This window comes from Natator depressus, chromosome 6, assembly GCF_965152275.1.
Source record: "Natator depressus isolate rNatDep1 chromosome 6, rNatDep2.hap1, whole genome shotgun sequence".
NCBI classification, from domain to species: Eukaryota; Metazoa; Chordata; order Testudines; family Cheloniidae; genus Natator; species Natator depressus.
The window spans coordinates 130,412,592-130,484,680 of NC_134239.1; positions in this window are offsets into that span (position 1 = coordinate 130,412,592).

Here is a 72,089-nt window from a genome sequence, read left to right on the forward strand (position 1 = left end):
TGCGTTAAAAAAAGAATTGGGAAATTTCATGGAAGATAGATCCATCAGTGGCTGATAGCCAGGATGGTCCGGGACACAATCCCATGTTTGGGGTGACCCTGAGCCTCTGACCGAGTGAAGCCGTGAGTGGAACATGGGGTGGATGACTCCATAATTGCCCTGTTCAGTACAATCCCCCCGAAGCCCTGATGCAGGCCAGTGTCGGAGTCAGGGTACTAGTGTGGCAGCTCTTATGTTCTTATGATTTACGCTGCTCCTATGGTGTTTGGAACCCAATCCTAATCGTGCCCTGTGACCCAGACACTCACTGAAGGAATCATATTCACAATCTCTGAAAGCCGTCACTGCAATGTGAGCTTTGAAATGGCAACTGTCCCCTTGAATTTGCAGTCTGTGTCGTCACCTGCCTCGCTTGGCCCAACTGTGCCATCTCACTCCGGACTCCTTGTTATTTAAATTGACAGATTAATCTCCTGGAACATCGCTGTATTCACATTATCTGTAACTACAGGTGATTTCCCCCCTCCCACGCTCATCCATGTCAATTCAGGGTAACTCCAAAAGCTGTTTTATTCCAGGGAGATTTGACAGCAATAGAAGGCAATTTACTGAGGTTAGCTGAGGATTAGAATAAATCTCACTCGTGTGGCGATAATGTGAGTCCACCAAGTGGCATTGCTGAGATCCTGGAACTCCTTCATAATTTCAGAAAAACGAATCATTATAAATAGATTAGATACCTAGAAGTGTTGAGTTCAGCATCCTTATGTCGATGGAAAGAAGGTGTTTCCTGAGTGCTTGTAGACTGTATTTACACATACTGCGTAACAGGTAAAGCAAGGTCAGGGACTTCCTGGAGCGTCTGATTTCCTTTAAAATGTTGTGTTTCATATATGTGTCTAATAGGAGTAGCAATTCCTTTGCAGACCTATGTATGAATTTGCCTTTCTGGAGTTTTGTCTTCTGAACTTTCTCATATCCTTCCTCCTTCTCATCCATAGAAAATATGTTAACGGCAACAACAATTACTGGGGCTAGAAGCAATTGGACATTTAATTTATCTAAATTAGCCTAGCTGCCCACAAAACTTTCCACTGAAAATTACAAATGCACAGCTATAATTCTACCTCCACTGACTTGGCTCTTTTATTTATGTGAAACAGAAATAGTTATATGTATTTTATCTTCCATAAGGATAAAATATGTCATTCATGTGTCCCATCTCGTATCAGGCAAGGAAGTTTCTTTTGGCACGTGTTCATCCCCAAACACTTATTGTCTAGATTTTTTACATACATGTCTTTCGCAGAGTTTGAAAATTTAGCCTTAAAACTCTCCTGAGATTGAAATAAAGAAAATAAATTAGTTCATTTCCCAGTCAGATGTTACAAATATTTGTTACCCTATTTGTGTTACATGTTTATGAATGGTTTTAGAGTAGCAGCCGTGTTAGAGACTAACAAATTTATCTGAGCATGAGCTTTCATGAGCTGCAGCTCACTTCATCAGATGCATTCAGTGGAAAATACAAGTGGGGAGATTTATATCCATAGAGAACATGAAACAATGGGTGTTACCATACACACTGTAACCAGAGTGATCACTTAAGGTGAGCTATTACCAGCAGGAGAGCGGGGGCGGGGGAACCTTTTGAAGTGATAATCAAGGTGGGCCATTTCCAGCAGTTGACAAGAACGTCTGAGGAACAATGCAGGGTGCGGGGGGGAATAAACGTGGGGAAATAGTTTTACTTTGTGTAATGACCCATCCACTCCCAGGCTTTATTCAAGCCTAAATTAATTTGTATCCAGTTTGCAGATTAAGTCCAATTCAGCAGTCTCTCCTTGGAGTCTGTTTTTGAAGTTTTTTTTGTTGAAGAATTGCAACATTTAGGTCTGTAATCAAGTGACCAAAAAGATTGAAGTGTTCTCCAACTGGTTTTTGAATGATATCATAACTGGATCATCTCTTTTGTTTTTGAGCTCTTAAACACAATTTGACAGTCACTTACAAAATTTTGCAAATGTTTAAAAAGTTATTTCAAAGTCTTCTCTTTTCTAATTAGAGTAAATCCAGTTGGCTTAATCTCACATCATAGTTTCTTACTTAGATTGTAAGGTCTCTGAGGCTCTTCAGTGTGTTTTTGTGTGATGTGCATGCATAAAATGGCTAGTATGAGAGGATGCAATTGTTGATTCAATGCCTTAGATGCTACCACAGTATAAGCCCTGGTCTACTCTACAAATTTATGTCAGCATAACTAAGCGATGTAGTTATACTGATCTATCTCCCTGTGTAGACAGGTCTATGTCCGGGACAACTTCTCCTTTCGACATGGCTACCACCTCTCGGGAAGGGGGAGTATCTACACCAACAGGAGAAGCTCTCCCATCAGTGTAGGTAGCGTCTTCACTAAGTGCTGCAGACCTGAATGTGTAGACAAGCCTTAAGTAATAATAGTTTAAGGCCATGTGCTATCTTTATGGTCTGCTCTTTCACCCCTGAATTGCAAATCTATCCTTCATGCTGCATAGAGATCAATCCTGTTCACAGGATTCCAGTAGGGATTCTTTTATGGGCCAGTGTTGTGACCGTTGAACTCCCTTGCCATTGAATTCAGTGGGAGCAGGAGTGAATCCCATTGTCATATTGCATTTTTGTTTCCTTTCCACTTAGACTAATACAGACTAAAATTGGTAATTTGATCGTCTCCCTCCCTTCCTTCCACCCCCACCACCGTCTATGCTCTAGGCTGCTGGAGGAAAAAAATAATTGAAACTGCAACATACTCCAGATATTTTTTCTGCTCAGTATTCTAGGAGATTATTAATTGGATAAATGTCCCAGCTTTGTATTTTTCTTGAGACTATTTTATATTTTCTGCCTCAAACTACGCTGGATATTTATTGGCCTTGTCACCTAAAAGGACCCAAATCCCTTTTCAGAGATTGTATCTTTCCTTATTTTTCATGTGTTTCCATATTTAGTATCCTCTTGGGGTCAAATTCATCACTAGTGCCTGAAGGCATCCTATCTCCTGACAATCTCTAGCCACTGAAGCCATGTAGAGACACCTGCAGCTTGCCCTGGGTACTCAACCAGAGCCCACACAGCCCTAGGATTTGGGGCAACACAATCGTGACTTCCCACGGCCTTTGTCCCCTTCCCTCGAGACATCATGGGCTGTCTTTTGCTGCAGCTCAGGATCTGGGCCTCTTTATTCATGTTCTCACACAAAAATATGAATTTTTGGGCTGAAGGATACAAAATGGAATGCCCATAATAAGACATTTGCTTTCGGTTAATTGTAAAAGTCCCGTTATTTGTTTATTGCCTAGGAAATTCTGTTGACAAGCAGCAGGCACTCTAGTGATGAGTTCTCTGGAAGCAGTGACTTTTCAGAAGGCCTGAAGAGTAGATGTAAAGAAAACCTGTCAGCCATGTGCTGGCAGAGAAAAACCAGATGCTGAGCCTGAAAAAAAGGAAAGATCAGAACTCCCAACAGGAATATATCAGCATTTTTCCAAAAATGCTGGTGGTGCTGTGGTGGATTGACACCAGTGGGGATCTGGCCCCATTGACTCCAGTGGTGCTAGGGCTGATTGACACGAGCTGGGGATTGGGTCCACAGATTTTAAATCTGAAAGATAATTCCAGTAGCAAATAATCTATGAAAATGACCATCCTTGACAGGTCAAGGGTCAGAGCACCCATTGGAAGTTTAATATTTCCAAAGGAAAGGAAGTTTTTAAAGTAAAATTTAATGAAAGCAATATAGAGTTTCCTTTGCACTGTTTCTAGTTATTTAGAGCCAACTACACATTTTACTCGTGGGGGAATTCTCTGCCAAAAAATTAAAAATTCAGCAACAAAAAAAAAAATTCTGCATACAATATTTTCAAATTTTGCAAAATTCTGCATATTTTATTTGTCAAAATAACACAATATAATCACACCAGTTTCAATTATTTTGGTCATTTATTTCAAAATACCTGTCAGCAAGTATATCTATAACAATACAGACAACAAAAAAAGTTTCAGAAAATGTTTTTTGACAAATAGATTCCTTACTAGGCATATTAATACAGAACTCTGAGTAATAATTCATTTAAAGTACAATACAGAACCATATTTCCTGCACCCCACAGAAGCAATGCAAAGGCTAGGGGGCGTCAGGGGTAACAGAAGAGTTGAGGAAGAGGGGAAAATTGCTGGGAAGGAGCCTGGGTGTGAACTTGGAGGGTTGTTGGGTATGGGTGGGAAAAGTCTGGAACAGGTTTTTTTGGGGGGTGGGGAAGGACTGTTAGGGAGCTTCCCCCATGCAGACACTGGCTGATGCCTAGCCTCTCCCGTTCAGACAGGCACATGTGTCCCTCCACCCCCACTCAGACATCCACTCTCCCATCACCATATGGCCCTGCACCCCCTCCATCTGTCCCCATGTGTCTGTGATCCCACCCAGCCACCTCCATTCCTATGTAGCTCTGCAAGCCCTCCCACATCACCATGTGGTCCTGCACCTCCCTCCCCCCGTGGCCCTGCACCTCCACTCTCATTCAGCCCCTGCCCCAGTCTGGCCTCCCTCACTAGCCCTTATGAGCCCCTGTCTGATCCCCCAGCACCCCACACTTTCTGTCCCCCATAGCTCCTGCCTCATGACCTGGCTTGGTCGGCACTGTGAAGAAGGCAGGCTCTTTCTCTTCCCTAGCTAGCTGGGAGCTGCTGCTGTGTTCTATCACCACAGCGCCCTTGGTGGGCAAAAGGCTGAACTGCAGAAGTTATTTTCTGCTGGGAGCTGCTTCTCTTCTCTATCACCACAGTGCCCCCTGGTAGGCAAAAGGCAGAACTGAAGCAACTTTTCAGAGGAAGTTTTTGCCCCCCCCCAAATAAAAAAAGTATGCATGGCTCATTAATTATGCACATGTGCAATAGCACAGAATTCCCCCAGGAATAAAATTTTGCAAGTGATTTTTGATTAAGTCAATGCAGCTGCACCAATTTATACTGGCAGAGCATTTTGCCCAATCATCTTGGTGGTGCTTCAGTGAGTGATCTTGTAACCAGTGTTATTCCACAAGCATAGTCATTTCTCAGTGGAGTTGAAACCTAGCTCAAATCCTTTTGGGTTTAGACAGAGAGGAAGATATTGTGGATAAGCCCCCTGACTTGAGCCCAAGAGCCTTCGTTTCAAGTCCTAGCTCTGCCACATACTTCCTGTGTGGCTATGTGCAAGTCCCTTGATCACTCTGTGGCTAGGTTCTTCATCTGCACAATGAGATTAGCACTTTCCTGTTACAGTTCTTCACTTGCATTACACAAAGCTTCTTTCTCATTTGATGGGTTATTTCGTTACAGGCATACACACAGTGTAAATGTTTGTCATCACATTCCAACAGGATACACATAAGTGAAAATAACGCATGCAGCATCCTGTTTGTTTTCATGAAGGTTAAACACCATTCTTACACATTTGACACAAATCATTTTGATCTTCACTAATACACAAATGAATTTGCCTGGTTTCAGCTGTGAGTTTGTCAGGTCTCAGCAGACAGAGCTGGCACCTGGCCTATGAGCATCACAATTATAACAACTCCTGTGTCAGTCTTGGCTATTGGGATGGTAAGGGCTTAGGGGCAGGAACTGTCTCTTGGTCTCACTGTGATTTTATCTGGGACTTTAAGGGATACAAATAGTTGTTAATGATAATCACCTTTGCAGGCCAACCCAACAACCCAGGTAACACACATGGTGACTTCTGAGAATAGTGAATGACAACATCTTTTTGTCTACGTCCTTCAGATTCCCTTGAGCTTCAAGGGTGGAATCCAGGCTCCCATGAAGTCTTTGGGAAAACTCCCTTTGATTCAGTGGGGTCACTGTTTGAAACAAAGAGTCTAAAAGTCTGACTCTCATAGATTCCAAGGCCCGAAGGGACCACTGTGATCATCAGCTCTGACTTCTTGCATGACACAGGCCAGACAACTCCCCCACAATAATTCCTAGAGAAGATCTTTTGGAAGAAACACCCCGACTTGATTTAAAAGTTGCCAGTGGTGGAGAATCCACATGACCCCTGGTAAATTGTTGCAATGGTTAATTAGCCTCACAGTTAAAAATTATGCCTTATTTCCATTCTGAATTTGTCTAGCTTCAAGTTTCAGCCATTGGGTAGTGTTAGACCTTGTTCTGCTAGATTAAAGAGCCCATTATTAAATATTTGTTCCCCATGTAGATACTTATAAACTGGGCTCAAGTTACCTCATACCATCTCATTGCTGAGCTAAATAAATTGAGCTCCTGAATTTTTCTGCTATAAAGCACATTTTCTAGTCCTTTAATCATTCTTGTGGTTCTTCTCTGAACCCTCTCCAATTTATCAACATCCTTTTTGAACTGTGGACTCCAGAACTGGAAACGATATTCCAGCAATGGTCATACCAGATAAAGCAAATCTGGCAAATAAAGCAGTAAAATAACCCCTCTACTCCTTTTTGAAATCCCCCTCTCTATGCATCCAAGGATCGCAATTAGCCCTTTTGGCCACAGCATCACATTGGGAGCTCATGTTCAGCTTATTATGCATCACAACCCCCAAATCTTTTTCAGAGTCACTGCTTCCCAGAATAGAGCTCCCCATTCTGAATGGATGGCCAACATTCTTTGTCGTAGATGTACACAATTACATTAAGCTGTATTAAAATACACATTGTTTGCTTGAGCCCATCTTACCAAGAGATCCAGATCTCTCTGTATCAGTGACTAGCCCTCTTCATTGTTTACCATTCCCTCAATTTTTGTATTGTCTGCAAACCATCAGTGATGATTGTATGTTTTGTTCCAGGTCACTGATAAAATGTTTAATAGCATAGGGCCAAGAACCAATCCCTGTGGGACCCCATGTGAAGCACATCCATTTCAAGATGATTCCCTGTTTACAGGTACATTTTGAGACCTATCAGTTTAGCCAGTTTTTAACCCATTTAATGTATGTGATATTAATTTTATATTGTTCTAGTTTTTTTAATCAAAATTCTCTCTCCATGTGAAACAAAATGTGAAGGGTAGGAATCATTTACACCTTCTTATATATATATTGAGGGGGGAGGGGCGGGGGGAGTTGTCCTGGAGGCAGAAGGGTCATCTGCCTTATTTGGCCTCCCAGACTGATCATGCTTTGCATTTATGTCCTTAAAGCGTTGGAAGAGCAGTGTTTCTGCAGCAGACACTAATTCCTGAATCATATCACAAACCTGCACAAATAACAGTCTACAGCTCTCTGAATTTGGAGAACTGACCACAAACAAATGTTGCTGAGGATTCATTTTTCAGACGTGGCTGAAATAGTGGAAGTTCTGAGTTTACTGCAATCCCCTCTTTCCAGTGAAGATCCATTCCAAAGCCCTTTGAAGTCAATGAAAAGACTCCTATTGGTTTCATTGTGCTTTGGATGAGGCCTGCTATGCCATCAAAAAGCCTAAATCTCTGGTACTGCTTTCTCTCTTCTCCCTTTTTGAGAACTATTGTGAAGTGCTTTCCCCCTTCACAAACACTCTGTAAGTATGCAAAGAAAATTTCATCTAGCTCAGCTGAATAATGTAATCTTGAGACTCCAGAAGGCTCTGGGTCTAATGCTCCCATTGCTATACTCTCAACATTTAGATACTGGTTCTTTCTGTTAATTGAATCAGCTCTTTCAATGCATTTTAGCATGCTTTATGTAATTCGCTTAGAATTTCACTGTGGCAACTCGTGATGTTAAATTATTAATCTCTCTCTCTCTCTGCACCTCGGGGGCAACTAATCTGAGGAACAAATACTTTGTCTTGTGAAATTGTGAAACTAATTTCTCACCATAACTGTGATTTATAGCATTGTAACTGGGGCTTCAAATCAAACTGGTGCCATTGAGAAATGGAAGGTTCCACGCTATGTGCTGAAATATTTGATAAGCTCCTTTAAACAAAAAAACCAACTTCCCAAAAATCTGTGTAGTGTATTCAAAGTACATAAAGCATAGAATTATTAAGCATTTCATTTTTTTTCAATTTGTCACGCTAGATATTGTTGCCTGATCTATTGATTGTGTATTAATTATACTGATTACTGAAGAATTCCCAGTTAACTCTCTGAGCCTGGGTAGGTTCTCATTCCAAGATCAGGCCCAAAATTATTCAAATTATTTTTTCAGCAGGGAACCCCGATATTCACGGTTGCAACACTCACACTTAGAAAACCTTCTGTGTTTGCAGTAGTTGTATTAGCCCAGTTAGCAAAGCTAAAAACACTCCAGCCCAGCAAGGTAGAACACGGAATGAGCACCTGAGCATCCATATACTTGCACCATCCATTGCAGAACAAGCTACACTGTTAGTCATTATCTTCCTCCTCCTCCTCAGCTTCCTCATCACCATCACCAGTGGTTGACATTAGGCACTTCCCAAGCCACGCAGGCCAGGATAGTACTTTTCTAATGTGTTACCTTGATACCACTACTCCTAATGTATATTCTGTAGTGGTCTGATTCCCTTTTCCTTATTTGTATTTCCTCACCTTACGAATGTTGGGGTGCCCTTCTCCTACATGTTACTAGGACAAGCTTATTAGCATATACATCTATTAGTTACCATGGTACTCTTGTGGTTGGACGTCCACTGATGGTCCTAACTTTAAACTCTGCGCGGATACGAAATGTGTATCCACATCCGATCCACAGTCCGCAAAAATGGTCTGTGGATATAAAGTGGATATCGGCAGATTTGCAGGACTCTAGATACAACATTTGTATCTGCATCCGATCCACAATCCATAAAAATGGTCTCCAAATATCCCTCATCCACATCTGCAGATGCGGATATCCGCGGAGATAAAGCAAATAGCCATGGGTTTGCAGGGCTCCACATAACTTTAAGGTATCTCAAGTTGGTATAAACTGGCGTCTTGTGGTTACTTGTCAGTAGTTTAGGCATTGCCGCATTCTGCCTTGTGATATCTTATGATCTAGGGTTACTCCTGGGTAGCTACGTATGCTAAGGCTTTTGGGGCCTTCTGGCTTGATTACTTTAGCTAATCTATTGTCTTACGGGCCTTGAGGCGTGTTGGCTCATTGCACTACTGCCTTTAACTTATACCTTTGCCTGATCTAGCAAATACCTATTGACTTATGCAGTGATTAACAATACATCATTTGGCATCCTAAAATGATAAAGACCCAACAAGGGAAGTAGAAAATTAATGAAAATGGAAATTCTGCATGTTATTTTAATTTGAATGATCCTATCCTGCTTTTATTGTTGCAGTGTCATTAGGATGAGTATTGAAAATAGAGCTGGAGTAGTAAAACATTCATCAGCGTTTAGGAGACAGTTTGCCTGCATGACTTTCATCTGGTTTGCCACCCAGTGCACTGATGAGTTTATCAGATTACTTCGGCTGGGTGTGACACAGAGACCTACTGACATCAACAGCTACAGCTCTGCTAGCATCCTCTTGTGAATGCACCGAGAGCCGCCATGAAGAAAGTGGTTATTGTCTTGGAAGGAGAGAGAGAGTTTTACTTGAACAAATAAATTGATGCAGAAACGAGGGCTAAATTGCAGTGTGGACTACGGTGGTGTGGACAGTTGTCTGCACCAAAGTGCTGTGCTGTAACTCCCCTATATTGATGCTACGGGTGTGAACTAAAAGGATCCTAACTCATGTTAACATAGTTCTCTTCAAATAGGACTTGATAGTGTCCTGACATTATGTGGTGCAGAGCGCTCACCTCTTACGTTGACTTTGTTGGGATTTATACATCTTTGGCTGTTCTCGGACTCAGACCACTGGTATTGATAGACCTGACCTTAGGCACCCCGGTCTGAGGTTTTTGGTCAATGGAGCAAAATCGCCTCACAGTGAATTTTTCAGTTGGTCAGAGAGGTGCAAAAGATGAAGAGTAGACCTGGTCAAAAACTTCCTGTCCTTTTTTCCTGAAGAACACTACTTTATATTAAAAACAAATAACATATTTTTGCATAAAACAAATAAACAAACAAACAAAAAACCCTTTGATTTTGTTGTTGTTGGAAGAACTTGACATTTTATGACCATCTCTAATAAAACATCATTTAAAATATACTTATCTGCTCATCCTCAGATCATCAAGGTGTTAAGTTCTCAATGAAAGTTTGGGAGAACATTGTCAGAGAGCTTTTGTTCCTTGGATTTTACTAATTGCAGTTGACCTTGCGGAGGCAAATGGCAGGAGAGTTACTTGACGTTGTCAAACGAAGTCAGTAGTAGGAATGCAATAAAACGCTCCTAATACCTGGACAATATGCCTGTACCCCAGGCTAGTACACTGTCACTCTATCCTTCTCTAGTGGCTGATCCACATACATAGATTTCCAAGTTTTCCATACCCTTGAGCTAAGGAAAGAGACCAGGTGCCGGTGGAATAGGGAGATGATAAGAATAATTTCTTAAAAGGACATTATAATAATTCCATCTGAAAATGTTGTAAGTATTGTTACAATGAACTCCCCTCCATCAGCTCACAAATAACAAAGTGTGTTTCTTTGATGCCTTCCATCTTTTAGTTTGTTTACTTGGTCCATTTGACAGCACTTTTTGTATAGTAAGGTTCAGTATTTTGTTGATGGTTAGTTGCACTTCCTACCTCCTGCCTGAACCTCATCCTTGCTTCTTTCCCAAGGCCATAAGAGTGTTATGTCAGTTACAGCAGCAGCAAAAATGAAACTAAAAAGGCAGAAGGAAGACAGGTTCACAGAGAGGGAGGTTGAGCCCTGCCCAAAGTTGAGTATTGGAGCAGAGGAAAGACACTTGAAAATATCCTGCATCTACTATTTAATGGGGGCTCTCTCCAAAATACTTTTTGTTTGTTTTTAACATTAGTCAATTTCAAAAAAAAAAAAAAAATCAAGCTGACACTGTCCCTTTGAGCTCTGAAGACCGCAAGACCAAAGAATGGGCAGAAATCTGCAAGATTTGTCATTACTAGTCTTATTTATTATCTTTTGTGTGACTCAAATGTGCTAAGTGCCCAGGGGAGAAGAAAAAAGAGCAAAGTTTCTTTGGAGGGTGCACATTTCTCCCCCTAGTGGGCCAGCCCTGTTCTGCAGGTCAGTAAGGAGTGCAATGGGATCCTGCGCCCACCTCCCTTCCAGAGGTGCAGAAATAGTCTCTGCACTCATGAGAGGCCCTGTGGCCATTACTGCGAACATCATGTCAGCCTCCATGCCAGAGGCAGGGGAACCTTGTATGTCCCTCTGATAGCCACAGAGGATGACAACAGAGATGAAGATGACCTAGCCAATTTGGGATGGAATTTATCAATAAGAGTGTGTGGAAGTTCTGGGACCAGAGTGAATGTAAACTCCAAAGGGGAGAGCAGGGAACTTTATGCATGGAGGAGAGGGAGCAATTTATTTATGTCTGTCTGTGAGTCCCTTACCAAAGATAATTAGTAATCAATAGCGAAAGAGGGTAAACAGGTGTTTGGTGGGAGATTATGTGACACAGACTTCCCTCGGGAAGGAGAACTAAAAGGAAACAGAATGAGTTACAGGTCTTCATTTAATGGAAGCCTGTGGTGATGTATGAAAGGAAAGGGCCGAACAACATCTTGTCAGTTCAAAAGGTACGAGAGGCACCACTTCCTGTACAATCTGCACGTTGAGGACAAAGCCATGCCTAGCACTGGGAGGCGTGCAGTCAGAGTGACATTGCCGGGAGGATTAAGGATATGTTATTTCCCCAACTGCATGCGTCTCTCCTCTTGTGTGTGTGAGCACAGTTATGCAAGCAGAAGGGTTGTTTCAATAGGAGGAAGTTGCTTGGGGGTTTAGACTGTGCAGACAGCATTGCAAATCTGGCAGTTACTGTTAAAGACTTGGCACTTACTCCCCAAATCTATGTTAAAGTCAGGAAGCAAAGATATGATAATGACATGCTAATAGTGCTGTGAAGGTGAAGAACCAGGAAAGTGCAAGAAGATCATTACAGAGTATATTTTTCCCTGAGATGAAAAGAAAATAGAATGGGAGGAGAGATCACCTTCTGGTGAAGTCTGACACTATTCACTGGGAGGGAGCTTCTAAAGCAAAAAAGGACTGCAGGAATGATGAGATGCAAAGGATACTCTCATCGATCTTAATGGGTGTGGATCAGGGCCCATCCGAGAAGGCCTTGAACCCAGGATTGTCAAAGGGGAAGAAAGTCTTGGTGGAAACGTAGACATTCAGTGGACATTGAGTAGACATTCAGTGTCCATCCTGACAGTGAAATAGGGATGCAGCATCTGAGCAAACACAAATCTTTGGGCTCCAGTCAGATGCCTGTGAAGGCCCATGAGACCACAGGGAAAGGATGGTTTCAATCTTCAGTCTCTATGAATGTCATCAGCCTTTTTTCTCAGCCTCCATACTGCAAAATAGGAGAAAAACTTGTGACCAAACGGAAAAAAGGCCATCAAGCCATGCGGCAAAGATGAATTTAACCAGCATAGCAGAGTCTAAGAATAGATTTTTCCTCAAGGCAAGATACTGCGAGCAGCGTAAATACAGAGGTAAGAAGGGGAGAGGTAAAGCTTCTGAAACCTCCAATAATTTATGTACTCACGAGAATAAATAAAGGATAGAAAAAATGATACCTCTCATGGGTGTTCTGAAGGAAACGGCGTTGTCTCTGTATGGCTGGGTGCCATTCATAGGCAGGCTGACCATCACCACATGGAAGCAGGATGTGCAGGAGAGAAGAGGGACTCTGCCCAACCTCAGAACTGATGGTGAGGCTGCTGGCGTTCTGAGATCACAGCCAAGCATGTTGCCTAATATTGTCTCATTGCTTCCTTGTTCTCCTGTCTGTCTGTCTGTCTGTCTGTGTCCATCTGTTGTCTGTTGTTGTAAGCTATTTGGGCAAGGACTACCCTTTTGTTCTGTTTGTACAGCACCTAGCACAATGGGTCCATGGCTAGGGCTCCAAGGCATTACATTAATATTACTAATAAGCTGAGAAACCTCAGGCTGACAGGAGGTCGAAATCAGATGCGGGGAGGGGGCATCTTTGGACTTTTTATATTTTTCAAATTCCTGTAACTCTTGAGTACATTTTAAGAGCAATATGACTGTGGGTAAGAAATTCCTTTGCTAAGCCAGTGCTCCTTGCTTTCCTTCCATGTTGTCCCCGAAGGAGTTAACTAGAAATCCAGAGCACCCACAGCATCAGTGGAGCTGTGGTATAACCACGTGCAAGTGCTTGGGTGGGACTCAGGAGGTCTAGGGCACTGGTTTCATGGTCGAGAGCAGTTGGACCCTGGAGTTCCACGCCCCAAGCAAGGATGTCAGACAAGATGTCTGAGCCTGTGAGTGTGCCCTGTATTGACCTAAAACTAAAGACAGTGATTAGACTCTACCATCACACAGTTAGCTTAGAAGCATGTGGACACAATGGTTAGGTCCACTGACAACAGACTGGTGACCCATGGGGTACTGGGCCAGGCTGTGCCGTATTATCTGCCAAAATATATTGTAGGAGTGGGCGTAGTAAAGCCATGTGGAGAGAGCAATTGACGGGGGAGTGATGTGGGGGTTTCAGGAAGTTACATTTAGGACCCTGAGAAGATACAGAGGCAGGAGAGCAGTTTTGTTTCACTAAGAGAATATACGCCTTTGTCACTGTTGTGAATGGTATCAGGGATCATCGAATCATAGAATATCAGGGTTGGAAGGGACCTCAGGAGATCATCTAGTCCAACCCCCTGCTCAAAGCAGGACCAATCCCCAATGATGGACAGTTTCACAAGTGATGGCTTGAGCCTGGAAAAGGAGACAGGGAGTTTAGGAAAAGTAGAAAGAATAATATTTAATAAATAAATTAAAAGCTTTCAAATGCTTTCCAGTCCCCCAGTCAGGCTTCCTTCATGTCTGTGCAGCACTTCTCCATGCAACCGGCTGAAACTAGATCTTATTGCAGGTCCCTTCTGGTGCTGAATTCTGTGGCAAACTGGGAATTCTTCATCAGCTTCCAGTTCATTCATTTTAATTTAGGGGATTTTAAAACTGAATTAAATATGAAAATAAGCAGTGGGATCAGTTCAGTATTCTGTGTGTCATTTGTTGTGACACTAAACACCTTTTATTTGATCCTGGGCTTAAATTGTCCACGTGCTGTGGAGTTGTGTATTGAGGATGCACTGCTGCTTTGTGGAATTCTGCAGAAAATTTTGCCGTGTTCAGCCAGGGCTATTTTGTTCCAATTTGGGAGCTCATGAAATGGGTATTATTTTACCTCTGTCTAGCGCCTCGTGAGGGAGGCTTTATTTAACTTGGGGGTGTTGCACAAGGGATTGGATTCTGTTTCCACTATTGGGTAATGCTGACCTATGTTATCTCACATTCAGAGGTACATTCTGTTTTGGCAAGACAGTTGTTCAAGAGAATATTCAAGCTGGATATTCACGGACTCAGATGTCAAGAAATGTCAAAGTTAATACTGCACGCCCATCTTAAACTCTGCCCCCTGTGGATATGAAGGACAACACCGTCCTTGGTACATTGTCACAGGGCTTCGATTTATTTTTTCAAATGACCCACTGGGGCTAGTGCCAACACAGCCCAGCATCTGAAGCACCTCACCACTTGCTTCCACACCACGGTACACCTGCTATTACGGTATCTACGGTACTAGTACCGTAGAGTTCGGTGTATCACAGCACAGCCGCTGTAATAATTACGCTCTCCACAGAAACCCCAGTACCTTAGGTGGCTTATGAATATGATGGAAAGCCCACAGTGTGTGTTTATGGAGCTTATGGGCCTTATACCGGTTCATACTGAAGCCCTTTGTAGTGTAGAAGGGCCTTATGCCTACTTTACGGCCCCTTTAACAAGGCCAGACAAAAGTAAAGGGACCCTGGTGTGAATGAGACTCAGGCCCGATATCGCTGCTCATGTTAGAGTTTGGAAGAAACAGGCATTTCACTGGACATTTCGTCCGCAAATGTAGAGAGCAGTAGAGCTGCAGTGTGACAGAACTGGTCAAATAAAAAGCAGGGGCATGAAAGCAGAATCCTAAAACGATTTCTGCAATTTACAGCCTAAGAAAGCAATAAAAGGCCCTCTGCTCCCACCGCTGTGTAATGTACAACCCCTGTACTCCCATCAGTCCTGTGGCCAAAGTGCATTACATAGCTCCGTTGTATAATTGAGATGAAAATGGGCTTTGCTATTCAAACACTGCTGAGCCTCTTGGAGAAGTTGCAGGAGAGGAGATGGGAGGGCACACGCCAATGGGTGAAAGAACCTCCCTAATCACATGGCTTGTGGCACAGGACTTCTGTTTAGAGAGGATGGAAAGAAGAAGCGCTCAGCTGAAGATGTCCGAGTGCTAACCCCAGGCAGCAATCTCCGTGCTGTCACGCTCCCGCCTTCCCTCAGGGTCTCACAGCCCCTCATGGGCACAGACCATGGCTCACAAGACGGGGCGGTGCCCCCTCTATGGCATGTAGTAGCAATCTTCCCCTTCCCCATTAGCCTTCAGTGGGTTTGAGCCTGGTGGGCTGGGGTGAGGGGGCTCGTGTCTCCAGAGTCCTCCCGCCTCTTCGATCCCATGGGCGCATCGACTTCAGTGAGTGGAGGCAGAGGTTGCATTAAGTCGCACTGCTTTCATCTCTAGACCCGAAGGAGGCTGGGGGGCAGTGCTGTCCAGGGGGAACTGAGGCACAGGGTAGGGGACTTAATGCGGCTAGCATTCTGGGCTCCAGGGCGTCAGGGTGAAACACATGTATCCATTGCACGGGTGGCCCTGAGCACCTCAACCCATCCTGCTTAGAAACAGAACTTAGGACCAGGCTCTCCGGTCTGCTGAGGTTTTTCTGAGCTGCTCTAGCATCACCGAGCTCTTCCCTCTTGCTAAAGCCCTACCCCGGGCGTCACTGGACGAGTCCCCCGCCAAGGGTGCCGTAGCAGCAGCCGCATCACATTGCAGGGGACAAATGCTTTTGGAGGAAAAAAGAATTGTGTCTGGGGCATTCCTGTTTCCAGGTTAGCCTATGGGCAGCTGGCACAATGTAGAGCCACCCTGAGGCTGCTCTGTTTTACAGGGGTGACTGGCCCAGTGGCTGTGGCCCAAGACAATAATTGTGTGGCTGTGTGTGTGAGGGGGGAGGGGGGCAAGAATATAGCCTACCTCACTTTAGATGTGCCCCCCGCTGCTTTTCCCCTCCCCAGCATTTCCTGAGATGTGTTAAGCATAGCTGAGTTGCAGCTCCAGGGCTGGATCAGCCTAGAGTGTATTCATGGGAATAAGTCAACTGCATGGCTAATTCACCACCTGAATGAAGGAAATGGTTAACTCAAGGGACTGAAATACATGAGTTATCCTCAAGACGAAAAGAAAGTAAGAAGGAAGAGTTTTGGCATTTATGACGCCTGTTGTCATAGAAACTGAACTTCATATTTCTATAGCACAATCTTCAGAAGGCAACAAATACTGTACTTTGTATCAGTGATGAATTAAGTTCAACTTTAGATTTCCAATACATTGTCAGGCAGCTCAAATAAGGCTTTATGTCATATCCCCAAGTTGTTATCAGAGTCTTAGAAACTATTGCTGGTGTACATATAAGTAACCTAGGTGGTGCTTGTAAAATATTGTTTATTAGACCTGTAACTATTTGGGAAAGAGACTTCACAATAGCCTGCAACAAGGTTTCTCACACTTCTCTATAGGGCGGACCCCCCCAAAAAGAGAATGTGTTTCAAGAGACATCTTCCTTCCCACTCACCATTGCAGAGCATCCCTATGGGAACTTCGGCCATGGCCTGCATGGGAAAATGTTTCATGCATTTCACCTGACTTCTACTGCACTTCAGCAGATGGACATAAAGAAGGGAGGCAGCATCATGTGATCTGCTTGTCCTCTGCGGACTGCGAGTAGCTCAGATATTATAGCTCGGGAAGCTCTGGCCCCTGCGGCATGTTACCTTGAACCATAATGGCACTGGGTCCTCTGACAGGTGGTGGCACAAAATGTGTGGTGTTCCATTCGCCTTAGTTCTGATTCATTGGGAAGGCCAATGTGTATGCAAGAAATATAAAATATGATATAGCTTGCCCAGTGTACTGGGACCATGAATAAATCTTAGCATTTTCCAGCAGTGACCAAAGTGCATCTGTGATTATCAAAGATGCATAGATTATAAAGCCAGCAGGGAGCATTGCAAATATCTAGATTGCATTACACAGGCCATAGGACTTCCTGGAATTAAGCAGATCTTTTTTAAAAAAACACAGCAACTCTGGATTTTAAAAATTGCCAGCGATGGAGAATCCACCACAACCCTTGTAAATTGTCCCAATGGTCAATTACTCTCACTGTTAAAAATGTACACCTTATTTCCAGACTGAATTTGTCCAGCTTCCACTTCCAGCCATTGGATCTTGTTTTAACTTTGTCTGTTATGCTGAAGAGCTCATTTTCAAATTTCTGTTCTCCATTTAGGTTCTCAAAGACTGTAATCCACTCACCCCTTTACCTTCTCTTTGTTAGACTCAAAAACCTTGGTCTGTTTAGCTATCACTATGAGGCATGTTTTCCAATCCATTCATCATTCTTGTGGCCCTTCTCTGAACCTTCTCCAGTTTCTCAACATCCTTCATGAACTCTGGGCACCAGAACTAGACACAGTGTTCGCGTAACGGTCACACCAGTGGCAAATCAGAGGTAATAGAACCTGCCCGCTGCCACTCGATATTCCTGTTTATATATCCAAGGCTGTGCCCTTTCCTTAGAATGGCATGTGTCTGTGGCAAATGTTGACTGCTTTGGCTTCCAGTATATCAAGGATCCCGTGGTGATTTATGTGCAAGCAGAGTCATCCCAGTGCTGACCAACTGGCTTTTGTGTCATTTCTCAGGCTTTTGTTTTTTCTAGCAGTTATTCTATTCATGGGCAATCTTTCATTTCTATTTGCCTGCCAGTGAAGGTATAGAAACAGCAGCAGGAAATAGAAATATTAGTCTATGCTAATGGGATAATGTGAGCTGACAACTAGCGCATGACGACTTTGGAATGCTGTAGACTTTCATGATAGAATTACGTGCTGGTTTGCACAGGCTACTAATGCCATGTGATGTTTATCAGGGTGGGGATGTGCACTAGTTAATGAAGGTGGGAAGGACAGAGAGGCACTTGTGTTCAGTCTGCTAACAATTTGAACACCTAAATGATGGACAATATTTACATACAGGCAGGTTTCTGTCATTTAGCTATTAAGTGAGGTTGGATACACATTTCGTTCAAAATACGGTGTGAGAGAAAAGACCACTGTTGTCAGAATATGCTAGGACAGTGACATGTTTTGTGTATGTCACGCAGAAACTCTCTAGAGATGTCACATAGGAGGCTTAGAGAAGGAAATACGCTATTTCTTGTCCTAACTTTATACTGCAGAGGACACATTCTCCTCTTTCCTGGTTAACAGCGGGAGTCATCGATTGGGAGTATTGTGACTGTCTTGCCTGACCTCCTGTATCACACAGGCCACAGAACTTCCTCCAAATAATCCCTAGAGCAGAGCTTTTAGAAGAACATCCAGTCTTTATTTAAAAATCACCAGTGATGGAGAATCCAGCACAATGCTTGATACATTGTTCCAATAGTTAATTGCTCCCTCTTAACAATTTATGCCTTATTTCCACTCTGAATTTGTTTCGCTTCAACTTCCAGCCATTGGGTCAAATTATATCTTTGTCTTCTACTTTGACAAACCCATTATTAAATATTTGTTTCTTCAGTAGATATAGACTGTGATCAAATCACCCCTTAACCCTCTCTTTATTAAGCTAAATAGATCAAGCTGTTTGAGTCTACACCTATAAGGAATGTTTTCTAATGCTTTAATCATTCTCGTGACTCTTCTCTGAACCATCTCCAATTTCTCAGCATCCTTGAATTGTGGACAGCAGAGCTGGTTGCAGTATTCCAGCAGCAGTCACAACAGTGCCAAATTCAGCAGTAAAATAACTTCTCTGTTCCTACTCAAGATAGTATTTGCAGAAGTAGCTCTGCCCTTTGGTTTTAATTCTCACATTCTGGAGTTCTTTGCAATACTCTTTTTTGCACCAGAGGCCAATAGGATGTTGTATCAGGCTGTTGCGTGGGGTGAGACAAACCTAATTTTGGAGGGTTAGGTAGAGGAGAAAGAGAAGCTGCAGAAGAGACTGAGCCTCGGTAGCCTTGGGTGGTAAAGCTTAGAAGGGTTGAGAGATTTTTCTGAACTCTGTTAGAGCAGCTTGTTGTTGTGCTCTTGATAGTCAGCAGGCAGTCAGCGCAGAGGAGCGTCTCGGTCGGCTTGGTCAAGGTTCTTGTCATTGGAATCCTGGAATATTTGCTTATTGATATTTACAGCTAATCCCCACATTGTACTCAGGGGTACTTTATAAACTGGGCAAGTTCTAACTGAGTAAATCCTGTCAACATTAAGAGTGAAATAAAGAGAGAAATGAAGTGCAGTAGCTAACTCCCGCAGTAGGCCTGGTCACTGGGGAAGCAGAGATGTTCTGACGTCGACGACACCTACCACATCCTCCCAGGCTTTCTAGTTTTTCTTTCATAGGCAAATACCTGCCCAATTTTCTAGAAAGTCAAAATATTTTATTTCAATGACTGTTCTAGCACCCCATATCTATAGTGCTGTTGTTTGCCAGGCTGCCGTAAAGGGCCCTGCACAGTAGCACGTGGCCCTGTTTGTATTTATAATTGTCACCCATAGAGGCTTATATGGCTACTAATTCTGTTGCTTATTATTGGCCTAAGCAATATGATCATTATTCTGAAAGCTTGTTTGGAAGTAGTGGAGCTATCTTGCATTGCCTATCCTTGCTGTGTACATGGTACTTCCCCTTTACGTTTAATTCTTCCTCGGTGAAAGTATGCTCCATATCAGAAATCTTACCCTTTGGTGTAACATAATCTATAAAAGCTGCATTCAATATAGACCAAAGATTCAGAAGGAAATATCTGATGTCAGAGTGTAATTTATTTTCATGTTTTGTTTTTAAGAGTGCATTTCCCCTAGAATATTGTGGTAATTGTTCGTGTCATGTTTGATTTCCCTTTTGGACATGGAAGACAAACAAAGATTGACTCGAAGTATTCCTTTCCATGCTAAGAGAATGGAGGCACCTTAAGTAGGGTGACACACAAGATGAATTCTCCTGTACCACTAGTGCTGCCCTGTCTCCTGTCTTGCTTTATAATTAATTAGCTGTCAGATTTGTTAAACCTCCACTAACTGCCTACAGAGACGCTAGGCAAATTGGCCCTGAAATTAAGACCCAAGCTTTGGATGATCTTCTTCCTGACCTTACAATTCTCATTATTGATTTCTCCATCATTTCCACCTGGTCAGCATAGACATGAAATGGACATTTTTTAGATTAAAAAAACCCAATTACCTCTCTTTTTAAAGATTTTTCATGTCAAATACTCCAGTTTTTTAAAGGTTTGTTGCATACAATTCAGAGGATTTTCTGCCCTGATAATGAAATGGGCTTTTTAGTGCCTCTTGGGCTTGCCACCATCAAAATACTTATTGCCTAGCTGTTGCCAAGTTACAAAGTGAAAATAAAGACCTAGATTGATTTATTGCTTTTACAATAGTTCATATAGTGGGATATTATCTGAGTAGCTGAACTGAGTTGGTAAAATATCACATCCAAATTGAAAGTTCAACTGAATTAGCAGGTTCTCATTAAATCTGATGACTTTTGGGAAAACTGTTCTCTGACTGAAGTATATGCCCTGCAATAAATGGCATAAGTCATGTCATGTCAAGAGTATGAAATATCGTAGCGAACACATTGCCTGTTTTGAGTGATCTGTGTTAGTTGTCTGATAAATGTCTTAACAAAACTTCATTTTTTTTTTAAAAATGCAATCACCATTCCTGTACAGTGACACGTTCACAGCTTTTTCTATGGATGTGCTTTTTTCAGATTGTTATAGTCTGGTAATAAATTGAGACTCAGGTTGACACACTTCTACTCCTTAAACCATTTTCTAAGACAGTTTGGGGGAGAGAGTTTCCTGCTGTGCATTTCTACTGCACTCTTGACTGCTGTTACTGTCACCACACTTTTCCACTCTTGATATACTCGCTGGTATACGCGCCTCATAATTTTTTTCTTCCTCTTAATATGTTGCTCTCATGAATGTTTTCCTGATGAGGGACCCATAAAATAAATCCTCTTTTAGATTAAAGGACAACTACAGATGAGACCCAAATGCTCAACCCCAGTGGCTACAATGCACCTTTGGCTGTGCCTTTAACTCTGCTATACACCGTACTGTCTGTAGGACCTCCAGCAACAATGGCTTTTCTGGTGCATTTCTCAGTCAGTCAGCTTCAACATTCTGTTAATAATTTGGAAGCTTTTATTCATTCCAGAAGTCCTAGCAAGGTTCAGTCTAGTATGAATGAAGGGTCTGGGATTTTAAGTTTACATCAATTCTGTTGAAATATTGAAGGAACACGGATAAACCTTGATGTGGGCAAGACAAAACTTTCATCTCCATATTTATTATCATTTATTTATTTTGATTTATAATACATAAGAGCATACCCTAGACTTCATCTGCCTTTGCTGTAAATTAATAGTGCCATCACTAATGGTCAGAAATACAGCTGCCTTACATTGAAGACCATTTCCCACTGAATTGCTGCAGTCTCTTGCCTTGACAGAATGTCAAAACCCATTGTACTCTCAAATACTGATGAATCAAGTTCCTGCAGGAAAGGCCTGCAATCAAAGTTGCTTATAATGGAGTTATCTGTTACATACTGGGGTGCTGAGATACATTTGATAATTGTGTGTTGCATAAAAATCTAGCTTAATTTTAGCCATTTAAATTAACCACCTTTTAATTTTGTTGAGTTCCCACTTGTTCTTGCATGAACAGGACGAGTGAATGGACTGTCAGATTAGCGTTCTCTTTACCTTGCATTCTGGTTTTTGTTTGTTTCTCATGGTTCAGCCTTGATTATCTTAATTACACTTATCTGACACTGCCTCTTCCTCCAGACGTTATCCCTTCCCAAAAGCCTTGGTCAAGACGAGACTAAGGGCTGGGAGGACAGAAGAGTTTACGACCTGTTGAGAGCGTAAACACCAAGGAGAGAGAATAGTTATTTAGTGTGCCATGAGAGTGTGTGTAAATTGAAGAAATGAGACGAAATTAAGAGGGCAAATGTAGGGTGATTCTGAGGACAAATATCTGGATAATCCTGCCCATTTGGCTGTGGCCTAGTCTCATCTAGGGAAATGAGGAAGCCTCATTCCTTGGTGCATTTAAAATTAGGTTAGATACTAGAAACTGACTTTGCAGGCTAGTTCCCTGACGGTGCAGAGAATGGAATGGGGGACCTAATAGTCTTTCATTTTCACGTTTCTGTGACATCCATTTAAAAGCCCCCCATTTACTCAGGGCCTCATTTCTTCACATGTATTCACTGGCTCCTGTGATATTGGGTTAATCCAGTTTGTACCAGTCTCCTTTCTTATTCTTCTCATGTCTAAATGAAATCGTTGTTGTCATTTTAAAAATCTGCCCTCATTCCCCATGCCTCGAGTAATTCCCTCTGTCATTCCCTCAACCCCTTCGTGTCTGCGATAGCTTCTGTTGTTTTGCTTGAACTATCAACTGTGAACCTGTTTGCAGTGTTGGTGTATGTGTGCAGCTGGCGGGGTATGTTGTGAACATGACATTCAAAGCAAGAATGGTAACCTCACTGCTAATGGGGCCGCACTGGTACAAAGATGGGGATGGTGGTATGAGTTTCCACTAAATCATATTTGAAATTCTGATGGCATATCTCTTGCTTTGTGTCATGAGCAATGGTACTGAGTGGTGGCATTAAATAATGCATATGATTTGCAGTTATTGTATGGAATGAAGATAAGATGGTTCGTAAGGCACCAGATCATGTTATCTGCTTTTGGCACATGAATTCAATGGTCTGACCTGGCCTAATGTTTGCTCTCCTTTTAAATGCTGATGTAATTACAAAACAGGTTTTAGAGTTTAGTCTTCATATCCTGGCCATGCAAAGAGATGTCAGTCTTAAGTTAATGGGGCCCATTGCTGATTTGTAGATCAGGCTTGTAAGAGAATGACCAGTGACGTTTGGCCCCTCCTGAGAGTGCAGCAGTAACAGAAAGGCATACATAGAGTGAACTGGGACTAGGGTCGGGTGTGTCTGCTTCAATGGCAGTTTTCATGAGAGTGATGTCCGTGTTCGTGATGACTACAGAGTTTCATGTCTCACTCCCTGTGAATGAGGTAAGAGAACGTGTGTGGTGTGTCCTGACACAATCAAGAGTTAGTGCTACACCTGAATGGTTTGGCTGCAGCTCTGCAAGGGAGAGCTGGGTCCAGGAACTGAAGGGGACAGTGAAAGGAGAGAGGCACTGTCATTCTCATTGTCAGTTTTCTTTCTCCCTTTCTTCTCTTGGCTCAGGGTTCAGCGATGAACCTTTGTTCCTTTTCCTGGCACTTCTGCCGCTTCCCCTTTCAAAAAAGGTATTTTGCAAAATCAAGTTGGATAGCTTGGATCATTACACCCCATCCTGGTGGGGGTAGGGGTGGGGCCTCTTCTCGTCTGAGGGGAGTGGACTGTTGCATAGAGAGCCCAATGGAGAGCTGTAGGAAGTCTGTCACCGGGGAAGAGAGTGATTGAGAGACCTGCAGAAAAGCAACAACACTTGCACTTCTCATAGAGTGTGCAAATCTCTCTGAGGGCCAAGCCTCAAGGTCTCCTGCAGGAATCCCTGTGAACCGTCTGTGAGCAGGAGCCCTCCAAAGGAAGGAATAAATGGCAGCCCCTCCCCATGGGCTGTGGTAGGATGCTGGTCTTCTACTATCCCTCTGCAAAGGGTTATGGCCAGAGTGTCTGTGTAGCCATATCCCCACCCATTATCCTTCCTGGCCAGCCTTCCATGTCCCTGCAAAACAAATTGCATGGAGCTCTCTTCCCACCGTGCACAGGACAACATAAAGGTTTCAGTTTTGGGGAAATAACTTATCAGCCTCCAAGTAAATAAAAATCACAGCTGCAATCGCCTTCTGTGCCAGAAACAGCCATGATGGAGTAAGTTGGGATCCCACCCAGTCACTGACGGGAGTAAGATTTCAGTTTTGTGCTGGGCCCTGGTGGCAGAATGAGACTTTGGTCTTTCTCCCAATCCTTGCTGGTTATGAGTGGTGCCATCTGCATGGGCAGAAGAGTTTTCTTGTTTCCATTGGTGGCCAGTGGGCCAGCCCCCCGAGTCCCTTGCCCTTGGTTTGGTATTGGAGTGAGTGGGTTAGATTTCCTGTTGCAGTTATGCATGATCTGCAAAAACAATGGCCACTGGCCAAGGGATGTGCTTTCTGAAAACCCAGCAGCTTGCAGATGCAATTGGTATTCAAGTCAAACTATTTTTAAAAGTTTGCTATTCCTGTTGTTGGTAACTTTTCAGTTCTGTACTGAGCAAACAGAACGTCCTTCCACGTCACACACGTCACTATTGCATTCTTGCAATTCATAGGGGGAGGGACAGCTCAGTGGTTTGAGCATTGACCTGCTAAACCCAGGGTTGTGAGTTCAATCATTAGGGGGATCATTCAGGGATCTGAGGCAAAAATTGGGGATTGGTCCTGCTTTGAGCAGGGGGTTGGACTAAATGACCTCCTGGTCCCTTCCAACCCTGATATTCTATGATCTCAAGTCTCCTACTCATTTGTTCTGAGCCAAAACAAATGAATTGGGAATAAGCTTTTATTTAAATTTTGTGTTATTGTAATGCTGACAGACCCTGGTCATCAGTAGGTGGGATTGAACCTAGAGCCTCTGGAGCTTAGTGCATGAGCCTCTACTGCGTGAACTAAAAGCCAACTGGCTGTTAGCTAAGGCTGTAGAGCAGACTCATTTTATCTCTCTCGCTAAGTGGTCTCCATGCCACTGGAGGGGACAGGCCACCATGCCCAGAAGGTGTGTGGGTTACACTATCAGTTTTGGATGTAGAACACCTCCTTAGGCTGCAAACTTGAAGTACAGCTCATTGGAAAATTAGGAGACCGTCAAGGTTCTGGCAAATAATTTTATTTGAATTTTTGCATGGGATATTTTGAGTTTTTGTCAAAAAATCAAAGTCCTAAATATTTCAGCCAAAATTCAAAATAAATTCTGAAATGTCATCAGGGTATAGAATCATAGAATATCAGGGTTGGAAGGGACCTCAGGAGGTCATCGCGTCCAACCCCCTGCTCAAAGCAGGACCAATCCCCAACTAAATCATCCCAGCCAGGGCTTTGTCAAGCCTGACCTTAAAAACTTCCAAGGAAGGAGATTCCACCACCTCCCTAGGTAACGCATTCCAGTGTTTCACCATCCTCCTAGTGAAAAAGTTTTTCCTAATATCCAACCTAAATCTCCCCCACTGCAACTTGAGACCATTACTCCTTGTTCTGTCATCAGCTGCCACTGAGAACAGTCTAGATCCATCCTCTTTGGAACCCCCTTTCGGGTAGTCGAAAGCAGCTATCAAATCCCCCCTCATTCTTCTCTTCCGCAGACTAAACAATCCCAGTTCCCTCAGCCTCTCCTCATAAGTCATGTGTTCCAGTCCCCTAATCATTTTTGTTGCCCTCCGCTGGACTCTTTCCAATTTTTCCACATCCTTCTTGTAGCGTGGGGCCCAAAACTGGACACAGTACTCCAGATGAGGCCTCACCAATGTCGAATAGAGGGGAACGATCACGTCCCTCGATCTGCTGGTAATGCCCCTACATATACATTGCAAAATGCCATTGGCCTTCTTGGCAACAAGGGCACACTGTTGACTCATATCCAGCTTCTCATCCACTGTAACCCCTAGGTCCTTTTCCGCAGAACTGCTGCCGAGCCATTCGGTCCTTAGTCTGTAGCGGTGCATGGGATTCTTCCGTCCTAAGTGCAGGACTCTGCACTTGTCCTTGTTGAACCTCATCAGATTTCTTTTGGCCCAATCCTCTAATTTGTCTAGGGCCCTCTGTATCCTATCCCTACCCTCCAGCGTATCTACCTCTCCTCCCAGTTTAGTGTCATCTGCAAACTTGCTGAGAGTGCAATCCACACCATCCTCCAGATCATTAATAAAGATATTGAACAAAACTGGCCCCAGGACCGACCCCTGGAGCACTCCACTTGATACCGGCTGCCAACTAGACATGGAGCCATTGATCACTGCCCATTGAGCCCGACAATCTAGCCAACTTTCTATCCACCTGATAGTCCATTCACCCAGCCCATACTTCTTTAACTTGCTGGCAAGAATACTGTGGGAGACCATGTCAAAAGCTTTGCTAAAGTCAAGAAACAATACATCCACTGCTTTCCCTTCATCCACAGAGCCAGTTATCTTGTCATTAGCCTTCATGGGTACTTATGGGAGTTGTAGTTTGAGAGCCCATGCTGGTCTTGCTGGTCAAACTACATCTCTCATGATGCATCAGAGTCTCCTCTCTCTGAGGGGAAGTGGTGGATCACGGAAGCCAAAGTCCAGCTAGGGAGCCAGGCCCACAGAGGGGAATTGGTGCATGAGGAACCTGACCCTCCAGTCCCCTGAGGCACTGCACCGGAATTTCAGAACTGACCTATTTTTGATTCCAGTTCAGCGGGTGTTCAGTTTTTTAATTAAAAAAATCAAAATTCCCCATGGAAAGCACTAATAATTTCCTTGTACTGAGCAGGTTACAAATTCTACAGCACTTACAATTTAATAAAAAATACAGAGACAAATCCATGGCAGAACTGTGTGAGAGTAGACACTATGGATTCAATTGCTATTTGGAGAGACTGCATGAATACATCAGGATTGTTTAAAGTGTGGACTATGTAAATGTGTATTTAAAGACTTGAAAAATGCATCGTATGGACAGAGCCTACTACAGTGGGCTATCACAGAAATATGTCTCCAGAAAGTTTTGAAGCCATGCAGTATTGCTGAACATTCACTTAGAATGCTTGAGAGCTGCTTCCACTTCTAGCAGAGATGACACCCATAACTAATTATGAGGTGTTGCTAACAATAATTTCATTCAGGATTCTTAAATGTAATAATTCAACTCAGTTCTATGGATGAAACTGAAATTTCCATATATGACATTTGTTGATACTCTGCCAAAAAAACCCACAGATTTTGTCTTTGTCATGCAATAGTTAATAATAATAAAAAAGGGGTGGGAAGTCACATTACTGATATTTGAAAACCACCACCACCTTCTGTAATTGTTACTCCAGGTGTTTTAGGAACTTTGATGTCCTGGTTAGGAGCCTCAAGGAAACCCACCTTCCCAGGGGCCCCTGTGTCCCCCACCCCACTCCTGACCCCTCCCTGCTGGCTCTGAGGAGCGGGTGCTGAGATGAACCATCCTGACAGGGGTGGGAGAACAGTTCCTCTGCCACCAACATCCTATTTCTGCAAACACTGCAAGTAGTCCCTCCCATATGGGTAAATTTTATCCTCTCTGCCCCACCTTATCCCAGGGTTTACCCCCTTCACCACTGTCTGGATGTACTACTGCCCCTTTCTTAACCCAGGTTTCTACACCCTAGCCCTGGTTTTGCCTGTAGTTCCCTCCCTTTTCTTCTGCATCCACTTCTTTGCCCCCTTCACAAATTCTGTGCTTTCCCTCCTCTGATTTGCCCCCATTAATAGCAGGGAGCACGTTGTGATTCCAAGTGAGGGCAGCGGCTTCATCAGATGGTACTGAGCATGCTCGGATTGCATGGCTATGCTCAGTACCAGCAAAGTAGCACATTGTGCTTGGGAGCATTTGATGCCACTGCACTAGCCATGTTCCCAGCCATGTGACATGTGTGGTGGATACAAGGTAGCCGTGTGCCCATGAATGCATGCAACTTACAAGGAACATGGGAAAAAAGATACTTTTTGCAAAACGTATTTAATCATAAAGCCAATTTCCTATTGAAAAAAATGCTTAGATGGAAAAAAAATTGACCAGCCAAACTCTGAAGCTCTTACTCCGCCAAAATTCCAAGGAAAGTCAATGGAGTTTTGACTGAATAAGGGCAGCTCAGTAAATATTTCAGGAGTGGGCCCCATATAATCCATTCTTAGCATTGTCTGGCAATCCATGCATAGCGGGAGCTCTTTGTTTTTAATACAAATTAGTTCACTAAATTTAATTCCTGATGCCAGTGGTAACAGACACAATCATCCCCCTCGTATTCTTGTTTAATGGCTGGCTTGCAGCACCACAATATCCAAATTCCAAAGAGAAAACTATATTTTATTCCAGTAGCGATTTCTGTATATGATATACTGCAGGCCCAACAGAGAATACTGTGTATGGTAAATTATATAAAGAATAAAAAAATGGGAAAACATCAGAAATACCTGGGTTAGATAAGTCCCAGGGGAAGAGTTCCTGTTTTCATCTTCTCACACACATTAAGTCTGAATTGTGAGTGACATTTAATTCCAGTGTTGTGCTCTGGGATCAGAATATGCAGTGTGGAACATTACCTATTCTATGGGTAACAGATAGAAATGGGCTGTAAAAAACATGTTTATGTGGAGCAGATAAGTGGCCTACAAAATGCCAAACCACTTGCATATATCACATTTGTAAGCACTGGCCATTGTTTGATTTATTGACTCTGCGCAGGAACTGCTTATAACACAAGGCTAGAAATGGACCTTGGGGATGTTGGTAGGTACCGACACAAGGCAGATAAGTGACATGACTGATATCTAGCAGAGTGTGGGACAAAGGAATAGCTTGGGCATACACTGTAGTTAATCATAAGAATACAGTTGGGAATAACTTTCACTTGTGTAAAAAGTCCACTACAGTGTTTCTGTGTGTGTGAAATATTGTCCATGAGATAACTTATGATTCATTTGCACTACCCTGTCACAAAAAAGGGCCTGGAGCCTGTTGTGCTAGGCTCTGTGCAAACAGAACAAAAAAATAGTCTCTCTCTTAAAGAGCTTACAATCTTTAGATGAGACTGTACTGGTTGGCATGATAGGCGGTGACATGGTCAAAGGGACAGGCTAGAAAAATGACCTTTGCAGCAGCCGCATTGTGCAGGACAAGGTGACACACGGAGAGACAGATGGTGCTGTAATCCAGACGTGAGAGTCTGGATGAACATTTTAGTTGGGTGGATGATAGGAAAGTCTGTATCTTAGAGATGTTCTGCAGAGAAAATCTGCAAGAATTAGAGATAGCCTGGATGTGAGGACCTGGAGCGCGGTCTGAGCCAAAGAAGATGACCATGTTATGGGCCTGTGTGACTGGCAGGGTGGTGGAGTACAGAGTGACTGAGAAAGGAGGTCGCAGGAGAGACTCGAGGGGCAAGTTTAAGAGCTCTGTTTTAGCTGTGTTCAACTTGTGGTGATGGCTAGACATCCCCGAGGAGATACCAGAGAGACAGGCCAAGAGTTTAGTTTGGACAGAAGGAGACAGGTGTCCTTCTCACCACTGGGGTGCCTGGGTTCTGTACAAGTCCCAGTCACTAGGCAGGTGAGAGCCTGGCAGGTCTGGCCATACTGCTTGCTGATAACACAATGCTGTGCACGGTTAAGACCTAGAGTGGGAAGAGCTTCTATTCCCATCATGCACTGGTTCTTCTGCCTCACTGAATGGAACTGGCACTGAACACCGCTGGCCATCTGATTAATATGACCCAGCCCTAAATGGCTCAAGATCTCAGATCATTCAGGCCACAGTCTTGACCCCAGAACCCCGCCAAAATTTCTGGGCCCGGAGGGGTGGGGGAAGGGGTGTGCAGGGGCGGTGGAGAGCAGAGAGGGAGGAATCTTTGCCACCAGGCCATGGTGTTGCTTTACAGACGCTACTGGTCGTTCAGCCAAATAGCTAAAATTGTCTGTGCAGGACTTTAGATAGATACGGCTATTCAGTCCCAGCCGCTTGTGTAGTGAGACTGTACCAGTCCCACTGCACAGGATTCCTCTGTGGTTGCAGATTGGTTGCTGGATTTTCCCTTGAAAGAAGAGTTTGTTGATGAAAATGGCTTCAGGTTTGGGACAGGAGGCCTGAGCAGGTAGCTGGTGATTCCTCGTCCAAACTCACTGGGTGCAGAAATAGTCATTTAGACACCCAAAAAGCCACTTGAATGTGCAATCACCTAATTTGCACATGCAGTTGTGTTAATGTAAATACGGACAGACAGTGGACGGGCCGCTCTCCTTTTCTGAAAATGTGGCCCAAACATCAGAAATACATTAATGACTCCTTAAAACAAAATATTTGAAAAAAGTTTCTTCTTCACTTCTCGGCCAAGTCCTGAGTTCCAGTTTCTGTGTTTAAACTACAACTCTCGAGTTCACACAATTCAAAGCCATATAAGGAGTGACCAAGGGGTGCATGGGTCAAAATCTGAGTTTTGACCACACTCCCTTCTCCTCCTTTCCCACTGAAATACACTTATTTCACTCTTGGCTAAGTAGGGGAATTGTTTACAGTGACAAAATCAAAAGCCCCAGTTAAAAGATCGTATTTTGTTTCATTCACAAAACTAGAGAGAATACTTTTTAAATGGATTTGTTTCAATGGCAATTTTTTTTTTTGCATTGAATAACTGTCCTGTGTATCGGGTGACAATTTCATAACTGCCCGTACCACCTTAGAATGAAGGGCTCGTGTTCTGCTTTTACAGTCACAAGTGTATGGGAGCTGCCCAAACACTTGTCAGTGAGAGTTTATTGCAGGAAAAGGGGACACTCGTGTCTCTTTCTGTGGCTGATTTTCTACCCCAAATGCAGAAGCTCCCTTAGTTCAATTAGTTCCGTATTCTGAATAACCGAGGGGGGTGTGCCGCAATGTTGCTGATAATTCTCGGGTTAAATGTAACAAGTGTAACATGGATGTACCCTCCCCTCGAAATGGCAATAGCATTGTTGTGAACGCTGTTCTGCGTGGGCCCTTTCTCTTTGGCACACACACAAAACTTCTGACAGCAGGGGAAACTCTGATGCTAAATGGGAAAATTGCAATACTTATGTTAAAGCTGCTGAGTGAATAGGCAGGGGTAGTGGCAATGAGCAAGACACAGACCTTCTGTTCCTTCACCTTCTGAATTCAGCATTCTTTTTTCAGGAGCCTTTAGCTATATAATATCATTGCAGAATAACAATGTCTTCAGGGTTATTGTTACAGTAGGAGCCCGGTTGTCTTCACCGGCACAAAGCAAGTTGTCCATGACCTCCCCTCCTCTGCTGGATGTTGCCACCTGACAATTGGGGTAACTTCATCTGATTAGGGAGGAGACGTGCTGAGTCAGATTATCCATTTGGCAACCTCATCTAGCAGGTTCCCTACTGAGTCCCGAGCAGAACTACCAGCCCTTTGCCAGGGCGAATCCTTGGGGGTGCTGTGGGCAGGCTGGTGGAGGGAAGTGTAACTGGTACCTGCCTGTGCTAGGGGCTGATTCTGGCCCTGTTGTTTTCAGATGGTGTGAGTGAGTGTATGGTGCTCTGCATTGGCCTAGCTGCTCCGGTTGGGAAAAGGACTGTGGCTGCATGAGAGACAGAAACTCTGAGTATGTTTCAAACCCTCATGCCACTCTCCTATAAATGGTCAAAAGGACAGTATCCAGTCTTTGCAGACGTGCATTCAATTATTGCTCTGAATCCCCGAATGGCTGTTCATTTGAAATTGCCATTCCCAGACAAAGACGGCTAGCTTCTGGCTTTGCCACACGTCTTGTGTTTGGGGCCGTGATTTCCGCACACCCCAGCAGCAGTGCAGGACCAGAGCTGTGACTCAGAGGCACAATCCCCCCATGCTGCAGGGGGAAGGAAATTGCTGCTGGTCCATAAGGCCCACTAGCTTCCATGCCTTGTGAACTCTGCTGGCCTGTGCATTGCAGAGGTGGTGCCAAGTGTATTCCCAGACCCCACCTCCATACTGTTCCCCTGCTCAGACCGTGGAATAATGCCCCTTTATTCCTTTGTGCCCAGTCCCAAGGTTTGGGTAGCCAGTGCAGGGGCGGGCAGAAGGAAGGTCCAGGCATAGGTGCGTGGCCAAGGGCCAGCATGACCCATGTTTAATTTATATGAGCGTGTCATTTACTGAATGTTAACTTGTGACACATTCATTTCCATGCAAGCATTCCACAATGGGTGCTGATCTCTACCCTTCAAACCATAGCACTGGCTCTGCCCAGAGGCCTTGGGTTCACTGCGGAAAAGGGCTGGTTGTTTACAAGCAAGGTAACCCGAGTGCAGATCTGGTGGCTGTCGTGTTACCATGAGGGAGGCAGGCGGAGTTGGCACCATCTCCACCCCACACCTCTGTGGCTGGCCTGGCCTAGTTACACCTCATGGTAAAACTGCAGTTTAAAGCCCCACAGCAGGACAGCCGCGGTGTTTAAAGCGCGTCTCTATATTAGTGACGACAAAGTCACGCTGAACAACAAGCAAGTGCCAGCAGACGGCAGCCAAAATAGCTGAGCATGTGGCCTGAGAATGTGGCCTGACAGTTAATGACCAAGAGTAGGAGATGAGGGCCAGGGTGCATTGTAGTGGCTGCAACCCTGGTCACATAGGAGCTAGGAGATGCCCGTGTTAGAGATCACTGGTGCTACCGCAAACAATGAATATATCAATATATAAAGGGAGAAACACAGTTCCTATTTGGAGGCTCATTCTGATATTCTTTTTCAGGCAGAACTCTCATTGAAGTCAATGGAACGACCGACATGAGTAACTGCCACCACTGGGCATCACTAACAGGCCCAGTTTGTGGAGAAGCCTCGCTGTCCAATTGCATGGCTGTGGGATGTGGCTGAGGGTTGTATTTCTGCCATAGCCTGAGGCGGGTGCGCTAGGGACAAAGCGTTCGTTCTCAGTAGCACTCATGAGTTTGACAGTGTAAAATAACCCTCCTCTGGCACCTCTTCAGCACGGGCTAGCCAGGGCGCACTTTCTCATGTTGACAGCCTCCTTACTCTGTGAGGTGGCACCAGCTGTGGAGACAAATGCTGCTGAGCACAAGTGAAACAGACTTTGGGCCCTCAGACCACCCAGCCACTGGTGGTTTAATATATACAGTTGAGGTTAATAATGTGAACAAAAACCTATTAATCCAGCTTTGGCTCCTCAGTAGCTGTGATTTCCTCCTGCGAGGGGCAGCTTTCCCCACCCTGCCTGTGCCACGCCCTCGTCCTGCCCCCTCCCATCCTTGGCCCAGTTGAAATGCAGCTCCCCACCCCCAGCGCCCAGCCTGTGAGTGCTCTGCTCTGCGGGACGGGGAGTGGTGCTGCCCAGGAACGCCAGGGCCAGGTTGTGGGAGAAGAGGACTGGGCGGGGGGTCACAGCAAGGAATTGGGGGTGACTTCTGGGTCCTGGGTGAAAAAGGTTGAGAGCCACTGAACTAAAAGTATTTGCCAAGTCCATGGGCCCAAAGCACCCTGGACTCTCATTGCCCAGTGCTCTGCTGGGATTCATGTTGTTATGGGGGCGTTTCCTCCAAGCTAACGCGCCATTTGCCAAAGCACAAGGGTGACGGTTGTGCTGGGAGCAGACTGCTGTAGTTCATGGGTCTGTTCTGAGCATCCATTGTTATTGCTCGTTCAAACAAGAATTAATCCAGGGAAGTTCTGTGGCCTGTGCCCTACAGGACATGGGTCTAGATGATCACAATTGTCCCTTCTGCTCTTAGAATCTATTAATATTAGAACTTTCTGACACATTCACCTTCCCACCTCGATTTCTCCACCCTCTGTCTCTCTGTGCCTCCCTCCACCCTGTGTGCAGCTCAGCAAGAGCTGTCAAAATCTGTGCCCTCAGGTACAGCGGTGTTTGAAACTGAATGTGACTTTTCTGCTCTTTGTATTGCTACCTCTCCACTCATTATAGAGACCCGTGGCCTGGTTCTGATCTGTGCTACACGGATACAAATCCAGAGTAACACCACCAAGGTCAATGTGGCTTACACAGCTCTAAGCGAGGGAAGAACTGCTTTTATCTTCAAGGGGAGACCAGAATTCCCGTTACAGGAGAGAAAGAAATAGCTCCTATGATATAGAGTAGTGTGCCAGTGAAAACCCTGTCTTGCACTTGTGCGCGCACACACACACACACACACACACACACACACACACGTTAACTGTGCTGGCAAAGCTATAGTTAGACTTAACAAAGGAACTCCCATCTTCTATATGCATAGAAAGTTTTTCTTTTTTAAAATGTTTATCATGAACTCCTCTATGGAATGCTTTTTCTTTTATTGCAGTACTGTACAGAGCATTCAGCTTATTAAAGAGACTCTTCAGGGTCTGAAGTTGTTTTATTATGTCATTTTTGTAATGGTGACTTAAGGCTGGTTCATGGTTAGGAGGTAATAACCATGGCCAGTGCTGGATAAACGCCAGGTCAAAGGCCTCAGAGTTTATCATCTTGGGAGATGGTTATTACCTCAGAGAGAGAGCCTCACGTTATAACCGGGTGACTCTGCTGAAGATGTTAATTAAATATTCACAATATAAATTAAAGAGGGGAAAAAACAACTGCAAAAGACCAAATGGGCTGTTACACTGCTGACAGGTAATTTCTTTAAAAGCAAAAGCTAAAGAAAGTGTATATCCTTCCTTCCTTCTCCTCATCCTCTCATATTCTCTGTCCTCTTTCTGCCTCCATCTTTCCTCACTGAAATCACCTTCCCTCCACATCAGCCAAGCTGTTCTCCCCTTTGGTGACATAGATGCATAGAAATTGCAGGACTAGAAGGTGTCTCAGGAGGTCATCTAGTCCAGCCCCTGTGCTGTGGCCGGACCACTATGTCTAGATCATCCCTGACAGGTGTCTGTCTGTCTTGTTCTTATATGCCTCCAAACACAGACAGGGATTCACACAGATTCCCCCCCCCACCCTTTTCTAATCTGATCTGAGCGGGAGGGGCTGGGATTCCCTGTAGCAAACAAACAATATAAACATAAGGCTAGGTGAATGACTTTGGTGAGAGGAACCTAGCTGGCCTGTAGGGTTTTGCTGTTCAAAGAAAGCAACCAGTCAGATTGTAGGGTATTGAATGAAAGGCGAACCACTAGTGTAGAGTTTTGGGTCAGCGGTTTAGTGTATCCTTCCATTCTAATTGGCTGAGAATTTTTTTTTTCAGCACAATTGATGATAAAATGGCATTGAGATTAGAAAGCCATGATTGGGTTGAGTATGTTTTCGTAAATAACGTGTCTCCCTTCCATGGAAATCGAATGTGACTTTTGTAATTCTTTTCCATTAATGCATTTCAAAAATCACAGCTGTAAAGGCACTGAACAATTTTGTTGGCTCTAATGCATTAGAGAATAGCCCTGGATCCTCTGATATGTTGGTAATTTGTTTCTTAGCAGCAGAAGGATAAATTGTGATGATAAGAACCAGCATAATCTTTTTCATTTAGAATGCAAGATGTTATTGATAAAACAGGAGAGCAGAGAGCAGCTTTCCTGAAATGCTGCGATACAAGAAGAAAATACAGCCAAGAGGCCTGTGGCGCCTTGTAGACTAACAGACGTACTGGAGCATGAGCTTTCGTGGGTGAGTTCCCCCTTTGTCGGATGCAAGAAGAAAATAGTAATGGAAATCCGACTTAGCTTTTATTCATCATTGTTGCAGAACTACAGAGAACCTGTCCTGTAAACAGGGAAAATGTATCTCTATCGTATTTGTGAAATGAGTGCTATTCCTGTGCAGATTCTCCATACAAATCGGGGGTGACCTCTGTAGAGCTTCGAGGTTGCTAGTCCAACAGGGTTGGGGTGTGGCAGTTCACACCCGTTAGCAGCAATTTAATACATTCCACGCAGCACATCGTGTGAACTTGTATTACTCCTACAGTGACAGCTGAAGCAGGGGCCCTATTGTGTTGGGTGCGGCAGGTACCACAGAGTAAGGGACAGTCCTTGCTCCAAAGAGCTTGCTGTCTGAAATGACAGCATGGATAAAGGGGGAGGTAAAGGGAAGAGTATTTCCACCGGGTTCAGATGGGGGCTTTGGCACAGACCTGAAGTGACTCGTCCAATATCTGTGACACAGCCAGACACTGAACCCAGATCTCCAGAGTCCCAGCCTCGTGCTATCACAAGGCAGCCCTTCCTCTCATGATTGTTTGGGGGCTAGAGACCAATTCCCCTATGCCTTTGTACAGCATCTAGCACAATAGGGCCCGAATCCTGATAGACGTGTCCAGGTGCCACTGCAATAAAAGTAAATAGTTAGACATGGCCCTACATTGTTTGCGCTGCAAGAACTGCAGTGTCAGTCCAGCTGAGAAGATCTGTTGGCAAAGTAGAAGCTTTATGCCAAGCCCAATCCAGAAGGGAGTAAAGGAGGAGTGATGCTGCAGTTGCATTCCTCAAACCAGACTTTCAGAAGGGCTTTCCTCTGACACCACCACACAGCTAGCCCTGACGCAGCCCAAACCCTGGAGAGCAAATCCACTCTTCCCCACAGGGGTTAAGTGTATCTCGGGCATCTTCTGTCTTTCCCTTTCCCTGTAACCCTCAGCTCCTGCTTTTATCTTGAAGAGCATGTGCTGTTTGTTCAGCATGCTCGATGGATAGCAGCATTCTCTTCCTTCTCCAATGAGCTCTGCAATCCCCGACACATCACCCCACTATGACCTGCCACGTGGTCAACCGACATGACTTTCCTTAGCTCTCTTCTCTCTCACTCCCACCAAAAAGACGCTGAGATCTGCATCCTGTGCCCCTTTGCCAGAATTTGATGAAAATCATAGAATCATAGAATATCAGGGTTGGAAGGGACCTCAGGAGGTCATCTAGTCCAACCCCCTGCTCAAAGCAGGACCAATCCCCAACTAAATCAAGAAGAATGTCCCAGGGCTGTAGATAAATTCTGTCACAGAGGTGGATGGTAAAGAATTGATGGCAGCTGGAAATCATTTTGGCACATGCTAGGCAAGATGCTGTTTTTTTCCCCTTCTCTTACTTAATCAGAGTATTTATCTGTCCCGGAAGCAGTAGCAAAAGTTCAAAAATCTCTCTATATATGATATGAGCTATAATTTTAATGCTTTTTTAATAAAACAAGACTCTGATTTAAAATATTCTTAGTTAATGACCAGCATAAATCGATGGAAGCCTTATAACAAGGAGAGATTTTATGATTGAAATGGAATAAAAGATGTTGTGGTATTAACAGGATTGCTAAAATGCAGACAGTGCCTTGCATATATTTAGGATTTACTATTTTCTAAAAGAAAACAATGAGAAATACGAAAAAGGATTTTGAGTATTTATTGGCTAACAAAAACAAGAAAAGAAATGCATGACAATGGAGAGATGAGCCAGATGTTAAATCACTGGTTTCCATCAGTGCAAATCGATATGGGCACAATGTAGGGCCAGAACACCCACAACTCCTGGATTTAGTAGCCTCAAGTGCTGGATGATGAATAGCGAGGCTCTGTCCCGGCCACAGGTTCGGGTGATGGATTGATGATTATGTAGGCTTTGTATGGGGTAAGCCCTGAATTTTCCCACAGCAAATGCATAAATCATCCCACAGTCCCATGCAGGTGCATGAGTCACTGGCATGATTCAGATCCCAAGAGCAGGGTGCTGCCATGCCGAGGTGCAAACATTGACAGTAGATTGGCCAGTTACACATTTTCTTCCCTCTTTGCTACAATTTTGTTCTAATTTAGTTGAGCCTCCTGCAGTTCTAATCCTGATGGGGTGCGAAGTGGTGCAGTGGGTGGTGGAAGAAGCTAGAGCGAATGTGGAAAACCAGTTTTAAATTAAAAAATGTCACATTAAAGGAGAAGTCTTTTAGTAAAACATGACTTTGTTGTAGCTGCATTGGACAGATCAGTGTAATGAGTTATAACCATCTCCTGTTCTTTCTCTCTCCGCTACCTCCCCTCACTCCAGTTGTCAAGCTGTGTCTTTGCTTACTTCTGTTTCTTCGTCTCTTTGATTATAAACTCATTTGGAAAGGGGATCTGACTTGCTCTGTTCGCCAAGAGCTGTGCACATTAGATGTACACTATAGAAGTGATTAACAGTATAAATAACAAAATTTATTAGCACCACTGAGTTAGCTGCAAATTGATGGACAATGAAGCAGACAGCTACTCAGGCCTGTTGTAAAGTTGCCCGGAAACCAATTTTCATGTGCTAAGCTGGAAAAAAAACCCTCTTATAATATTGTGCCGAAATATGTCCCTTCTCCCACACACCTGTCAGCCCTGATCCCTTTGCCTCGCCATCCCTAAGGACATTCTACATTAGTAATGCCCTTGTTCTGGGGATTGCAGGGACTGGTTGCCTGTCTCCAGGTAGCATGATACCAAGAAGAGAGCAGGGCATCAGTGGCATCATGGCAAAGAGGGCTGGCACATTGGTGATGGGGCATGGTATGTGGAAGCAATCTGCTCCACCTGTTAGGGTGCACGTCCCCCTTCCTACCTACACATGTATTTAAACCCCACTTGGAGTTTGCCAGCTTCTAGAACTCTGGACTGAGACTCTAGCAGGTCCTACCCGATGGCCTACATCCAAAATGGCTTCCATAGCTCTCTGATGCCATTTCCCAGCATGCTTGGAGTCAGGAGCGAGGACAGAATGGACTAGAAACTCCTGCTGAGCTCAATAGGGAGGATTTTGTATGGGTCTGGACCGGCCATTTGCTGGGACAATCATAGAGTCATAGGCCTGTGGGGCTGGAAGTCACCTCAAGAGGCCATCAAATCCAGCCCCCTGCACTGAGGCAGGACCAAGTAAACCTAGACCCTCCCTGACAGGTGTTTGTCCAACTTGTTTTTAAAAGCTTCCAAAGTTGGGGATTCCACAACCTCCCTTGGAAGCCTATTCCAGAGCTTAACTGCCCTCACAGTTAGAACGCGTTTCCTAATAGCTAACCTAAATCTCCCTTGCTGCAGATTAAGCCCATTTCTTCTTATCCTGCCTTCAGTGGACCTGGAGAACAATTGATCACTGTCCACTTTATAACAGCCCTTAACACATTGGAAGACTGTTATCAGGTCCCCCCCTCGGTCGTCTTTTCTCACGACTAACTATGCCTAGGGTTTTTAACCTTTTCTCATAGGTCAGGTTTTCTAAACCATAATCATTTTTGTTGCTCTCCTCTGGACTCTCTCAAATTTGTCCACATCTTTCCGAAAGAGGGGCGCCCTGAATTGGTCCCAGGACTCCAGCTGGGGCCTCACCAGTGCTGAGCAGAGATGGACAATTACTTCTTGTGTCTTACATACAATGGTCCTCTTAATGCACCACAGAATCAGGTTAGACTTATTTGTCATTGCAGCACACTGATGCCTCATATTCAGTTTGCGATCGAGTGTAACCCTCAGATCCTTTTCAGCAGTACGACCACCTCGCCTGTCATTCCCCAGTTTGTTTGTCATTGTGCATTTGATTTTTCCTTCCTAAGTGAAGTACTTTGTGCTTGTCATCATTGAATTTCATCTTTTTGAATTCAGACCCATTCTCCAATTTGTCAAGTTTGTTTTGAATTCTAATCTTGCTCTCCCAAGTGCTTGCAACCCCTACAGGCTTGGTGTCTGCAAATTTTATAAGCGTATTCTCCACGCCATTATCCAAGTCATGAATGAAAATATTGAATAATACCAGACCTAGGACTGGTGAACCAGGGCTGCTTATCCCCTCAGGGGAAGGGGACAGCCTGACCAAGAGCAGAGAGGAGGTTTTGTTTCAGTTTTGAGCTGTGAGTTGACAGCTGAGAGAGACACAGAATGGCTCAGGGAGTCTCTGATTAACTCCACAAAGGGAGCCTTTGCACAGCTGTGGGATCCATTGAATGGGTCAGGCTGCTCCTGCAGAGACCAGTGTCCAGAGGGGCAGAAATCTGACCCAGCACTGGCTACTGAGAGCCAGCTGAGAGCCCTACAGGGCTCCAGACCTAGGAGCCAGGAGAGGACCCTGGACTAGTGTTTAAGACCTGGTGAGGGGACCCTTTTTGTTGAAGCCTGCCAAAGTTCACAGTGCTGCAGCACCCAGCTCTGGACTCCTCCCCACTTTACAGCCTGCCTGGGAGAGAGGGAGTTGGGGGCTGGGAAGAGTTGGGAGTGTTGGAGTGGGAAAGCTGTTGTTTTATTAATATTTATTAGTTAACCTAACCCAGTCCATCCCCAGATCCTATGGTTCCTGCTCCCAATAAAGTCTTGCTTTGTTATATTGTTGTTTGGGGGTGTGTCATTGCTTTGCTGGGGTTTGTGTTGATGCACTTGGTTGTTTCCTATTTACTGTGTTTTATACTCCTTGCCAGAAGTGGTAGCATTAGCCATTTTCCCAAGGGACTGCACCCCCAGTGTCCGGGGCACAGCTAGGAGTCGCCTGGGGTAGAGGCACCAGGCCTCACAGAACCCAGGACCAAAACCATGCGAGGAGGAGGTAGAAGCCACTCCCAGGAGCAGCACCAGGAAGAAGGCTTAAGGAGTGGGGCTACACATAGCAGGCCTAGGAGAGATTCTGCCCTAGTCTCCTGGGAGGTGACTAGCATGATTGACCTCCCGGTGTTACAGTTTGTCAATTATTTCTTCTGTCTTGTGTTAATTATTCTTCAGAATCCTGGTGTGGAAATAAGGAGGAGGTAAGTAGCTGTGGTTTTCTAACTGTTTTGATCACTTCAGTATTGCTTTGATCATTGGAACTGTGCACTAATCCGTAGTTGTGTAGAATATGAAATATCAGTGATATGCAACATCATCTCTGTGCGCTCATTACAGAACAATGTGGTCAAAACATTAACAGCAGGAAAGGAGAGGAGGAAAAAGAATGAGAACTAGAAAATGGATGAGTTAGGAGGGCATAAAAATTCTGCCATCTGATCCTTGTTTGATACTCTGTTTTGTCATTATGAACAAACAGTATTTTCCAACTCCATAAGGCAAACTAATCCCTATTCAGTGATGCTAGGTGTAATTTGGCCCATATATTCAAAAAAAGACCTTGATGTTTGCATGCTGTCTTTTTTTAACAGTATGCAATAATGTTAATCTCCATTCTTAGAGAGTAGGTGAAGTGCCAGATGCTGGGACTGGACGACAGGGGATGGATCACTTGATAATTGCCCTGTTCCGTTCATTCCCTCTGAATCATCTGGCACTGGCCAATGTCAGAAGACAGAATACTGGTCATTGGTCTGACTCAATATGGCCGTTCTTATGGTCTTATGTTGAGTTAACTAAGGATTATTTTTTGTTGTTCCTATTGATACACTTAATTTATGCCAATTGCTCTGTCCTACCAAAAATGTCTGCTTCTCTCCAATAATAGTAGAGAGAATCAGACTCTTATCTCAAAAATTAACATTGGTCATATGTACAGATGGCAAAACCTCAAGAAAATTAACATAGAAGGAGTGGTGGCAGGTTGTCATAGTTGGGGATGACCAGTGAGGAGAGGGGTAGATAGTGTGTGGCTGATCATTGGTGTAATAGAAAGAGAGAGCCTGAGACATGAGGTAGAAAAGACCTAAGGTCCAAATAGAGTCAAGTCATGCTGATATAAAGCAGAATTAGCAAGAGTCAGGCCGTGCTTTGTTACAAAACATGCCTGCTTGCAGGTTCGCTGTCCAGAAAATGAACTTGGCAAGAATATGGTGGTTTGAACATTGGCCTGTTAAACCCAGGGTTGTGAGTTCAATCCTTGAGGGGGCCATTTAGGGATCTGGGGCAAAAATTGGAGATTGGCCCTGTTTTGAGCAGGGGGTTGGATTAGATGACCTCCTGATGTCCCTTCCAACCCTGATATTCTAAAGATGTCTAGTGTTGCAAAATCACAAACACTCCTAAGATGTGCTAAGCACTGGGCACTTGCCGAAACACATCCTAGAAGGGTCGTGCTAGAACACCCCGACAGCAAGACATGGCATAAACAAACTCCCCAAAGATGATGCGGGGACACACTGATTCCTCCTAAAGATAAAGTCAGGATGACAAGGTGATGGATAGAGATATTTTGATTGAACCAGTGGGTACAAAGTAAAGGGTGGTAACTAACCACGTCAGAGGGACAATACACAATTTGTTTTTATCAGTGTATAAAAGAGGGGTCCAAGAGGAGGTGTCTTTGTCTGGTCAAGGGGGAAGCGGGAAGTCCCACTGCTCACTGAGCTGGTCCATTGTAATGGGCATACATGTCTTAGTACCCCGTACAGTCTATGGGGTGCTATTACCAAGCTGGGAGGGGTTGCAATTGTCTTGGAGGATAGGATTAAAATCCAAAATGATCTGGAGAAACTGGAGAAATGCTCTGAAGTAACTAGGATGAAATTCAATGAGGACAAATGCAAAGTACTCCACTTAGGAAGGAACAATCAGTTGCACACACACAAAATGGAAAACGACTGCCTAGGAAGGAGTACTGCGAAAAGGGATCCGGAGGTCATAGTGGACCATAAGCTAAATATGAGTCAACAGTGTAACGCTGTTGCCAAAAAAGCAAACATCATTCTGGGATGTATTAGCAGGAGTGTTGTAAGCAAGACACAAGAAGTAATTCTGCCGCTCTTCTCCGCACTGATTAGGCCTCAACTGGAGTATTGTGTCCAGTTCTGGGTGCCACATTTCAGGAAGGATGTGGAAAAATTGGAGAGAGTAAAGAGAAGAGCAACACAAATGATTAAAGGTCTAGAAAACATGACCTAGGAGGGAAGATTGGAAAAAATGGGTTTGTTTAGTCTGGAGAAGAGAAGACAGAGAGGGGACATGATAACAGTTTTCAAGTATGTAAAAGATTGTTACAAGGAGGAGGAAGAAAAATTGTTTTTCTTAACCTCTGAGGATAGGACAAGAAGCAACGGGCTTAAATTGCAGCAAGGTTGGACATTAGGAAAAATTTCCTAAATGTCAGGGTAGTTAAGCACTGGAATAAATTGCGTTGGGAGGTTGTGGAATCTCCATCATTGGACATTTTAAAGAACAGGTTAGACAAACACCTGTCAGGGTTGGTCTAGATCAGGGATCGGCAATCTTTGGCACGTGGCCCATCAGGCAAATCCACTGGCAGGCCGGGTTGGTTTATTTACCTGCAGTGTCTGCGGGTTTGGCCAATGGCCGCTCCCACTGGCTGCGGTTCACCGCTCCAGGCCAATGGGGCTGTGTGAAGCGGCGACCAGCACATCCCCCGTCCCACGCCGCTTCCCACAGCCCCCATTGGACTGGAACGGCGAACCACAGCCAGTGGGAGCTGCGATCGGCCAAATCCACAGAGGCTGCAGGTAAACAAACCATCCCAGCCCGCCAGCAGATTTCCCTGATGGGTCACGTGCCAAAGGTTGCCAATCCCTGGGCTAGATAATACTTAGTCCTGCCATGAGTGCAGGGAACTGGACTAGATGACCTCTCGAGGTCCCTTCCAGTCCTATGATTCTATAATTCATTGAGAATAAACCTGGCTGAGCGCTTTCACCACTGAACTGAGTATGCAGTCTTCTTGGGCAGTTCGATAAAGGTCTGGTGGGCCACTTATCTGCTCAGAGCTGGCACAGCAAACAGAGAGAACACACACACAGCCAACATGTAGGAGGTAAGCCGCTGAGCATGCTAAGTTAGCAATGGCTTCCGAATATTCTGCTATGATGTCCCTAGTATTCAGACATGAATAAATGGATTTTACTTGTTCAGGTCTGGTAAAGGTATGAGAATGTCACAGCTAAATGCAAGATGGAACAAACAGTTTAGCTTAAGTAATTAGCACATATTCTAGGTGAAGTGGCCCATTAACACCCGGGTAGTAACTTACTTTACCAAAAGCATGTTCAGCTTTGTCATATTATTTCATAGACACAGAGACCCTGACAGATATGCATATGTGTTTAATAAGCCACGCAACTCTTGCAGCATTTTCATGCTTAAGGGAAAAAAAAAGTTTCTTTTATTTATTACTGTCTGCAGGAAGTAAAAACGTGAGTAACTGTTGCAAGGTTTCAGAGCAGCAGCCGTGTCAGTCTGTATCCGCAAACAGAACAGGAGACCTTGTGGCACCTCAGAGACGAACCCATTTATTGGAGCGCGAGCCTCCGATGAAGGGAGCTGTAGTCACTAAGGTGCCACAAGTCGTCCTGTTCTTGTTGCGATGTGTGCAGCAGGAGCAATACAGATTAGACATTGTACAACCCAGTGACCTCGTCGTCTTGGGAATGTTTATAACTGACTCATGATCTTATAATGCAACAATTTTAAGCTTTTCATTCATTGCATCTTTATCGTTTGAACGTAGAAGGCCAGTTTCTCCACTGATATAAATGGCTGCAGCACTGTTAACGTCTGTGCAACATCTACAACGTACAGCAGCAGAAGATTGGCCCTGGATGTTCCTTTATTCATCCGCTGTGTATGAAGAATTCAAGTCCACCCCTCTCAAGTGTATCTTATATTATGTGAAAATGTGGTACATGCTATAAAATGCTGTTTTAAGTGACTTTTTTTTAAGAACAAAAGAATGGCCATAATAGGTCAGACCAAAAGTCCATCTAGCTCAATATCCTGTCTTCCGACAGTGACCAATGCCAGATGCCCCAGAGGGAATGAACAAAACAGGGCAATTATCGAGTGATCCATCCCCTGTTGCCCATTCCCAGCCTCTAGCAAACAGAGGCTAGAGACACCATCCCTGCCCTCCATGAATGTGTCTAGTTCTTTTTTGAACCCTGTTATGGTTTTAGCCCTCACAACATCCTCTGGCAAGGAGTTCCACAGGTTGACTGTGCATTGTGTGAAGAAATACTTCCTTTTGTTTGTTTAAAATCTGCTGTCTATTCATTTCATTTAGTGACCCCTAGTTCCTGTGTTATGAGAAGGAGTAAATAACACTTTCTTATTAACCTTCTCCACTCCAGTCATGATTATATTCCCCCTTAGTTGTCTCTTTCGACCTTTAGAGCTGATCCCAAACTGGACTCCATTGGTTTTACCTATTGGTATATGTAATTAAAACACTTTCTGGGACTTGTATCTCACCCATCTGTACAAATTCAAATGCTTTACTCATATTCACTAGATTTAAGATGCTGACCGATTCTCTTGGCACACCATTCTCCTGCATCACATGCTTCAGAGACGGTATTTCAAAAGTGCCATATGTTATGAGAGAGATTTTCAAATCTACCTAATGGTAATTTGGCACCCAAATCTCTTATACAGCTTGGAAAGTCTCAACCTATATGTTCTGGAAATTAATGTAGTGTAGAACAGTACACTATACAATTGTATTGTGACCTTTATAATCAAGGTGCAGTTTGATAGCTTAGCTTTTCCAGCTGTCTTGTGCTTACACACCAGAACCCACTAACCTTTGTGGAATGGACAGAGAGGCTACTCCAACAAAATACATAATATTGAAAAGGTCACAATGAAATTGTGGTCAAATCCTGTCCGTCACGGAGTGCATTCAGCGTTTCACTTATAACATCTCATTCAGACTGTGAAGGGCAGAGTGGCACTGTCAATCCAGTGACATGACAGTGCTTGGGAGGAGAATGTGAGCTGCTAAATTTACCCCTGCTCCTGGCAGCCTCTGGAGTGTAATCCACTTCAAGTGCCCGATCATCTAGGATGAGTTGTATTATGATAGGCGAGAATGTAGATCACAATAAAGGCAACACACACTGCTATGCTTACCTACATGCCTCCAGCTTTCATCCAGACCACACCACACAATTTATTGTCTACAGCCAAGCTCTACGAAACAACTGCATTTGCTCCAACCCCTCAGACAGAGACAAACACCTACAAGATCTCTGTCAAGCGTTCTTACAACTACAATACCCACCTGCGGAAGTGAAGAAACAGATTGATAGAGCCAGAAGAGTTCCCAGAAGTCACCTACTACAGGACAAGCCCAACAAAGAAAATAACAGAACGCCACTAGCCATCACCTTAAGCCCCCAACTAAAACCTCTCCAATGCATCATCAAGGATCTACAACCTATCCTGAAGGATGACCCATCACTCTCACAGATCTTGGGAGACAGGCCAGTCCTTGCCTACAGACAGCCCCCCAACCTGAAGCAAATACTCACCAGCAACCACACACCACACAACAGAACCACTAACCCAGGAACCTATCCTTGCAACAATGCCCGTTGCCAGCTGTGCCCACATATCTATTCAGGGGACACCATCATAGGGCCTAATCACATCAGCCACACTAGCATCACAGAGGTGTGAACTACAGACTGTTGTTTTGGTTCCAGTTTGTGTGTAGCCAACACCTCTGGTCTGCCAGTGGCTGAGTGTTTATGCCCCTAAGGTCTCTCAGGACTTCAGCTGCATCTACACTACCTGCCAGATAGTGATCAATCTATCGGGGATCGATTTATCGCGTCTAGTGTAGACGCGATAAATCGATCCCCGATTGCTCTGCATTTGAGGGTATGTCTACACTACAAAATTAGGTTGAATTTATAGAAGTTGGTTTTGTAGAAAGTGTTTTTACACAGTCGATTGTGTGTCCCCCACACAGATGCTCTAAGTGCATGTAGTCGGCGAAGTGTGTCCACAGTACCGAGGCAACCGTCGACTTCCGGAGCGTTGCACTATGGGTAGCTATCCCACAGTTCCCGCAGTCTCTGCAGCCCATTTGAATTCTGGGTAGAAATCCCAATGCCTGATGGGGCTAAAACATTGTTGCGGGTGGTTCTGGGTACATATCGTCAGGCCCCCCTTTCCTCCCTCCCTCCGTGAAAGCAAGGGCAGACAATCATTTTGCCCCTTTTTTCTTGAGTTACCTGTGCAGACGCCATACCCCGGCAAGCATGGAGCCCGCTCAGCTCACCGTCACCGTATGTCTCCTGGGTGCTGGCAGACGCGGTACAGCATTGCTACACAGCAGCTGCTCATTGCCTTTTGGCAGCAGACAGTGCAGTAAGACTGGTAGCCGTCGTCGGCATAGTCCTGGGTGCTCTTTTAACCAACCTCGATGAGGTCGGGGCGCCTGGGCAAACATGGGAGTGACTCAGCCAGGTCATTTCCCTTTTAAGTTTCGTCTCATGGCGATTGAGTCCTACCGGCAGTCCTAGTGCACTGTCTTTTAATCAGCAGCCAGCAGAAGACGATGGCCAGCAGTCATGCCGCACCATCTTCTGCTGAGCACCCAGGAGAGGACGATGGCTAGCGGTCGTACTGCACAGTCTGCTGCCAGCAAGATGTATAAAGATAGATGAAGTGGCTCAAAACAAGAAATAGACCAGATTTGTTCTGTATTCATGTTCTCCTCCCTCCCTCCATGAAATCAACGGCCTGCTAAACCCAGTTTTGAGTTCTATCCTTGAGGTTTTGAGTTCTATCCTTGAGGGGGCCATTCTGTTTCTCGCAAAGCCACCCCCGTTGTGGATTTTAATTCCCTGTAAGCCAACCCTGTAAGCCATGTCGTCAGTCGCCCCTCCCTCCGTCAGGGCAACGGCAGACAATCGTTCCGCGCCTTTTTTCTGTGAAGATGCCATACCATGGCAAGCATGGAGTCCGCTCAGCTCACTTTGGCAATTAGGAGCACATTAAACACCACACGCCTTATCCAGCAGTATATGCAGCACCAGAACCTGACAAAGCGAAACCGGGCGAGTAGGCAACGTCAGCGCGGTGACAAGAGTGATGAGGACATGGACACAGACTTCTCTCAAAGCACGGGCCCTGGCAATGTGGGCATCATGGTGCTAATGGGGCAGGTTCACACGGTGGAACGCCGATTCTGGGCTCGGGAAACAAACACAGACTGGTGGGACCGCATAGTGTTACAGGTCTGGGACGATTCCCAGTGGTTGTGAAACTTTCGCATGCGTAAGGGCACTTTCATGGAACTTTGTGACTTGCTTTCCCCTGCCCTGAAGCGCATGAATACCAAGATGAGAGCAGCCCTCACAGTTGAGAAGCAAGTGGCAATAGCCCTGTGGAAGCTTGCAACGCCAGACAGCTACCGGTCAGTCAGGAAACAATTTGGAGTGGGCAAATCTACTGTGGGGGCTGCTGTGATGCAAGTAGCCCACGCAATCAAAGATCTGCTGATATCAAGGGTAGTGACCCTGGAAATGTGCAGGTCCTAGTGGATGGCTTTGCTGCAATGGGATTCCCAAACTGTGGTGGGGCCATAGACGGAGCCCATATCCCTATCTTGGCACCGGAGCACCAAGCCGGCGACTACATAAACCACAAGGGGTACTTTTCAATAGTGCTGCAAGCTCTGGTGGATCACAACGGACGTTTCACCAACATCAACGTGGGATGGCCGGGAAAGGTACATGACGCTCGCATCTTCAGGAACTCTGGTCTGTTTCAAAAGCTGCAGGAAGGGACTTTATTCCCATTTATGGCAGGGTGGGAGGTTGAGGCAAATCGCCTGGCTGCTGGTTACGCACAGCCGGACGCCAGGGCAGTTAGAAGAGCACAGGAGGGCGCGGTGCGCATCAGAGAAGCTTTGAAAACCAGTTTCATGACCGGCCAGGCTCCGGTGTGAAAGTTCTGTTTGTTTCTTCTTGATGAAACCCCCAGCCCCTTGGTTCACTCTACTTCCTTGTAAGCTAACCACCCTCCCCTCCTCCCTTCAATCACCACTTGCAGAGGCAATAAAGTCATTGTTGCTTCACATTCATGCATTCTTTATTAATTCATCACACAAATAGGGGGATAACTACCAAGGTAGCCCAGGAGGGGTGGTGGAGGAGACAAGCACCGCGAGGGGTGGTGGAGGAGGGAAGGACAAGGCCACACAGCACTTTAAAAGTTTAAAACTTTAAAACTTATTGAATGCCAGCCTTCTGTTGCTTGGGCAATCCTCTGGGGTGGAGTGGCCGGGTGGCCGGAGGCCCCCCCACCGCGTTCTTGGGCGTCTGGGTGAGGAGGCTATGGAACTTGGGGAGGAGGGCGGTTGGTTACACAGGGGCTGTAGTGGCAGTCTGTGCTCCAGCTGCCTTTCCTGCAGCTCATCCGTACGCTGGAGCTTATTAGTTTGATCCTCCAGCAGCCTCAGCATTGAATCCTGCTTCCTCTCATCATGCTGCCACCACCTTTCAGCTTCAGCCCTCTCTTCAGCCCGCCACTTACTCTCTTCAGCCTGCCACCTCTCCTCCCGGTCATTTTGTGCTTTCCTGCACTCTGACATTGTCTGCCTCCACGCATTCGTCTGTGCTCTGTCAGTGTGGGAGGACAGCATGAGCTCAGAGAACATTTCATCACGAGTGCGTTTTTTTCACCTTCTAATCTTCGCTAGCCTCTGGGAAGGAGAAGATCCTGTGATCCTTGAAACACATACAGCTGGTGGAGGAAAAAAAAGGGACAGTGGTATTTAAAAAGACACACATTTTATAGAACAATGGCTACACTCTTTCACGGTAAACCTTGCTGTTAACATTACATACATAGCACATGTGCTTTCATTCCAAGGTCGCATTTTGCCTCCCCCCACCGCATGGCTAGCCCCTCGTCCCTCCCCCCTCCCCGTGGCTAACAGCGGGGAAGATTTCTGTTCAGCTACAGGCAAACAGCCCAGCAGGAATGGGCACCTCTGAATGTCCCCTTAAGAAAAGCACCCTATTTCAACCAGGTGACCATGAATGATATCACTCTCCTGAGGATAACACAGAGAGATAAAGATCAGATGTTGTTTGAATGCCAGCAAATATACACTGCAATGCTTTGTTCTACAATGATTCCCGAGTACGTGCTACTGGCCTGGAGTGGTAAAGTGTCCTACCATGGTGGACGGAATAAGGTTGCCCTCCCCAGAAACCTTTTGCAAAGGCTTTGGGAGTACATCCAGAAGAGCCATGAATGCCAGGGCAAATTAATCATTAAACATGCTTGCTTTTAAACCATGTATAGTATTTTAAAAGGTACACTCACCAGAGGTCCCTTCTCCTCCTGGTGGGTCCGGGAGGCAGCCTGGGGTGGGTTCGGGGGGTACTGGCTCCAGGTCCAGGGTGAGAAACAGTTCCTGGCTGTTGGGAAAACCGGTTTCTCCGCTTGCTTGCTGTGAGTTATCTACAACCTCATCATCATCATCTTCCTCATCCCCAAAATCTGTGTTGCCTCCATCTCCATTGAAGGAGTCAAACAACATGGCTGGGGTAATGGTGGCTGAATCCCCTAAAATGGCATGCAGCGCATCAAAGAAGAGGCATGTTTTGGGCTCTGACCCAGAGCGGCCGTTCGCCTCTCTGGTTTTCTGGTAGGCTTGCCTCAGCTCCTTAAGTTTCACGCGGCACTGCTTCGGGTCCCTGTTATGGCCTCTGTCCTTCATGCCCTGGGAGATTTTGACAAATGTTTTGGCATTTCGAAAACTGGAACGGAGTTCTGATAGCACGGATTCCTCTCTCCATACAGCGATCAGATCCCGTACCTCCCGTTCAGTCCATGCTGGAGCTCTTTTGCGATTCTGGGACTCCATCATAAAATCATAGAATCAAAGAATATCAGGGTTGGAAGGGACCTCAGGATGTCATCTAGTCCAACCCCCTGCTCAAAGCAGGACCAATCCCCAACAAAATCATCCCAGCTAGGGCTTTGTCAAGCCTAACCTTAAAAACTTCTAAGGAAGAAGATTCCACCACCTCCCTAGGTAACGCATTCCAGTGTTTCCCCACCCTCCTAGTGAAAAAGTTTTTCCTAATATCCAAACAAAACCTCCCCCACTGCAACTTGAGACCATTACTCCTTGTTCTGTCATCTGCTACCACTGAGAACAGTCTAGATCCATCCTCTTTGGAACCCCCTTTCAGTAGTTGAAAGCAGCTATCAAATCCCCCCTCATTCTTCTCTTCCGCAGACTAAACAATCCCAGTTCCCTCAGCCTCTCCTCATAAGTCATGTGTTCCAGTCCCCAAATCATTTTTGTTGCCCTCCGCTGGAGGTTTTCCAATTTTTCCACATCCTTCTTGTAGTGTGGGGCCCAAAACTGGACACAGTACTCCAGATGAGGCCTCACCAATGTCGAATAGAGGGGAACGATCACGTCCCTCGATCTGCTGGCAATGCCCATACTTATACATCCCAAAATGCCATTGGCCTTCTTGGCAACAAGGGCACACTGTTGACTCATATCCAGCTTCTCGTCCACTGTAACCCCTAGGTCCTTTTCTGCAGAACTGCTGCTTAGCCATTCGGTCCCTAGTCTGTAGCGGTGCATTGGATTCTTCTGTCCTAAGTGCTGGACTCTGCACTTGTCCTTGTTGAACCTCATCAGATTTCTTTTGGCCCAATCCTCTAATTTGTCTAGGTCCCTCTGTATCCTATCCCTACCCTCCAGCGTATCTACCTCTCCTCCCAGTTTAGTGTCATCTGCAAACTTGCTGAGGGTGCAATCCACACCATCCTCCAGATTATTTATGAAGATATTGAACAAAACCGGCCCCAGGACCGACCCTTGGGGCACTCCACTTGATACCAGCTGCCAACCAGACATGGAGCAATTGATCACTACCCGTTGAGCCCGACAATCTAGCCAGCTTTCCATCCACCTATAGTCCATTCATCCAGCCCATACTTCTTTAACTTGCTGGCAAGAATAGTCATGGTCACCTCTGCTGATGAGCTCTGCATGGTCACCTCTGCTGATGAGCTCTGCATGGTCACCTGCAGCTTGCCATGCTGGCCAAACAGGATATTGAAATTCCAAAGTTCGCAGGCCTTTTCCTGTCTACCTGGCCAGTGCATCTGAGTTGAGAGTGCTGTCCAGAGCGGTCACAGTGGAGCACTCTGGGATAGCTCCCAGAGGCCAATACCATCTAATTTTGTCCACAGTACCCCAAATTCGACCCGGCAAGGCTGATTTCAGTGCTAATCCCCTTGTCGGTGGTGGAGTAAGGAAATTGATTTTAAGAGCCCTTTAAGTTGAAAAAAAGGGCTTCGTCGTGTGGACGGGTGCAGGGTTAAATCGATTTAACACTGCTAAATTCGACCTCAACTCCTAGTGTAGACCAAGGCTCAGAGGCTCGTTCACCTGCACATCTACCAATGTGATATATGCCATCATGTGCCAGCAATGCCGCTCTGCCATGTACATTGGCCAAATTGGACAGTCTCTACGTAAAAGAATAAATGGACACAAATCAGACATCAAGAATTGTAACATTCTCTATACTGTGATTTTTCTAGCCTTGGTAGATCACAAGATATTGGACATCAAATTCATTACAATATTGCACAAGGAGGATACCTTTGATGTTTGTCAAATGTATTAGTTGTAATTTCTTCTCTCTCCTCATACAGCTGGTATGGGTGGACACAAGGCCGATTTTTAAAATATGTATGTGCTCAACATACAAGTGTGAAAACTCAGTCTGTTTGCCACATCTTGATTTGCAAATGTAACACATGCATGCAAACACACCCCACCTCCCCAGAGGGCTACATGTGCACGCAGTGTTTGCATATAGGCAAAACTGCACAACTATTTTGCTTGTTCATGTTTGAAGAACTAGCCCAGCATACAGCACTAAGACATCCTCGCTTTACAGACAGAGGGATATGAAAAGCAGGGCCAATACATTTTAAAGCTCTCTGAAGTATTTCTAGGGCAGTTCTTTGGGGTAAAGCATGAGACACATACAAAAGAAACTTGTGAGCAATGTAATACCCCAAAACGATAGCCGTAAAACTTCATGCCACAAGCCACCCTCATGTAGCCTCTCTCCACTGAGTGTATTTTCAGCCAGGTTGAGGGCCAGCCTTTTGGTGTGTGGGTGAAATCTGTGAACACATTTTGGCACCTGGAATGTGGAAAAAATCTGACCTCTGCTCAATGTGGCTCACACTCAGATGTGCAACTGCTCCAAAATAAACAAAAAGGCAAATTTTGCAAGTTAAATGCACCTGCAAATATAAGGTCCCCTCCACCCCCAAATGTACAACTATGTGTGTTTCAGAGCAGCAGCTGTGTTAGTCTGTACCTGCAAAAAGAAAAGGAGGACTTGTGGCACCTTCAAGGCTAACAACTTTATTTGAGCATAAGCTTTCGTGAGCTACAGCTCACTTCATTGGATGCATTCAGTGGAAAATACAGTGGGGAGATTTATATACACAGAGAACATGAAACAATGGGTGTTACCATACAGACTGTAACGAGAGTGATCAGGTAAGATGAGCTATTAGCAGCAGGAGAGCAGGCAGGGGCTGGGGGGGAGGGGGAACTTTTGCAGTGAAAATCAAGGTGGGCCATTTCCAGCAGTTGACAAGAACAGTAGGAGGGAAAATAAACAAGGGGAAATAGTTTTACTTTGTGTAATGACCCATCCACTCCCAGTCTTTATTCAAGCCTCAGTTAATTGTATCCAGTTTGAAAATTAATTCCAATTCAGCAGTCTCTCCTTGGAGTCTGTTTTTGAAGTTTTTTTGTTGAAGAATTGCCACTTTTAGGTCTGTAATCGAGTGACCAAAGAGATTGAAGTGTTCTCCGACTGGTTTTTGAATGTTATAATACTTGACATCTGATTTGTGTCCATTTATTCTTTTACATAGAGACTGTCCAGTTTGACCAATGTGCATGGCAGAGGGGCATTGCTGGCACATGATGGCATATATCACATTGGTTGATGTGCAGGTGAACGAGCCTCTGATAGTGTGGCTGATGTGATTAGGCCCTGTGATGGTGTCCCCTGAATAGATATGTGGACACAGCTGGCAACGGGCTTTGTTGCAAGGATAGGTTCCTGGGTTAGTGGTTCTGTTGTGTGGTGTGTGGTTGCTGGTTAGTATTTGCTTCAGGTTGAGGGGCTGTCTGTAAGCAAGGACTGGCCTGTGTCCCAAGATCTGTGAGAGTGATGGGTCGTCCTTCAGGATAGGTTGTAGATCCTCGATGATGCATTGGAGAGGTTTTAGTTGGGGGCTGAAGGTGATGGCTAGTGGCATTCTGTTATTTTCTTTGTTGGGCCTGTCCTGTAGTAGGTGACTTCTGGGTACTCTTCTGGCTCTGTCAATCTGTTTCTTCACTTCAGCAGGTGCATATTGTAGTTGTAAGAACGCTTGATAGAGATCTTGTAGGTATTTGTCTCTGTCTGAGGGGTTGGAGCAAATGCAGTTGTTTCGTAAAGCTTGGCTGTAGACAACGGATCGTGTGGTGTGGTCTGGGTGAAAGCTGGAGGCATGTTGGTAGGCATAGCGGTCAGTAGGTTTCCTGTATAGGGTGGTGTTTATGTGACCATCGCTTATTAGCACTGTAGTGTCCAGGAAGTGGATCTCTTGTGTGGACTGGTCCAGGCTGAGGTTGATGTTGGGATGGAAATTGTTGAAATCATGGTGGAATTCCTCAAGGGCTTCTTTTCCATGGGTCCAGATCATGAAACACTGGAATGCATTACCTAGGGAGGTGGTGGAATCTCCTTCCTTAGATATTTTTAAGGTCAGGCTTGACAAAGCCCTGGCTGGGATGATTTAATTGGGGATTGGTCCTGCTTTGAGCAGGGGGTTGGACTAGATGAGCTCCTGAGGTGCCTTCCAACCCTGATATTCTATGATTCTATGATTCTATGAAAGCCTCCAGAGAGCTTGGACGGCGGCACGGAGCAACCCACCACCTCTCAGCTCTTCTAATTGATCGAGGTTTGTTGTAGAAAGAGGACTTTTGTACAAGGAAACTCTTTCTGGTGGACACCAGGAAGACTGGCATCCTCAGAGACAGTTGGTAGTTCCAACTAAGTACCGGGTAAAGCTCTTGAGCTTAGCCCACGATCATCTTAGTGGCCATGCTGGGGTGAACAGGACCAAAGACCATTTGGGGAGGTCATTCCACTGGGAGGGAATGGGCAAGGATGTCTCTACCTATGTCCGGTCTTGTGAAGTATGCCAAAGAGTGGGAAAACCCCAAGACCAAGTCAAAGCTCCTCTCCCGCCACTCCGAATCATTGAGGTTCCATTTAAGCAAGTAGCTGTGGATATTCTGGGTCCTTTTCTGAAAAAGACACCCAGAGGAAAGCAGTACATACTGACTTTCATGGATTTTGCCACCCGATGGCCGGAAGCAGTAGCTCTGAGCAACACCAGGGCTAAAAGTGTGTTCCAGGCACTAGCAGACATTTTTGCCAGCATAGGTTGACCCTCTGACATCCTCACAGATGCAGGAACTAAATTCCTGGCAGGAACTATGGAAAGCCTTTGGGAAGCTCATGGGGTGAATCACTTGGTTGCCACTCCTTACCACCATCAAACAAATGGCATGGTGGAGAAGTTTAATGGAACTTTGGGGACCATGATACGTAAATTCATAAATGAGCACTCCAATGATTGGGACCTAGTGTTGCAGCAGTTGCTTTTTGCCCACAGAGCTGTACCACACCCCAGTTTAGGGTTTTCCCCATTTGAACTTGTATATGGCCGTGAGGTTAAGGGACCATTACAGTTGGTGAAGCAGCAATGGGAGGGGTTTACACCTTCTCCAGGAACTAACATTCTGGACTTTGTAACCAACCTACAAAACACCCTCCGAACCTCTTTAGCCCTTGCTAAAGAAAACCTACAGAATGCTCCAAAAGAGCAAAAAGCCTGGTATGATAAACATGCCAGAGAGCATTCCTTCCAAGTAGGGGACCAGGTCATGGTCTTAAAGGTGCTCCAGGCCCATCAAATGGAAGTGTCATGGGAAGGGCCATTCACGGTCCAGGAGCCCCTGGGAGCTGTTAATTATCTCATAGCATTCCCCACCTCCAACCAAAAGCCTAAGGTGTACCATATTAATTCTCTAAAGCCCTTTTATTCCAGAGAATTAAAGGTTTGTCAGTTTACACCCAGGGAGGAGACAACGCTGAGTGGCCTGAAGGTGTCTACTACGAAGGAAAAAGTGCTGGTGGTGTGGAAGAGATGAACCTCTCCATGACCCTTGGGCGTATGCAGTGACAGCAGATCAAGGAGCTGTGCACTAGGTAAGTGCCGACGTTCTCAGCCACCCCAGGACTGACTGAACGGGCATACCACTCCATTGACACAGGTAATGCTCTCCCAATTAAAGTCCAACCTTACCGGGTGTCTCCTCAAGCTAAAACTGCTATAGAATGGGAGATCCAGGATATGCTACAGATGGGGATAATCCGCCCCTCTGGCAGTTCATGGGCATCTCCAGTGCTTCTAGTTCCCATACCATATGGGGAGATACGTTTTTGCGTGGACTACCGTAAGCTAAATGCTGTAACTCGCCCAGACAACTATCCAATGCCACTCACAGATGAACTATTAGAGAAACTGGGACGGGCCCAGTTCATCTCTACCTTGGACTTAACCAAGGGGTACTGGCAGGTACCGCTAGATGAATCTGCCAAGGAAAAGTTAGCCTTCACCACACAGGTCGGGCTGTATGAATTTAATGTACTCCCTTTCGGGCTGCGGAATGCACCCGCCACCTTCCAAAGACTTGTAGATGGTCTCCTAGTGGGATTAGGAGAATATGCCACCGCCTATCTTGACGTTGTGGCCATATTTTTGGATTCCTGGGCAGAACACCTGGAACATCTACAGAAAGTCTTTGAGCGCATAAGGGAGGCAGGACTAACTGTTAAGTCTAAGAAGTGTCAAATAGGCCGAAACAGAGTGACTTACCTTGGACACCAGGTGGGTCAAGGAACTATCAACCCCCTACAGGCCAAAGTGGATGCTATCCAAAAGTGGCCTGTCCCAAAGTCAAAGAAACAGGTCCAATCCTTCTTAGGCTTGGCCGGATATTACAGGTGATTTGTATCGCAATACAGCCAAATCGCTGTCCCACTGACAGACCTAACCAAAAAGAAACAGCCAAATGCCGTTCAGTGGACCGAAGAGTGTCAGAAGGCCTTTAACCAGCTTAAAGCGACACTCATGTCTGACCCTGTGCTAAGGGCCCCAGACTTTGACAAACCATTCCTAGTAACCACAGATGCGTCCGAGTGTGGTGTGGGTGCAGTTTTAATGCAGGAAGGACCAGATCAAGAATTCCACCCTGCAGTGTTTCTCAGCAATAAGCTGTCTGAGAGGGAAAGCAACTTGGTCAGTAAGTGAAAAAGAATGTTACGCCATTGTCTACGCCCTGGAAAAGCTACGCCCATATGTTTGGGGACAGCGTTTCCACCTGCAAACCAGCCATGCCTGTGCTACAGTGGCTCCATACCGCCATGGGAAATAACAAAAAACTTATTCGGTGGAGTTTAGCTCTCCAAGATTTTGATTTCGACATCCAACACATATCAGGAGCTTCTAACAAAGGGGCTGATGCACTCTCCCATGAAAGATTCCCAGAATCAACTGGTTAAAATCATCCTTGAGATGTGGAAAATATTGTTAGTCTTTATATACTTGGTAGTATATTTAGAGGTGCAAGTGTCTTATTAACTCTGTTTTCCCCTAGAGCTCCAGCAAGAAGTCACAGACAGTGTTTCACCCTATCTGTGATTTGGGGGGCGTGTCATAAATATAAAGAGAAGGGTAAACACCTTTAAATCGCTCCTGCCCAGAGGAAAATCCCTTTCACCTGTAAAGGGTTAAGAAGCTAGGATAACCTCGCTGGTACCTGACCAAAATGACCAATGAGGAGACAAGATACTTTCAAAGCTGGAGTGGGGGGGGACAAAGGTTCTCTCTGACTATGTGATGCTTTTGCTGGGAACAGAAAAGGAATGGAGTCTTAGAACTTAGTAAGTAATCTAGCTAGATATGTGTTAGATTCTGTTTTGTTTAAATGGCTGATAAAATAAGCTGTGCTGAATGGAATGTATATTCCTGTTTTTGTGTCTTTTTGTAACTTAAGGATTTGCCTAGAGGGATTCTCTATGTTTTGAATCTGATTATTCTGCAAGGTATTTACCATCCTGATTTTACAGAGGTGATTCTTTTACTTTTTCTTTAATTAAAATTCTTCTTTTAAGAACCTGATTGCTTTTTCCTTGTTTTTAAGATCCAAGGGTTTAGGTCTCTGTTCACCTATGCAAATTGGTGAGGATTTTTATCAAGCTTTCCCCGATAAAGGGGGTGTAGGGTTTGGGGAGGATTTTGGGGAGAAAGACGTTTCCAAGCAGGCTCTTTCCCTGTTATATATTTGTTAGACGCTTGGTGGTGGCAGCAATAAAGTCCAAGGGCAAAAGGTAAAATAGTTTGTACCTTGCGGAAGTTTTAACCTAAGCTGGTACAAGTAAGCTTAGGGGGTTTTCATGCAGGTCCCCACATCGGTACCCTAGAGTTCAGAGTGGGGAAGGAACCTTGACAGCATTTTTGGTGGGTCATTAGCAACACCTGAAATCTAGCAGGTGTCCGTATGGAAGTAGAATTGATACTGTCTTGCATCCTCCATTACATCACTTTAAACTTCTAAGCCCTTCCCAATAACGTTCACTTAAAGAGCTCTCAGTGTGAAGTCTAAAATTCATAGAAAGAGCAAATCTTTCTAAGCAGCTGATTCATAAAGTGATAACTAAGGCGAAGACACAAAGTTACACACCAGGTTGGTTAGATCAAAACCCATCTATGCTACAGTATATTAACACCCTAAAATCTGTAGTTTGTTTAAAGTTTGGCATTTTAAAATCTTTGCACAGATCATTAGTCTCGTTGGTTCAGAAGCTAATGGGTTTGGTTACCTGCTAGCGTTTGTGCAGCAGGCCAGTACAATGAAAAATGCTCTCACTGTTGGCCCAATAGTCCTGTATTAGCCTCAGGCAGTCTACAAACTACTTTCAGATGAATGCGATTGATAATCTATGGGAACTATGTGCAAACATGTTTGTATGTGTGTCTGTGGTCACAGACATTAGCAGATAGATAAACTTGCAGATTCCTATTTAATATTATTGGGAGCGTTAGTATTATAAACTAGATCTGTACTTGCAGATTCCTATTTAATATTTTTGGGAGCAACAGGACTGACCTGTTTTGGATAAGCAGAACTTATAAAACCATCTGTCTGTACAGGCGTTAATGTCGGAAGAATACTTATTGACATCTGTAGCGCAGTTGTTATCAGATGGTGAGAGTATCACCAGTGGAGTCCCTTGCTCCTGAAACCCTCTTCCCAAGACTTTCTCTTCATGGTATCACTTTCATAGATGTAGCTGCTGCCTATAGGTTATATGCAGGCACACAAACAAGACAGTGTTGTCAAAACATTATTGCAGATACATTAACTAATAAGGCCACAATTCTGCAAAGAAAGAAAGAAAGAAAGAAAGAAAGACATGTGCTTAACAGTGAAGTTAATTGGATTACTCTCAGTGTTTAAAGTTACGTGTGTGTAAATCATTGCAGGATTGGGGCCTTCATCTCCACACCAGAGGGTGGCCAGAAAGTTTAAAACAATTTCCAGTCTGTGATGGGCCTGGCTGTCACAGTTCCCTACAGGAGGCCCTGTGGTCTGACTACACCCTGCACCAGGAGAGGAGCAGTGAAGGTCTGTCCTCCAGTCCTGCCTAGAGAGGCCTCAAAGAAGCAGCCAATCAGAGCCTAGCAGGCTGAGATAAAAGGAGCTGCAGGGGCTTAGGAGCTGGGGCAGGGCTGGGCTCTTCTCTCCTGCCACATGAGCTCATGGGATAACCAGAGTTTGGATTTGCAGGGAGAGAGGGGACCTAGGAACCTTCACCCTGAGATAAGGGGTGAATCTCAAGGGGGCCAGGCAGGAAGGGAGCCCAGGGAAGAAACTACAATGAACTGGAGTTGAGCAGTGCATAGCTGCTGTTTATAGGGTCCCTGAGCTGGAACCTGGAGTAGTGGGAGACCCAGATTCCCCTGCTGGCCACAGGTAAAGTGACATAAACCCCAAGAAAGGGCAAGCCTTACCTTGGAGCCCTAGCAAAGGGTTGAAGGTAAAGGGCTTGGAGCTGGGGCTGAGGATCCTGGTGATGGTAAATGACCAAGTTATTGGACTTTAATAAGGGGTTTATTTGGACTTTTGTGACCCAGTTGGAGGTCCAAGCCGCTGAAGACTTGCCAAGCTAGGCCAATAACCTACCGAGGGCACCAGGAATGGGAAGAGGTCTGTAGTACCAGATGGAGCAGCAGGAGGTGCCCAAGAGGTACGTGTCCCTGTTACACACTCCATTTTGATCATGCTGTGGAGACCATTCTAACCTAGTTTGTTCATGATTAAAAAAAAAACCCCTCAATTTAGGAGGTTTTACACCTGTGTAAATCCATTTTTGCTAAAATGGAAGTTGGGTTAAGATTCCCATTTATCAGTCACTAGGCCTAACATTCTCAAACCATGTTAGGCACGTAAATAACATAAGAACTGCCACACTACATCAGACGAATGGACTATCTGATATATCTAAGCATCACATTTCCTTTTCACAGCAGAGCACTGGCAGCTCATGTTCAGTTGATTCACCTTGATCTCTCAGTTATTTTCTGTGTCACTGCTTTCCAAAACATAGTCTCCAATTTGCAAGTGTAGTCTATATCCTTGGTTCCTAGATCTGTGACCTGGCATTTAGTTGTATTAAAATGCATGGCCATGTGTAGTTTGACTGCCACATGCTGTATACTTTTAATTGCAAAGGCTCCTCTGTAAAGATTATTTTAAGAAAAATAAGCAGTTTAATTAAATATTCAAGTGTGAGAGAGAGTTCAGTGCCAGGCCCTGAAGTCCTCTAGTTTAATTTAATTTATTATGTGGCACATACTTACTGAAAATAATTGAATACGGTACTAGTTTTTATTGAAACAATTGTTGTGGCTGTATTTACAAATGGGCAAATTCTGACTTTGGATGTACTGTTACGTGACTGGGAATTGCATAGGCATGCATCCAAAGGCTGAATTTGGCCCTAAACCTTGTGTATGTAAGACACAAACATAAGCAAATATGCACGCGTATGTGATGAAAGTTCTCAAATGAAATTAGAGTCCACTTCGTTTGGGAGAATTGTTATGCTAAGAGGCTGTATATTTAGCAGGTTTACTTTGCATTTTTTCTTTTTAACAAATGGTTTGTTGTAACACATTGTTTAATTTATTTTATTTTATGAAATTAAAATATGTAATGGAAACAATTCAAGTGAGATGTAAAACTTCATTTTCAGTGGGGTCCTGCCAACAATGTGTTCATTAAAAAGAATGAAGCTGTCTAGATGGACTCCAGGTAAATGAACATCCATGGGGAGGAAAACACAATCCTAAAGGCAGCTTTCTTTTGTCACTATTCAATGGTAGAAACATTCACTAATTATGGACCAAGACTACCCCAGCACCTCTACTGCCATAACAATGGGCCATAGTGTTATCTTTGCAAGGTTTCTTACCGAGGCACTGCCTACATTAAAGTTCAATGCTAGAAATTCAGGGTACAGTGCATATCAGTTACATCATAGGCTAAGTTTTCCAGCGCATGTCCTCCATTTAGATTTCCAAGCGCAGAAACAAAATGTGACAATCCATTGGTCATAATAATAGGGAGCAGAGTTATTCAATCCTTTTAATATTCTCCTTTATTTTTAAGAGCCTGAAGAAGGCTAAATGGAAGGTAATTATCTAAAATAAGCAAAGACACCTTTCAAATTGCTGCTTGCTCCTCTTATGTGAAACTTCATTGGCACAAAGTACCATACAACTATGCATAAATGCTATATTCATTTTCTGTGCCATCCTGGGTATTCCTGTTCATTAATAAAATATATGGTAGACCCTTCTAGAATACACATCTCCTCTGGAAAACGTATACCCAAAGCACAATAATGTACTACTTATTGTGTATGTTAGAAAAGAGAGCATGAAAGCAGAGCTGTGGAGATGTTTCAGTACGCACAACTACTCCCTCGTCCACCAGAATAATCATTAACCAGCAATTCCTCTACTCCACCAATTACAGGGAAAGATGGCAGAATTTCGACTTCTAGCTGCCTGATTTGAGTGTGCAATGTTGTTTACACCTCAAGGTCAATCAGGTGGCTGTGAACGCAAGGCAGGAAAGGTTGATTTTATGCTCCAGGAATGTGATAAGGAATAAAAATATTTACCTTCTCATTGCTCAGCTGAAGACTTCCAGTGTGACTCTAAACAAGGTAGCTGGGGCCCAAATCTGTGGGAGTCTTTCAGTTCTCTTTGGGTACAGTTGGATTGTGGCCACAATCTCTCTCTGCCCCAGTTTCACATCTTTCAAACAAGATTCAATACATGTCTATTTCTCAGGGGTGTTGTCTGGCTAAACTGCTGTTTATACATCACTTGAACATCCTATTCTCATCAGCAGCATTTCTGAGATGATCGTGCTTTCCATTGGAATCAACATTGCTGATGTGTTAACATAACTGCTGGAAATACTACACCCAAATGAGGATATTGACAGTGAAACCCTACTGCCTTCCCCATTGGTTGGTAGCGATGCAATTAGAAAATAACGCACCTTGTTGATTGGCTCTCAGGGAATGGCAGGAGGTTTCTTTTTTCCCTCCCTGCAGCCCAAAAGATGTCCTACCTAAACCCTTGTCCAATTATGTCAACACAAAGACATAAGAACAGCCATACTGGGTCAGACCAATGGTCCAGCTAGCCCAATATCCTGTCTTCTGACAAAAACAACGAGGAGTCCTTGTGGCAACTTAGAGACTAAGGCCTAGTCTACACTGTGGGGTTAGGTCAATTTAAAAATGACTGCGTCCGCACAACCAACCACGTTCTGTCGAACTAAAGGGCTCTTAAAATCAATCGACTTCTGTACTCCTCTCCAACGAGGGGGGTAGCGCTAAAATCAACCTTGCTGGGTTGAATTTGGGGTAGTGTGGACACAAATCGACGGTATTGGCCTCTGGTAGCTATCCCAGAGTGCTCCATTGTGACTGCTCTGGACAGCACTTTGAACTCTGATGCACTAGTGAGGTACACAGGAAAAGCCCTGGGAACTTTTGAATTTCATTTCCTGTTTGGTCAGCATGGCGAACTCAGCAGCACAGGTGACCATGTATTCCCCCCAGAATCGTAGAATGTAGAATCTTTCTACACTCCCCCTGTCATCTCCGTCCCTGAGGTTATCGCAAATTAGAAGGTGAAAAATACGCACTTGCGATGACATGTTTTCCAAGCTCATGCAGTCCTCCCATACTGATAGGGCACAGCTTAATGCATGGAGGCATTCAGTGGCAGAGGCCAGGAAAGAATCAAGTGAGCACGAAGGGCAGAGGCAGGACGCGATGCTGAGGCTAATGGGGGAGCAAACAGACATGATGAAGCGTCTGTTGGAGCTGCAGGAAAGCCAACAAGAGCACAGACCCCTGCTACATCCACTGTATAACCGCCTCTCCTCCTCCCCATGTTCCATAGCCTCCTCACCCAGACGCCCAAGAACGCAGCGGGAGGAGGCTCCTGGCACCCAGCCAGTCCGCTCCAGAGGATGGCCCAAGCAACAGAAGGCTGTCATTCAAACGGTTTGATTTTTAGTGTGGCTACAATAAGCAATGAGGCCTTGTCCTTCCCTCCTGACGACATGTACCCAAAACCACCCGCAACAATGTTTTTGCCCCATCAGGCATTGGGAGCGTAAACCAGAATTCCAATGGGAAGCAGAGACTGCGGGAATTGTGGGCTACCGCTCTGTAAGTCGATGCTAGCCATGAGTAGTGAGGATGCACTCCACTGACTTAATGTGCTTAGTGTGGACATACGCAATCGACTGTATAAAATCGGTTTCTAAAAATCGACTTCTATAAAATCGACCTAATTTCGTAGTGTAGACAAAGACTAAGAGACCAAGGACTCCTCATGGTTTTTGCTGATACAGACTAACACAGCTACCACTCTGAAACCTGTCTTCTGACAGTGGCCAGTGCCAGATGCTTCAGAGGGAATGAAGAGCACAATTGTGGTCTCCATCCCCCGTCATCCAGTCCCAGCTTCTGGCAGTCAAAGCCTTAGGGACACCCAGAGCATGGGATTACATCCCTGACCATCTTAGCTAATAGCCATTGATGTATCTGTTTTCCATGACCATACCTAATACTTTTTTGTACCCAGTTATACTTTCGGTCTTCACAACATCCCTTGGCAAAGAGTTCCACAGGTTGACTGGGTGTTGGATAAAGAAGTACTTTCTTATGTTTGCTTTTAAACTTGCTGCCTATTAATTTCATTGGGTGACCCCTGGTTGGTGTGTTATGTGAAAGGTTAAATAACACGTCCTTATTCGCTGTCTCCCTGCAATTCATGGTTTTATAGACCTCTGTCATCTCCCCCCTTAGTCATCTCTTTTCCAAGATGAACAGTCCCAGTCTTATTAATCTCTCCTCATATGGAAGCTGTTCTGTGCCTCTATTTATTTTTGTTGTCCTTCTCTGCACCTTTTCCAATTCTAATATCTCTCTTGAGATGGGACAACCAGATCCGCACGTGATTTTCAGGGTATGAGCATACCATAGATTTCTATGGTGGCATTTTGATATTTTCTGTCTCACTATCTGTCCTTTTCCTAATGGTTCCAAACATTTGGTTAGCTGCTTTTGACTGCTGCTTCACATTGAACAGATGGTTTCAGAGAACTATCCACAATGACTAAAAGATCTTTCTTGTGTGGTAACAGCTAATTTAGACCCCATGCAATGACCAAGGTGAGGGTGGTCAGGCTTTGTGGTCAGAGCAGAGGATCAAAACCAAAAACAGTGTCAGGTACCAAGCCAGGGATCAGAGCCGGAGACAATGTCCAGCGTAAGGTGGAGGAGCAGAGGCTTTGAGTAGGGCAGAAGGAACTGGGAGTAGACAGGGATCTGGGATGGGAGGACAGATACCAGGAGTAGGCAGACATGCAGTGGTCAGCAGTCAGGTAAGCAGGAGGGGTCCATAGTAATAGCCAGCAAAGTATTCCTCTAATTGCTCAGACAACTTCCTCTTGTTACTTCCTGGTTTATATAGTACTCCTTAACCAATCAGGTGGCTAGATGTTCCCCCAGTCGGGAGCTTTGGGGCCAGTGACCTCTGCAAGCTAGCTCTTCCCTAGTTACCCAGGTGAGCTGCTGGGTGTCATGGACCCGGGTTTGAGGCTGTGATCCCTCAGAACATATCATTTGGTATTATGTAGTTGGCATTATTATCTTCCAATGTGCACTACTTTGCATTTATCAGCATTGACTTTCATCTGCCATTTTGTTGCCCAATAGTGTGAGATCCCTTTGTAACCCTTAGCAGTCAGCTTGGACGTAACTATCTTGACTACTTTTCCATCGTCTGCAAACTTTATCAGCTCACTGTTCACCCCCTTTCCAGATCATTTATGAATATGTTGAACAGATCAGAACCCAGTACGGACCATTGGAGGACTATTTACCACCCTCCATTGTGAAAATGGCCATTTATTCCTACCCTTTGTTTCCAGTCTTTTAACCAGTTACTGATCTATGAGGGGACCTTCCCTCTTATCCCATGAAAGCTTACTTTGCTTAAGAGCCTTTGTGTGGGACCTTGTTAAAACTTTTCTGAAACTCCAAGTATGCTATATCCACTGGATCACCCTTGTCCACATGTTTGCTGACTCTCTCAAGGAATTCAGATAGATAGGTGAGGCATAATTTTCCTTTGAAAAAGCTGTGTTGGCTCTTCCCCAACATATTGTTTTCTTCTGTGTGTCTGACAATTCTTTTCTTTACTATAGTTTCAACCAATTGTCCTGCTACTCAAGTTAGGCCTACCAGCCTATAACTGCCAGGATCGCCTCTGGAGCCTTTAAAAAAAATTGGTAATAAGTCATCAGGACCAGATGGTATTCACTCAAGAGTTCTGAAGGAACTCAAATATGAAATTACAGAACTACTAACTGTGGTATATAGCCTATTGCTCAAATCAACCTCTGTACCAGCTGACTGGTACAGCTATCCTCCAGTCATATGGCCTGCCTAATTAGACTTTTACACTTGATTTGCCAGACTTTATGTTCCTTTCTATTTTCCTCAGTAGGGTTTGACTTCTAGTTTTTAAAGGATCCCTCTATTCAGCTCTTTTGCTCTGCTGTTAAGCGACAGTGGTATTTTTTGGTCCTCTTACTGGTTTTTTATTATTTGTCCCTTATTGACAATGCTGGTTGGCTTTGATGTTTTTTCTTCCACTTGTAAGGATATGAGTTACCCGTAGCTAGTCTTTGTGTGAGGGGTCTGATTCTTCTCTTAACTAAGAGTAACTCCAGCAATGGAGTTACTCTTAGTTTACATTTGGGGTAAATAAGATGAATCAGACCCTATGTTTTCCTGTGCAATAATATTGTCACTATTTCTTTATTGGCAAACCTGTCCCTTTATTTGTGTTATTGCTGTAGCACATAGGGGCCCGAGTCATGAATCAAGACCCCATTGAACTAGGTGCTATACAAATACAGAACAAAAAGATGGTCCTTCCCCCAAAAGCTTATCATCTAAGTCTAAAATGAAACTCAACAACTGGATTAAAGCAGACAGGGGAGTACAAGAAAACAGTGAGGTCAGTGTGATGGTAGTGGTCTCAATACAACAGTGTTAATGTTTTTTGTAGGCATTGTGGTACATGGGGTTCAAGGAGGCCTGGATGTAGTCCATATTCTTCTGATAGTGTCAAACTTTCAGCTGTTCACTGCCTTCAGATAGAAATAATCCTAACTGAAGATTCCTGTGCCATCCTTAATTTGGACAGTGCACTAGACACACAATGGGCATGCTGGTTTGCGAGTGTGGACAAGAGTCTAGCTAGCTTGGTCCAGAGGATGCCACAGGTTAGAATACCAGAGGTTTATGAACCACATCAGATATTGGTGAAGACAGCTCTGACCAGGATGATGCAGATGAACATTTGCTTTCTCCACCAGCCCTACAGCGCTATAGAGCAGCAGGGCTACCAGGAGGGGGTGAGGACTACAACGCTGTACCTCCCAACTCAGTGGCCCTGTGTTAAATCCACTTAGCCATGTGACCTTTCTCAATAGCATGAATTTTGGACTGCAAGTGGCTGTTAGTGTCATTAGCAAACATCCAGATATTGTTAAACTTTGTGAGAAATTTTTCACTATCACTTTGAAATGCCATAAAATCAATCCAATATGGAGGACACTTAAAAACAGGCAAATTTGGATAGAAAGTCTTTTTCATTCAACATCTCTAGCAATACATAGACTGCAGTGAGTTACCAGGCATTGATGTATAGCTGAGTTCAAGAGGCATCCTGATTTGCTTCCAGAACATTGAACAAGAAGATGGAAATAGTTCCAGGAGTGAAATAAGATAAGCCAAAGAAGAGCACATACATTGTGCATGATAGCTTTTTGCTGGTCCTAAACTACTTATGCCTCCTGCTCTAATTCCTTAAAATCAAGGAATTTCCAAAGCCAGTGTTGGTTGCATGGGTGTCTTTCCCCCCTTTCCCTCCAGATACATGGGAAAAGTGTTATACTGATTTCCCTTCAAGTGGATATCGCCAGCAAAAGTTTTTCAATTAACTAATTATACAGAAAATTAACCTGCCCACCTGAAGAGAACAGAAGACTTGGAGATTTGACTCATTAAGTGTGTTGTGTTTTCTGATGGAGATAATGCTGAAATTCTTAGGGGAAGAGTGAGTTCAGTTCAATAATTAACTTAATAACTACAAAACTCCTATCAAATGTATTTCCACTGCAAGCTAATCCTTCATACTTTTAATATATTTTTTCTTCTGTGTACAGCACAACATTACCGCAGATGTCAAAGAACAAGTATAGGGTCTGAGCATGGTAATAAAAGGAAAGTAATTTAAAAGTGCTTAAAACAATGAAGGTGAATACTGATTTGATTGTGAGAACACACTTTGTTCATCCTGCGGATACTGTAATCAAAAGGCAGAGAACAATACAGTTACAAATGAACAAACTGCTTACCATGACTGGTGTTACAGGCATGAATTATAAAGTTTGTTTAGCTTGACACAAGTGACAGCTCTTAATGGGGCCCCACAGTGTGTGGACTGCTAATACAAATGCATTCAAGGAAAGCTTGGAGCTAATAGAGTCCTGTTTCATTGATATGCTAATCACAGTAAACTATAGTGAAAACAGCCAAGAAAGAAACATAGTCTATCATATTAGGATACTTCAGCTACTGGGGTAGATGCCATACCATCTTACCCGGCTGTGTAATGGTGCTGGGGATAAAATATTCTTTTCTCTGCTTTGAGCTAAGTATTTTAACGCAGGCTTCTTTCAATATCTCCCAAATTTTGGATGTCACTTTCAACAGCCTCTGCCATCAGAGTGCCTTTTGCAGAGCCTAACCTAGAAAAGGATAATGTGCAATTCAAATGCGTTATAAGCAGCCGCCCTTTCATTTCTCAAACTACATTTATGTAGTCCCCTGAAAATAGCTAAAGGAGCCTTCTGGTCTCACTGTTAGTTTCCCTTAAACCTGCGTTATTTATCTCTGTCATTGAATTGAACTTTCTCTGGACGTGCAGATCTTTGCATTGGTTGCATGCTAATGATCTATACCAGTGCTTCCCTTACTGGGGCATGTGTGCTACTGTGGGCCGTTGGAGCACTTCCAGGTACTCTGCAGAGTTGCACTTGTCCCAGGCCTGAGGCAGCTGATTGTCTCCAATTCCCTGCTTTTTGTCTAGCCCAGGGCCATTTTAGGATTTAAAAAAAGCTTTTTGACCAGAAAAAAATAATAAAATAAGGAATAAACAACCTCTCTGTCCTCCGCATGTCTCCCTTATCACTTTCTTCATTGGGGTTGCTTTGGTATGAACTAAATCACAGCCATATTTGCAGACAATGCCAAAATTAGAGGGATGTGAGGAAGGGGGGCAGCAGGCACACAGGAGGCCAGGGCCAAACTGCAAAAGGCTGGAGAGATGGGAGCATCAGGGACTGCATGCCTGGAGGGGATTTTCATTGCTACTGAAGGTGGCATCCTACCCGCAGGACAGGACAGGTACAACACTGGTGACTTGATGGTGCCCCCGGTGCACTAATGCTGGCTGGTCTTTTGTCCCCCACGATAGCGGCGTGATGGGACGCTGGGATTTGGAAATGAATCTTAAGGAAGTTTGATGCTGCGGAGCTGGTAGAGCTCAAAGGCAAACAGAAATCCTGTACTGTTAATGATGCTCCAGCCTGCAACACCATTAGTGAGCAAATGCACTGTTAATTGCAGGATGAAGGACATTCTACTATGCCAGGATTTATTCTACTCACTGTGGTTCCCTGAATTGATCATTGACTGCACTTGAGTGGGGTTTAGGGCCAATAATTTACAACTTGTGTCTCCATTTTCCTCTGGAGCAATACCATTTCCCCACCGCACTGTTCGCCACTTACAAGACACAGCCTTTGTGGGCCCAGAGCTGCTGGAAACGATGCTTCACCAGGAAAAAATACCATTCACTGCCGCTTATATTACATCCCCATGCTGGTAAATTGGGTCTCCATTGGAAGATACAGATAATGAAGAATACTTATTATTCTGGTGTCTCCGCCAGGGCTAGGTCAAAGGAGATTTATTGCCATCGGTTAAAATATTTCGGCTCCATTGCTACTTCACATCAAACAAATGGAGGCTGAGAGCAATTCTTTCTTATTTCTCCTAAACTCGTCAAACCACCACAACATTATTTATTTTGCTTACCCCACCCACTTTCTCTCCCTCCCTCCCCCTCAAAAGTCTGATTCCTTTCTTGGTCGTGCTTCCCCAAGGCATTTGCATCTTTTCAGAAACATATTTTGCTAATGGAATATTTTGGAGAAATTCTACAAAGAAACAATTTTTACTTACCTTAGTATTGTAGATAATAATCAATGAGGAAAATATAACACTAATATGTTTTAATTACAGTTCAATCTGGTAACCTCTATGGTGGCATGCTGGGAACAGATGTTTCATGAAGTTAAAATTGAATAATCATGAAGCTTGTGTTTGGAATCTTGACCCTACTGTTTTTAGGGGGAGTTGTTTTTGAGTATTTGAGGAAGTGCCCCATAAAGAAGAAAGGGAAGAAATGTCTATTTCAGCAGTACAGTGCATACATTTCCAAAAGGTCATGTTTCTTCAAGGCATATGATCATGAGCCATATTCTTAGTTGGTGTAAATTGGCCTGAAATCAAAGTTGGATTCCTCTGTGATGCTGTCTGGAGTGGTTAACCACTGTGAGTTCCATCCTCAGGACAGACTGTCAAAAAGCAGGGTGGAGACCCCAAACTGGTGGCACATTCTGTAATTAGATTTCACCAACCCAGTAACACGTGTGAACTCCTGAAGCCCTATACCAGTCTTCCCATGGAGTCACAGACTGTCTCCTTGGGTTCTCCAGTCTATCTTGCCACCCAGGCAAGCTGGACTTGGTGATAAATGGTCACTTACACCAAAGATCACAAAATATTCAGGCTGCCTCCAGTCCCAAGAGACCAGTCACTTCCCCCAGGTCATTTTGTACCTCAGATCTCACACCGAAGACAATGTTGGCAGCCAATCCTGTAGTAAACTAACTAAGGGTTTATTAACTAGGAAAAAGAAATGACAGCATTATTTGCATGTTAATTCCAAAACTGTCAAATCAGGACATTTTAACATTTTCAAAGCATTGTTTCCAGTTTTTTACAAAACAAACTTTTATCAAAATTGATGCAATTGGCCAACAAAACTTTCATACAGGAATCCTTGTGATATTGTTCTATGATACCAAATAAATGGTCAGAAATGATTCCTACATAACAATGTTCCTAGTTCCTCTCAAACAAAAAGTACAGAATAGAAGAAAATAAGAACTAAGTCACTGGCAATATGATCTGGATTTTACAATTGCACCATGAAATCAATGGAACCTGGGATGGGAGGTCACTACAAAGGACCCATGGAGAACAAGCTACAAGAGATGGATACAGTGATTAAACAGAACAACTTGAAGGGGAGAATAACATTTCAATGACTATACTATAAAAGGACTTTCTGCAGAGAGGGTCCTTGGTGCCTCTGGATATCAATCCAACAGATCATTTTCATGTCAATACTTTTGCTTAAAAAGTTTTTGTTTGACAATGTTTTCTCACTTACAAATTCCTTTCCATACAGAGTACTCGCACAAACATTCCAACGGAGAGTAATAAACATATAGATATTGTCCTCCACTCTGTGAGCCTGCCATTAACACACCACTGTTGCAGCTAGATTAACGGATTGCCATGTGGCTTGTGTCCTATTTCACATCTATGTGAAATAAGCCCAGAAAACTCATTGAATTTCCTTGAGGAAACACAAATCCAATGACTTTCAAATCAGTGGGGAGTTTGAGTGGAGGAGAAAAACATTAAGTACTTACAAACAAAGTGGAATGGCTCAGAGAGTGCAAGCCCTGCCATAGAACTGTTGATATGTGACACGGAGCAGCTGAGAAGGGAGAACTTTCCCCATTGTCCAGCACTCAACCCAATAACCAGACTGTGTCCTGGGTAGTTACATGGGGGAGCAGGAGGCAGGAATCCTTCCCCAGACCAATGAATGACAGTAGTGCCATGGGCAATCACTGAGACTATTCTTGCCCTATGCACTCCCTACATTGGGAAAGGGGAGGAAAGAAGGGTTTTGTGGATAGGGCACTGGACTGAGAATTCACAGGGTTTAAGGCTAGAAGGGACCAGTAGATCATCAAGTCTGACCTTGTGTATATCACAGTCATTAAATGTCACCCAGATACCCCTGTATTGAGCCCAATAACTCATATTTAGCTGAAGCATATATTCCAGAAAGGCATCCAGTCTAGATCTAAAGACCCTCATGAGACAGAGAATCCCCCACTTTCCCTGGAAGTTTGTTCCAATGATTAATCACCCTCTCTGTCAAAAATTCATGCCTATTTCCAATTTTGAATTTCTTTAAGCTTCAGCTTCTAAGCATCTGTCTTTCTTCTGCCTTTCTCCACTTGATTAAATGGCTCTGTAGTACCCAGAACTTTCTTCTTGTGAAGGTACTGATATACTGAAATAACGTCACCTCTCAGTCTTCTTTTTCATAATCTAAACAGATAGACATATTTAAATTTCTCACTGTAAGACATTTTCTCCAGATCTTGACTAATTCTTATGACTCTTTTCTGCACTTTAATTTTTCAACATCCTTTTTAATATATGGACAGCGGAATGGGACGCAGTATTCCAGTATCAGACTC